This window comes from Lampris incognitus, chromosome 12, assembly GCF_029633865.1.
Source record: "Lampris incognitus isolate fLamInc1 chromosome 12, fLamInc1.hap2, whole genome shotgun sequence".
In the NCBI taxonomy this organism is placed as follows: domain Eukaryota; kingdom Metazoa; phylum Chordata; class Actinopteri; order Lampriformes; family Lampridae; genus Lampris; species Lampris incognitus.
This window is the reverse complement of record NC_079222.1, coordinates 1,429,661-1,501,749: the sequence shown is the minus strand read 5'-3', so window position 1 is coordinate 1,501,749 and position 72,089 is coordinate 1,429,661. Positions and strand designations below refer to the sequence as shown.

Here is a 72,089-nt window from a genome sequence, read left to right as displayed (position 1 = left end):
GGATTTGGTATATATCCGTGAAGACGTTTCGCCTCTCATCCAAGAGGCTTCCGCAGTTCGTGCCTTTCTGACTAGACCAAGCTAGTCTGAATGGCTGGTCATGAGACTCAGATATTAAGCATCATGCATGCATCATGCGGTTGTGCCACAGTGATGATTACCACAGTTACACAGTTAATGTTACATTGCTGAAAGAGTGTAGTTATTTAAATTTACATTGTTGAAAGAGTGTAGTTATTTAATGTCACATTGCTGAAAGAGTGTAGTTATTTAATGTTACATTGCTGAAAGAGTGTAGTTATTTAATTTTACACTGCTGAAAGAGTGTAATTATTTGATTTTACGCTGCTGAAAGAGTGTAGTTATTTAATTTTACACTGTTGAAAGAGTGTAGTTATGTAATTTTACACTGCTGAAAGAGTGTAGTTATTTAATTTTACATTGTTGAAAGAGTATAGTTATTTAATTTTACATTGTTGAAAGAGAGTAGTTATTTAATTTTACGCTGCTGAAAGAGTGTAGTTATTCAATTTTAAGTTGTTCAAAGAGTGTAGTTATTTAATGTTACATTGCTGAAAGAGTGTATTTATTTAATTTTACATTGTTGAAATAGTGTAGTTATTTAATTTTACACTGCTGGAAGAGTGTAGTTATTTAATTTTACGCTGCTGAAAGAGTGTAGTTATTCAATTTTAAGTTGTTGAAAGAGTGTAGTTATTTAATTTTACACTGCTGAAAGAGTGTACTTATTTAATGTTACATTGCTGAAAGAGTGTATTTATTTAATTCTACATTGTTGAAAGAGTGTAGTTATTTCATTTTACAACTCTGAAGGAGTGTAGTTATTTAATTTTACGTTGCTGAAAGGGTGTAGTTATTTAATTTTATATTGCTGAAATAGTGTAGTTCTTTAATTTTACATTGCTGAAAGAGTGTAGTTATTTAATTTTACACTGCTGAAAGAGTGTAGTTATTTAATGTTACATCCAAAGGAGTTGAATCAAGTGCAACTGGATTTGGTATATATCCGTGAAGACGTTTCGCCTCTCATCCAAGAGGCTTCCGCAGTTCGTGCCTTTCTGACTAGTCCAAGCTAGTCTGAATGGCTGGTGATGAGACTCAGATATTGAGCATCATACATGCATCATGCGGTTGTGCCACAGTGATGATTAACACAGTTACACAGTTAATGTTACATTGCTGAAAGAGTGTAGTTATTTAAATTTACATTGTTGAAAGAGTGTAGTTATTTAATGTTACATTGCTGAATGAGTGTAGTTATTTAATGTTACATTGCTGAAAGAGTGTAGTTATTTAATTTTACACTGCTGAAAGAGTGTAATTATTTGATTTTACGCTGCTGAAAGAGTGTAGTTATTTAATTTTACACTGTTGAAAGAGTGTAGTTATGTAATTTTACACTGCTGAAAGAGTGTAGTTATTTAATTTTACATTGTTGAAAGAGTATAGTTATTTAATTTTACATTGTTGAAAGAGAGTAGTTATTTAATTTTACGCTGCTGAAAGAGTGTAGTTATTCAATTTTAAGTTGTTCAAAGAGTGTAGTTATTTAATTTTACACTGCTGAAAGAGTGTACTTATTTAATGTTACATTGCTGAAAGAGTGTATTTATTTAATTTTACATTGTTGAAATAGTGTAGTTATTTAATTTTACACTGCTGGAAGAGTGTAGTTATTTAATTTTACGCTGCTGAAAGAGTGTAGTTATTCAATTTTAAGTTGTTGAAAGAGTGTAGTTATTTAATTTTACACTGCTGAAAGAGTGTACTTATTTAATGTTACATTGCTGAAAGAGTGTATTTATTTAATTTTATATTGTTGAAAGAGTGTAGTTATTTAATTTTACGTTGTTGAAAGAGAGTAGTTATTTAACTTTTCACTGCTGAAAGAGTGTAGTTATTTAACTTTACACTGCTGAAAGAGAGTAGTTATTTAATTTTACACTGCTGAAAGAGTGTAGTTATTTAATTTTACATTGTTGAAATATTGCAATTATTTAATTTTACATTGTTGAAAGAGTGTAGTTATTTCATTTTACACTGCTGAAAGAGTGTAGTTATCTAATTTTACATTGTTGAAATATTGCAATTATTTAATTTTACATTGTTGAAAGAGTGTAGTTATTTCATTTTACAACTCTGAAGGAGTGTAGTTATTTCATTTTACATTGCTGAAAGAGTGTAGTTATTTAATTTTACACTGCTGAAAGAATGTAGTTATTTAATGTTACATTGCTGAAGGAGTAGTTATCTAATTTTACATTGTTGAAATAGTGTAGTTATTTAATTTTACAACTCTGAAGGAGTGTAGTTATTTCATTTTACATTGCTGAAAGAGTGTAGTTATTTAATTTTACACTGCTGAGAGAGTGTAGTTATCTAATTTTACATTGTTGAAATAGTGTAGATATTTAATTTTACATTGTTGAAAGAGAGTAGTTATTTAATTTTACACTGCTAAAACAGAGTAGTTATTTCATTTTACACTGCTGGAAGAGTGTAATTATTTAATTTTACGCTGCTGAAAGAGTGAAGTTATTCAATTTCACATTGTTGAAATAGTGTCGTTATTTAGTTTTACACTGCTGAAAGAGTGTAGTTATTTAACTTTACACTGCTGAAAGAGAGTAATTATTTAATTTTACACTGCTGAAAGAGTGTAGTTATTTAATTTTACATTGTTGAAATATTGCAATTATTCAATTTTACACTGCTGAAAGAGTGTAGTTATTTCATTTTACACTGCTGAAAGAGTGTAGTTATCTAATTTTACATTGTTGAAATAGTGCAGTTCTTTAATGTTACATTGCTGAAAGAGTGTAGTTATTTTATTTTACAACCCTCAAAGAGTGTAGTTATTTAATTTTACATTGCTGAAAGAGTGTAGTTATTTAATTTTACAAGGTCGAAAGTGTGTAGTTATTTAATTGTACTTTGTTGAAATAGTGTAGTTATTTAATTTTACACTGCTGGAAGAGTGTAGTTATTTAATTTTACGCTGCTGAAAGAGTGTAGTTATTCAATTTTAAGTTGTTGAAAGAGTGTAGTTATTTAATTTTACACTGCTGAAAGAGTGTACTTATTTAATGTTACATTGCTGAAAGAGTGTATTTATTTAATTTTACATTGTTGAAAGAGTGTAGTTATTTCATTTTACAACTCTGAAGGAGTGTAGTTATTTCATTTTACATTGCTGAAAGAGTGTAGTTATTTAATTTTACACTGCTGAGAGAGTGTAGTTATCTAATTTTACATTGTTGAAATAGTGTAGTTATTTAATTTTACATTGTTGAAAGAGAGTAGTTATTTAATTTTACACTGCTGAAACAGAGTAGTTATTTCATTTTACACTGCTGGAAGAGTGTAATTATTGAATTTTACGCTGCTGAAAGAGTGTAGTTATTTCATTTTACACTGCTGAAAGAGAGTAGTTATCTAATTTTACATTGTTGAAATAGTGTAGTTATTTAATTTTACATTGTTGAAAGAGAGTAGTTATTTAACTTTACACTGCTGAAAGAGAGTAGTTATTTAATTTTACACTTCTGAAAGAGTGTGGTTATTTAATTTACATTGTTGACGTAGTGTAGTTATTTAATTTTACACTGCTGAAAGAGTGTAGTTATTTAATGTTACATTGATGAAAGAGTGTAGTTATTTAATTTTACGTTGTTGAAATATTGTAGTTATTTAATTTTACATTGTTGAAATAGTGTAGTTATTTAGTTTTACACTGCTGGAAGAGTGTAGTTATTTAACTTTACACTGCTGAAAGAGTGTAGTTATTTAATTTTACATTGTTGAAAGAGTGTAGTTATTTAATTTTACATTGTTGAAAGAGTGTAGTTATTTAATTTTACACTGCTGAGAGTGTAGTTATTTCATTTTACAACCCTCAAAGAGTGTAGTTATTTAATTTTACATTGCTGAAAGAGTGTAGTTATTTAATTTTACATTGCTGAAATATTTAATTTTACACTGCTGAAAGAGTGTAGTTATTTCATTTTACACTGCTGAAAGAGTGTAGTTATGTAATTTTATACTGCTGAAAGAGTGTAGTTATGTAATTTTACACTGCTGAAAGAATGTAGTTATTTAATTTTACACTGCTGAAAGAATGTAGTTATTTAATTGTACATTGCTGAAATAGTGTAGTTATTTCATTTTACAACTCTGAAGGAGTGTAGTTATTTCATTTTACAACCCTCAAAGAGTGTAGTTATTTAATTTTACATTGCTGAAAGAGTGTAGTTATTTAATTTTACATTGCTGAAATATTTAATTTTACACTGCTGAAAGAGTGTAGTTATTTCATTTTACACTGCTGAAAGAGTGTAGTTATGTAATTTTATACTGCTGAAAGAGTGTAGTTATGTAATTTTACACTGCTGAAAGAATGTAGTTATTTAATTTTACACTGCTGAAAGAATGTAGTTATTTAATTGTACATTGCTGAAATAGTGTAGTTATTTCATTTTACAACTCTGAAGGAGTGTAGTTATTTCATTTTACAACCCTCAAAGAGTGTAGTTATTTAATTTTACATTGCTGAAAGAGTGTAGTTATTTAATTTTACAAGGCCGAAAGTGTGCAGTTATTTAATTGTACTTTGTTGAAATAGTGTAGTTATTTAATTTTACACTGCTGGAAGAGTGTAGTTATGTAATTTTATGCTGCTGAAAGAGTGTAGTTATTCAATTTTAAGTTGTTGAAAGAGTGTAGTTATTTAATTTTACACTGCTGAAAGAGTGTACTTATTTAACGTTGCATTGCTGAAAGAGTGTATTTATTTAATTTTACATTGTTGAAAGAGTGTAGTTATTTAATTTTACACTGCTGAAAGAGTGTAGTTATTTAATGTTACATCCAAAGGAGTTGAATCAAGTGCAACTGGATTTGGTATATATCCGTGAAGACGTTTCGCCTCTCATCCAAGAGGCTTCCGCAGTTCGTGCCTTTCTGACTAGACCAAGCTAGTCTGAATGGCTGGTCATGAGACTCAGATATTAAGCATCATGCATGCATCATGCGGTTGTGCCACAGTGATGATTACCACAGTTACACAGTTAATGTTACATTGCTGAAAGAGTGTAGTTATTTAAATTTACATTGTTGAAAGAGTGTAGTTATTTAATGTCACATTGCTGAAAGAGTGTAGTTATTTAATGTTACATTGCTGAAAGAGTGTAGTTATTTAATTTTACGCTGCTGAAAGAGTGTAATTATTTGATTTTACGCTGCTGAAAGAGTGTAGTTATTTAATTTTACACTGTTGAAAGAGTGTAGTTATGTAATTTTACACTGCTGAAAGAGTGTAGTTATTTAATTTTACATTGTTGAAAGAGTATAGTTATTTAATTTTACATTGTTGAAAGAGAGTAGTTATTTAATTTTACGCTGCTGAAAGAGTGTAGTTATTCAATTTTAAGTTGTTCAAAGAGTGTAGTTATTTAATGTTACATTGCTGAAAGAGTGTATTTATTTAATTTTACATTGTTGAAATAGTGTAGTTATTTAATTTTACACTGCTGGAAGAGTGTAGTTATTTAATTTTACGCTGCTGAAAGAGTGTAGTTATTCAATTTTAAGTTGTTGAAAGAGTGTAGTTATTTAATTTTACACTGCTGAAAGAGTGTACTTATTTAATGTTACATTGCTGAAAGAGTGTATTTATTTAATTCTACATTGTTGAAAGAGTGTAGTTATTTCATTTTACAACTCTGAAGGAGTGTAGTTATTTAATTTTACGTTGCTGAAAGGGTGTAGTTATTTAATTTTATATTGCTGAAATAGTGTAGTTCTTTAATTTTACATTGCTGAAAGAGTGTAGTTATTTAATTTTACACTGCTGAAAGAGTGTAGTTATTTAATGTTACATCCAAAGGAGTTGAATCAAGTGCAACTGGATTTGGTATATATCCGTGAAGACGTTTCGCCTCTCATCCAAGAGGCTTCCGCAGTTCGTGCCTTTCTGACTAGTCCAAGCTAGTCTGAATGGCTGGTGATGAGACTCAGATATTGAGCATCATACATGCATCATGCGGTTGTGCCACAGTGATGATTAACACAGTTACACAGTTAATGTTACATTGCTGAAAGAGTGTAGTTATTTAAATTTACATTGTTGAAAGAGTGTAGTTATTTAATGTTACATTGCTGAATGAGTGTAGTTATTTAATGTTACATTGCTGAAAGAGTGTAGTTATTTAATTTTACACTGCTGAAAGAGTGTAATTATTTGATTTTACGCTGCTGAAAGAGTGTAGTTATTTAATTTTACACTGTTGAAAGAGTGTAGTTATGTAATTTTACACTGCTGAAAGAGTGTAGTTATTTAATTTTACATTGTTGAAAGAGTATAGTTATTTAATTTTACATTGTTGAAAGAGAGTAGTTATTTAATTTTACGCTGCTGAAAGAGTGTAGTTATTCAATTTTAAGTTGTTCAAAGAGTGTAGTTATTTAATTTTACACTGCTGAAAGAGTGTACTTATTTAATGTTACATTGCTGAAAGAGTGTATTTATTTAATTTTACATTGTTGAAATAGTGTAGTTATTTAATTTTACACTGCTGGAAGAGTGTAGTTATTTAATTTTACGCTGCTGAAAGAGTGTAGTTATTCAATTTTAAGTTGTTGAAAGAGTGTAGTTATTTAATTTTACACTGCTGAAAGAGTGTACTTATTTAATGTTACATTGCTGAAAGAGTGTATTTATTTAATTTTATATTGTTGAAAGAGTGTAGTTATTTAATTTTACGTTGTTGAAAGAGAGTAGTTATTTAACTTTTCACTGCTGAAAGAGTGTAGTTATTTAACTTTACACTGCTGAAAGAGAGTAGTTATTTAATTTTACACTGCTGAAAGAGTGTAGTTATTTAATTTTACATTGTTGAAATATTGCAATTATTTAATTTTACATTGTTGAAAGAGTGTAGTTATTTCATTTTACACTGCTGAAAGAGTGTAGTTATCTAATTTTACATTGTTGAAATATTGCAATTATTTAATTTTACATTGTTGAAAGAGTGTAGTTATTTCATTTTACAACTCTGAAGGAGTGTAGTTATTTCATTTTACATTGCTGAAAGAGTGTAGTTATTTAATTTTACACTGCTGAAAGAATGTAGTTATTTAATGTTACATTGCTGAAGGAGTAGTTATCTAATTTTACATTGTTGAAATAGTGTAGTTATTTAATTTTACAACTCTGAAGGAGTGTAGTTATTTCATTTTACATTGCTGAAAGAGTGTAGTTATTTAATTTTACACTGCTGAGAGAGTGTAGTTATCTAATTTTACATTGTTGAAATAGTGTAGATATTTAATTTTACATTGTTGAAAGAGAGTAGTTATTTAATTTTACACTGCTAAAACAGAGTAGTTATTTCATTTTACACTGCTGGAAGAGTGTAATTATTTAATTTTACGCTGCTGAAAGAGTGAAGTTATTCAATTTCACATTGTTGAAATAGTGTCGTTATTTAGTTTTACACTGCTGAAAGAGTGTAGTTATTTAACTTTACACTGCTGAAAGAGAGTAATTATTTAATTTTACACTGCTGAAAGAGTGTAGTTATTTAATTTTACATTGTTGAAATATTGCAATTATTCAATTTTACACTGCTGAAAGAGTGTAGTTATTTCATTTTACACTGCTGAAAGAGTGTAGTTATCTAATTTTACATTGTTGAAATAGTGCAGTTCTTTAATGTTACATTGCTGAAAGAGTGTAGTTATTTTATTTTACAACCCTCAAAGAGTGTAGTTATTTAATTTTACATTGCTGAAAGAGTGTAGTTATTTAATTTTACAAGGTCGAAAGTGTGTAGTTATTTAATTGTACTTTGTTGAAATAGTGTAGTTATTTAATTTTACACTGCTGGAAGAGTGTAGTTATTTAATTTTACGCTGCTGAAAGAGTGTAGTTATTCAATTTTAAGTTGTTGAAAGAGTGTAGTTATTTAATTTTACACTGCTGAAAGAGTGTACTTATTTAATGTTACATTGCTGAAAGAGTGTATTTATTTAATTTTACATTGTTGAAAGAGTGTAGTTATTTCATTTTACAACTCTGAAGGAGTGTAGTTATTTCATTTTACATTGCTGAAAGAGTGTAGTTATTTAATTTTACACTGCTGAGAGAGTGTAGTTATCTAATTTTACATTGTTGAAATAGTGTAGTTATTTAATTTTACATTGTTGAAAGAGAGTAGTTATTTAATTTTACACTGCTGAAACAGAGTAGTTATTTCATTTTACACTGCTGGAAGAGTGTAATTATTGAATTTTACGCTGCTGAAAGAGTGTAGTTATTTCATTTTACACTGCTGAAAGAGAGTAGTTATCTAATTTTACATTGTTGAAATAGTGTAGTTATTTAATTTTACATTGTTGAAAGAGAGTAGTTATTTAACTTTACACTGCTGAAAGAGAGTAGTTATTTAATTTTACACTTCTGAAAGAGTGTGGTTATTTAATTTACATTGTTGACGTAGTGTAGTTATTTAATTTTACACTGCTGAAAGAGTGTAGTTATTTAATGTTACATTGATGAAAGAGTGTAGTTATTTAATTTTACGTTGTTGAAATATTGTAGTTATTTAATTTTACATTGTTGAAATAGTGTAGTTATTTAGTTTTACACTGCTGGAAGAGTGTAGTTATTTAACTTTACACTGCTGAAAGAGTGTAGTTATTTAATTTTACATTGTTGAAAGAGTGTAGTTATTTAATTTTACATTGTTGAAAGAGTGTAGTTATTTAATTTTACACTGCTGAGAGTGTAGTTATTTCATTTTACAACCCTCAAAGAGTGTAGTTATTTAATTTTACATTGCTGAAAGAGTGTAGTTATTTAATTTTACATTGCTGAAATATTTAATTTTACACTGCTGAAAGAGTGTAGTTATTTCATTTTACACTGCTGAAAGAGTGTAGTTATGTAATTTTATACTGCTGAAAGAGTGTAGTTATGTAATTTTACACTGCTGAAAGAATGTAGTTATTTAATTTTACACTGCTGAAAGAATGTAGTTATTTAATTGTACATTGCTGAAATAGTGTAGTTATTTCATTTTACAACTCTGAAGGAGTGTAGTTATTTCATTTTACAACCCTCAAAGAGTGTAGTTATTTAATTTTACATTGCTGAAAGAGTGTAGTTATTTAATTTTACATTGCTGAAATATTTAATTTTACACTGCTGAAAGAGTGTAGTTATTTCATTTTACACTGCTGAAAGAGTGTAGTTATGTAATTTTATACTGCTGAAAGAGTGTAGTTATGTAATTTTACACTGCTGAAAGAATGTAGTTATTTAATTTTACACTGCTGAAAGAATGTAGTTATTTAATTGTACATTGCTGAAATAGTGTAGTTATTTCATTTTACAACTCTGAAGGAGTGTAGTTATTTCATTTTACAACCCTCAAAGAGTGTAGTTATTTAATTTTACATTGCTGAAAGAGTGTAGTTATTTAATTTTACAAGGCCGAAAGTGTGCAGTTATTTAATTGTACTTTGTTGAAATAGTGTAGTTATTTAATTTTACACTGCTGGAAGAGTGTAGTTATGTAATTTTATGCTGCTGAAAGAGTGTAGTTATTCAATTTTAAGTTGTTGAAAGAGTGTAGTTATTTAATTTTACACTGCTGAAAGAGTGTACTTATTTAACGTTGCATTGCTGAAAGAGTGTATTTATTTAATTTTACATTGTTGAAAGAGTGTAGTTATTTAATTTTACACTGCTGAAAGAGTGTAGTTATTTAATGTTACATCCAAAGGAGTTGAATCAAGTGCAACTGGATTTGGTATATATCCGTGAAGACGTTTCGCCTCTCATCCAAGAGGCTTCCGCAGTTCGTGCCTTTCTGACTAGACCAAGCTAGTCTGAATGGCTGGTCATGAGACTCAGATATTAAGCATCATGCATGCATCATGCGGTTGTGCCACAGTGATGATTACCACAGTTACACAGTTAATGTTACATTGCTGAAAGAGTGTAGTTATTTAAATTTACATTGTTGAAAGAGTGTAGTTATTTAATGTCACATTGCTGAAAGAGTGTAGTTATTTAATGTTACATTGCTGAAAGAGTGTAGTTATTTAATTTTACACTGCTGAAAGAGTGTAATTATTTGATTTTACGCTGCTGAAAGAGTGTAGTTATTTAATTTTACACTGTTGAAAGAGTGTAGTTATGTAATTTTACACTGCTGAAAGAGTGTAGTTATTTAATTTTACATTGTTGAAAGAGTATAGTTATTTAATTTTACATTGTTGAAAGAGAGTAGTTATTTAATTTTACGCTGCTGAAAGAGTGTAGTTATTCAATTTTAAGTTGTTCAAAGAGTGTAGTTATTTAATGTTACATTGCTGAAAGAGTGTATTTATTTAATTTTACATTGTTGAAATAGTGTAGTTATTTAATTTTACACTGCTGGAAGAGTGTAGTTATTTAATTTTACGCTGCTGAAAGAGTGTAGTTATTCAATTTTAAGTTGTTGAAAGAGTGTAGTTATTTAATTTTACACTGCTGAAAGAGTGTACTTATTTAATGTTACATTGCTGAAAGAGTGTATTTATTTAATTCTACATTGTTGAAAGAGTGTAGTTATTTCATTTTACAACTCTGAAGGAGTGTAGTTATTTAATTTTACGTTGCTGAAAGGGTGTAGTTATTTAATTTTATATTGCTGAAATAGTGTAGTTCTTTAATTTTACATTGCTGAAAGAGTGTAGTTATTTAATTTTACACTGCTGAAAGAGTGTAGTTATTTAATGTTACATCCAAAGGAGTTGAATCAAGTGCAACTGGATTTGGTATATATCCGTGAAGACGTTTCGCCTCTCATCCAAGAGGCTTCCGCAGTTCGTGCCTTTCTGACTAGTCCAAGCTAGTCTGAATGGCTGGTGATGAGACTCAGATATTGAGCATCATACATGCATCATGCGGTTGTGCCACAGTGATGATTAACACAGTTACACAGTTAATGTTACATTGCTGAAAGAGTGTAGTTATTTAAATTTACATTGTTGAAAGAGTGTAGTTATTTAATGTTACATTGCTGAATGAGTGTAGTTATTTAATGTTACATTGCTGAAAGAGTGTAGTTATTTAATTTTACACTGCTGAAAGAGTGTAATTATTTGATTTTACGCTGCTGAAAGAGTGTAGTTATTTAATTTTACACTGTTGAAAGAGTGTAGTTATGTAATTTTACACTGCTGAAAGAGTGTAGTTATTTAATTTTACATTGTTGAAAGAGTATAGTTATTTAATTTTACATTGTTGAAAGAGAGTAGTTATTTAATTTTACGCTGCTGAAAGAGTGTAGTTATTCAATTTTAAGTTGTTCAAAGAGTGTAGTTATTTAATTTTACACTGCTGAAAGAGTGTACTTATTTAATGTTACATTGCTGAAAGAGTGTATTTATTTAATTTTACATTGTTGAAATAGTGTAGTTATTTAATTTTACACTGCTGGAAGAGTGTAGTTATTTAATTTTACGCTGCTGAAAGAGTGTAGTTATTCAATTTTAAGTTGTTGAAAGAGTGTAGTTATTTAATTTTACACTGCTGAAAGAGTGTACTTATTTAATGTTACATTGCTGAAAGAGTGTATTTATTTAATTTTATATTGTTGAAAGAGTGTAGTTATTTAATTTTACGTTGTTGAAAGAGAGTAGTTATTTAACTTTTCACTGCTGAAAGAGTGTAGTTATTTAACTTTACACTGCTGAAAGAGAGTAGTTATTTAATTTTACACTGCTGAAAGAGTGTAGTTATTTAATTTTACATTGTTGAAATATTGCAATTATTTAATTTTACATTGTTGAAAGAGTGTAGTTATTTCATTTTACACTGCTGAAAGAGTGTAGTTATCTAATTTTACATTGTTGAAATATTGCAATTATTTAATTTTACATTGTTGAAAGAGTGTAGTTATTTCATTTTACAACTCTGAAGGAGTGTAGTTATTTCATTTTACATTGCTGAAAGAGTGTAGTTATTTAATTTTACACTGCTGAAAGAATGTAGTTATTTAATGTTACATTGCTGAAGGAGTAGTTATCTAATTTTACATTGTTGAAATAGTGTAGTTATTTAATTTTACAACTCTGAAGGAGTGTAGTTATTTCATTTTACATTGCTGAAAGAGTGTAGTTATTTAATTTTACACTGCTGAGAGAGTGTAGTTATCTAATTTTACATTGTTGAAATAGTGTAGATATTTAATTTTACATTGTTGAAAGAGAGTAGTTATTTAATTTTACACTGCTAAAACAGAGTAGTTATTTCATTTTACACTGCTGGAAGAGTGTAATTATTTAATTTTACGCTGCTGAAAGAGTGAAGTTATTCAATTTCACATTGTTGAAATAGTGTCGTTATTTAGTTTTACACTGCTGAAAGAGTGTAGTTATTTAACTTTACACTGCTGAAAGAGAGTAATTATTTAATTTTACACTGCTGAAAGAGTGTAGTTATTTAATTTTACATTGTTGAAATATTGCAATTATTCAATTTTACACTGCTGAAAGAGTGTAGTTATTTCATTTTACACTGCTGAAAGAGTGTAGTTATCTAATTTTACATTGTTGAAATAGTGCAGTTCTTTAATGTTACATTGCTGAAAGAGTGTAGTTATTTTATTTTACAACCCTCAAAGAGTGTAGTTATTTAATTTTACATTGCTGAAAGAGTGTAGTTATTTAATTTTACAAGGTCGAAAGTGTGTAGTTATTTAATTGTACTTTGTTGAAATAGTGTAGTTATTTAATTTTACACTGCTGGAAGAGTGTAGTTATTTAATTTTACGCTGCTGAAAGAGTGTAGTTATTCAATTTTAAGTTGTTGAAAGAGTGTAGTTATTTAATTTTACACTGCTGAAAGAGTGTACTTATTTAATGTTACATTGCTGAAAGAGTGTATTTATTTAATTTTACATTGTTGAAAGAGTGTAGTTATTTCATTTTACAACTCTGAAGGAGTGTAGTTATTTCATTTTACATTGCTGAAAGAGTGTAGTTATTTAATTTTACACTGCTGAGAGAGTGTAGTTATCTAATTTTACATTGTTGAAATAGTGTAGTTATTTAATTTTACATTGTTGAAAGAGAGTAGTTATTTAATTTTACACTGCTGAAACAGAGTAGTTATTTCATTTTACACTGCTGGAAGAGTGTAATTATTGAATTTTACGCTGCTGAAAGAGTGTAGTTATTTCATTTTACACTGCTGAAAGAGAGTAGTTATCTAATTTTACATTGTTGAAATAGTGTAGTTATTTAATTTTACATTGTTGAAAGAGAGTAGTTATTTAACTTTACACTGCTGAAAGAGAGTAGTTATTTAATTTTACACTTCTGAAAGAGTGTGGTTATTTAATTTACATTGTTGACGTAGTGTAGTTATTTAATTTTACACTGCTGAAAGAGTGTAGTTATTTAATGTTACATTGATGAAAGAGTGTAGTTATTTAATTTTACGTTGTTGAAATATTGTAGTTATTTAATTTTACATTGTTGAAATAGTGTAGTTATTTAGTTTTACACTGCTGGAAGAGTGTAGTTATTTAACTTTACACTGCTGAAAGAGTGTAGTTATTTAATTTTACATTGTTGAAAGAGTGTAGTTATTTAATTTTACATTGTTGAAAGAGTGTAGTTATTTAATTTTACACTGCTGAGAGTGTAGTTATTTCATTTTACAACCCTCAAAGAGTGTAGTTATTTAATTTTACATTGCTGAAAGAGTGTAGTTATTTAATTTTACATTGCTGAAATATTTAATTTTACACTGCTGAAAGAGTGTAGTTATTTCATTTTACACTGCTGAAAGAGTGTAGTTATGTAATTTTATACTGCTGAAAGAGTGTAGTTATGTAATTTTACACTGCTGAAAGAATGTAGTTATTTAATTTTACACTGCTGAAAGAATGTAGTTATTTAATTGTACATTGCTGAAATAGTGTAGTTATTTCATTTTACAACTCTGAAGGAGTGTAGTTATTTCATTTTACAACCCTCAAAGAGTGTAGTTATTTAATTTTACATTGCTGAAAGAGTGTAGTTATTTAATTTTACAAGGCCGAAAGTGTGTAGTTATTTAATTGTACTTTGTTGAAATAGTGTAGTTATTTAATTTTACACTGCTGGAAGAGTGTAGTTATGTAATTTTATGCTGCTGAAAGAGTGTAGTTATTCAATTTTAAGTTGTTGAAAGAGTGTAGTTATTTAATTTTACACTGCTGAAAGAGTGTACTTATTTAACGTTGCATTGCTGAAAGAGTGTATTTATTTAATTTTACATTGTTGAAAGAGTGTAGTTATTTAATTTTACACTGCTGAAAGAGTGTAGTTATTTAATGTTACATCCAAAGGAGTTGAATCAAGTGCAACTGGATTTGGTATATATCCGTGAAGACGTTTCGCCTCTCATCCAAGAGGCTTCCGCAGTTCGTGCCTTTCTGACTAGACCAAGCTAGTCTGAATGGCTGGTCATGAGACTCAGATATTAAGCATCATGCATGCATCATGCGGTTGTGCCACAGTGATGATTACCACAGTTACACAGTTAATGTTACATTGCTGAAAGAGTGTAGTTATTTAAATTTACATTGTTGAAAGAGTGTAGTTATTTAATGTCACATTGCTGAAAGAGTGTAGTTATTTAATGTTACATTGCTGAAAGAGTGTAGTTATTTAATTTTACACTGCTGAAAGAGTGTAATTATTTGATTTTACGCTGCTGAAAGAGTGTAGTTATTTAATTTTACACTGTTGAAAGAGTGTAGTTATGTAATTTTACACTGCTGAAAGAGTGTAGTTATTTAATTTTACATTGTTGAAAGAGTATAGTTATTTAATTTTACATTGTTGAAAGAGAGTAGTTATTTAATTTTACGCTGCTGAAAGAGTGTAGTTATTCAATTTTAAGTTGTTCAAAGAGTGTAGTTATTTAATGTTACATTGCTGAAAGAGTGTATTTATTTAATTTTACATTGTTGAAATAGTGTAGTTATTTAATTTTACACTGCTGGAAGAGTGTAGTTATTTAATTTTACGCTGCTGAAAGAGTGTAGTTATTCAATTTTAAGTTGTTGAAAGAGTGTAGTTATTTAATTTTACACTGCTGAAAGAGTGTACTTATTTAATGTTACATTGCTGAAAGAGTGTATTTATTTAATTCTACATTGTTGAAAGAGTGTAGTTATTTCATTTTACAACTCTGAAGGAGTGTAGTTATTTAATTTTACGTTGCTGAAAGGGTGTAGTTATTTAATTTTATATTGCTGAAATAGTGTAGTTCTTTAATTTTACATTGCTGAAAGAGTGTAGTTATTTAATTTTACACTGCTGAAAGAGTGTAGTTATTTAATGTTACATCCAAAGGAGTTGAATCAAGTGCAACTGGATTTGGTATATATCCGTGAAGACGTTTCGCCTCTCATCCAAGAGGCTTCCGCAGTTCGTGCCTTTCTGACTAGTCCAAGCTAGTCTGAATGGCTGGTGATGAGACTCAGATATTGAGCATCATACATGCATCATGCGGTTGTGCCACAGTGATGATTAACACAGTTACACAGTTAATGTTACATTGCTGAAAGAGTGTAGTTATTTAAATTTACATTGTTGAAAGAGTGTAGTTATTTAATGTTACATTGCTGAATGAGTGTAGTTATTTAATGTTACATTGCTGAAAGAGTGTAGTTATTTAATTTTACACTGCTGAAAGAGTGTAATTATTTGATTTTACGCTGCTGAAAGAGTGTAGTTATTTAATTTTACACTGTTGAAAGAGTGTAGTTATGTAATTTTACACTGCTGAAAGAGTGTAGTTATTTAATTTTACATTGTTGAAAGAGTATAGTTATTTAATTTTACATTGTTGAAAGAGAGTAGTTATTTAATTTTACGCTGCTGAAAGAGTGTAGTTATTCAATTTTAAGTTGTTCAAAGAGTGTAGTTATTTAATTTTACACTGCTGAAAGAGTGTACTTATTTAATGTTACATTGCTGAAAGAGTGTATTTATTTAATTTTACATTGTTGAAATAGTGTAGTTATTTAATTTTACACTGCTGGAAGAGTGTAGTTATTTAATTTTACGCTGCTGAAAGAGTGTAGTTATTCAATTTTAAGTTGTTGAAAGAGTGTAGTTATTTAATTTTACACTGCTGAAAGAGTGTACTTATTTAATGTTACATTGCTGAAAGAGTGTATTTATTTAATTTTATATTGTTGAAAGAGTGTAGTTATTTAATTTTACGTTGTTGAAAGAGAGTAGTTATTTAACTTTTCACTGCTGAAAGAGTGTAGTTATTTAACTTTACACTGCTGAAAGAGAGTAGTTATTTAATTTTACACTGCTGAAAGAGTGTAGTTATTTAATTTTACATTGTTGAAATATTGCAATTATTTAATTTTACATTGTTGAAAGAGTGTAGTTATTTCATTTTACACTGCTGAAAGAGTGTAGTTATCTAATTTTACATTGTTGAAATAGTGCAGTTATTTAATTGTACACTGCTGAAAGAATGTAGTTATTTAATTTTACACTGCTGAAAGAATGTAGTTATTTAATGTTACATTGCTGAAGGAGTAGTTATCTAATTTTACATTGTTGAAATAGTGTAGTTATTTCATTTTACAACTCTGAAGGAGTGTAGTTATTTCATTTTACATTGCTGAAAGAGTGTAGTTATTTAATTTTACACTGCTGAGAGAGTGTAGTTATCTAATTTTACATTGTTGAAATAGTGTAGATATTTAATTTTACATTGTTGAAAGAGAGTAGTTATTTAATTTTACACTGCTAAAACAGAGTAGTTATTTCATTTTACACTGCTGGAAGAGTGTAATTATTTAATTTTACGCTGCTGAAAGAGTGAAGTTATTCAATTTCACATTGTTGAAATAGTGTCGTTATTTAGTTTTACACTGCTGAAAGAGTGTAGTTATTTAACTTTACACTGCTGAAAGAGAGTAATTATTTAATTTTACACTGCTGAAAGAGTGTAGTTATTTAATTTTACATTGTTGAAATATTGCAATTATTCAATTTTACACTGCTGAAAGAGTGTAGTTATTTCATTTTACAATGCTGAAAGAGTGTAGTTATCTAATTTTACATTGTTGAAATAGTGCAGATCTTTAATGTTACATTGCTGAAAGAGTGTAGTTATTTCATTTTACAACCCTCAAAGAGTGTAGTTATTTAATTTTACATTGCTGAAAGAGTGTAGTTATTTAATTTTACAAGGTCGAAAGTGTGTAGTTATTTAATTGTACTTTGTTGAAATAGTGTAGTTTTTTCATTTTACACTGCTGGAAGAGTGTAGTTATTTAATTTTACGCTGCTGAAAGAGTGTAGTTATTCAATTTTAAGTTGTTGAAAGAGTGTAGTTATTTAATTTTACACTGCTGAAAGAGTGTACTTATTTAACGTTACATTGCTGAAAGAGTGTATTTATTTAATTTTACATTGTTGAAAGAGTGTAGTTATTTCATTTTACAACTCTGACGGAGTGTAGTTATTTCATTTTACATTGCTGAAAGAGTGTAGTTATTTAATTTTACACTGCTGAGAGAGTGTAGTTATCTAATTTTACATTGTTGAAATAGTGTAGTTATTTAATTTTACATTGTTGAAAGAGAGTAGTTATTTAATTTTACACTGCTGAAACAGAGTAGTTATTTCATTTTACACTGCTGGAAGAGTGTAATTATTGAATTTTACGCTGCTGAAAGAGTGTAGTTATTTCATTTTACACTGCTGAAAGAGAGTAGTTATCTAATTTTACATTGTTGAAATAGTGTAGTTATTTAATTTTACATTGTTGAAAGAGAGTAGTTATTTAACTTTACACTGCTGAAAGAGAGTAGTTATTTAATTTTACACTTCTGAAAGAGTGTGGTTATTTAATTTACATTGTTGACGTAGTGTAGTTATTTAATTTTACACTGCTGAAAGAGTGTAGTTATTCAATGTTACATTGATGAAAGAGTGTAGTTATTTAATTTTACGTTGTTGAAATATTGTAGTTATTTAATTTTACATTGTTGAAATAGTGTAGTTATTTAGTTTTACACTGCTGGAAGAGTGTAGTTATTTAACTTTACACTGCTGAAAGAGTGTAGTTATTTAATTTTACATTGTTGAAAGAGTGTAGTTATTTAATTTTACATTGTTGAAAGAGTGTAGTTATTTAATTTTACATTGTTGAAAGAGTGTAGTTATTTAATTTTACATTGTTGAAAGAGTGTAGTTATTTAATTTTACACTGCTGAGAGTGTAGTTATTTCATTTTACAACCCTCAAAGAGTGTAGTTATTTAATTTTACATTGCTGAAAGAGTGTAGTTATTTAATTTTACATTGCTGAAATATTTAATTTTACACTGCTGAAAGAGTGTAGTTATTTCATTTTACACTGCTGAAAGAGTGTAGTTATGTAATTTTATACTGCTGAAAGAGTGTAGTTATGTAATTTTACACTGCTGAAAGAATGTAGTTATTTAATTTTACACTGCTGAAAGAATGTAGTTATTTAATTGTACATTGCTGAAATAGTGTAGTTATTTCATTTTACAACTCTGAAGGAGTGTAGTTATTTCATTTTACAACCCTCAAAGAGTGTAGTTATTTAATTTTACATTGCTGAAAGAGTGTAGTTATTTAATTTTACAAGGCCGAAAGTGTGCAGTTATTTAATTGTACTTTGTTGAAATAGTGTAGTTATTTAATTTTACACTGCTGGAAGAGTGTAGTTATGTAATTTTATGCTGCTGAAAGAGTGTAGTTATTCAATTTTAAGTTGTTGAAAGAGTGTAGTTATTTAATTTTACACTGCTGAAAGAGTGTACTTATTTAACGTTGCATTGCTGAAAGAGTGTATTTATTTAATTTTACATTGTTGAAAGAGTGTAGTTATTTAATTTTACACTGCTGAAAGAGTGTAGTTATTTAATGTTACATCCAAAGGAGTTGAATCAAGTGCAACTGGATTTGGTATATATCCGTGAAGACGTTTCGCCTCTCATCCAAGAGGCTTCCGCAGTTCGTGCCTTTCTGACTAGACCAAGCTAGTCTGAATGGCTGGTCATGAGACTCAGATATTAAGCATCATGCATGCATCATGCGGTTGTGCCACAGTGATGATTACCACAGTTACACAGTTAATGTTACATTGCTGAAAGAGTGTAGTTATTTAAATTTACATTGTTGAAAGAGTGTAGTTATTTAATGTCACATTGCTGAAAGAGTGTAGTTATTTAATGTTACATTGCTGAAAGAGTGTAGTTATTTAATTTTACACTGCTGAAAGAGTGTAATTATTTGATTTTACGCTGCTGAAAGAGTGTAGTTATTTAATTTTACACTGTTGAAAGAGTGTAGTTATGTAATTTTACACTGCTGAAAGAGTGTAGTTATTTAATTTTACATTGTTGAAAGAGTATAGTTATTTAATTTTACATTGTTGAAAGAGAGTAGTTATTTAATTTTACGCTGCTGAAAGAGTGTAGTTATTCAATTTTAAGTTGTTCAAAGAGTGTAGTTATTTAATGTTACATTGCTGAAAGAGTGTATTTATTTAATTTTACATTGTTGAAATAGTGTAGTTATTTAATTTTACACTGCTGGAAGAGTGTAGTTATTTAATTTTACGCTGCTGAAAGAGTGTAGTTATTCAATTTTAAGTTGTTGAAAGAGTGTAGTTATTTAATTTTACACTGCTGAAAGAGTGTACTTATTTAATGTTACATTGCTGAAAGAGAGTATTTATTTAATTCTACATTGTTGAAAGAGTGTAGTTATTTCATTTTACAACTCTGAAGGAGTGTAGTTATTTAATTTTACGTTGCTGAAAGGGTGTAGTTATTTAATTTTATATTGCTGAAATAGTGTAGTTCTTTAATTTTACATTGCTGAAAGAGTGTAGTTATTTAATTTTACACTGCTGAAAGAGTGTAGTTATTTAATGTTACATCCAAAGGAGTTGAATCAAGTGCAACTGGATTTGGTATATATCCGTGAAGACGTTTCGCCTCTCATCCAAGAGGCTTCCGCAGTTCGTGCCTTTCTGACTAGTCCAAGCTAGTCTGAATGGCTGGTGATGAGACTCAGATATTGAGCATCATACATGCATCATGCGGTTGTGCCACAGTGATGATTAACACAGTTACACAGTTAATGTTACATTGCTGAAAGAGTGTAGTTATTTAAATTTACATTGTTGAAAGAGTGTAGTTATTTAATGTTACATTGCTGAATGAGTGTAGTTATTTAATGTTACATTGCTGAAAGAGTGTAGTTATTTAATTTTACACTGCTGAAAGAGTGTAATTATTTGATTTTACGCTGCTGAAAGAGTGTAGTTATTTAATTTTACACTGTTGAAAGAGTGTAGTTATGTAATTTTACACTGCTGAAAGAGTGTAGTTATTTAATTTTACATTGTTGAAAGAGTATAGTTATTTAATTTTACATTGTTGAAAGAGAGTAGTTATTTAATTTTACGCTGCTGAAAGAGTGTAGTTATTCAATTTTAAGTTGTTCAAAGAGTGTAGTTATTTAATTTTACACTGCTGAAAGAGTGTACTTATTTAATGTTACATTGCTGAAAGAGTGTATTTATTTAATTTTACATTGTTGAAATAGTGTAGTTATTTAATTTTACACTGCTGGAAGAGTGTAGTTATTTAATTTTACGCTGCTGAAAGAGTGTAGTTATTCAATTTTAAGTTGTTGAAAGAGTGTAGTTATTTAATTTTACACTGCTGAAAGAGTGTACTTATTTAATGTTACATTGCTGAAAGAGTGTATTTATTTAATTTTATATTGTTGAAAGAGTGTAGTTATTTAATTTTACATTGTTGAAAGAGAGTAGTTATTTAACTTTTCACTGCTGAAAGAGTGTAGTTATTTAACTTTACACTGCTGAAAGAGAGTAGTTATTTAATTTTACACTGCTGAAAGAGTGTAGTTATTTAATTTTACATTGTTGAAATATTGCAATTATTTAATTTTACATTGTTGAAAGAGTGTAGTTATTTCATTTTACACTGCTGAAAGAGTGTAGTTATCTAATTTTACATTGTTGAAATAGTGCAGTTATTTAATTGTACACTGCTGAAAGAATGTAGTTATTTAATTTTACACTGCTGAAAGAATGTAGTTATTTAATGTTACATTGCTGAAAGAGTGTATTCATTTAATTTTATATTGTTGAAAGAGTGTAGTTATTTAATTTTACAACTCTGAAGGAGTGTAGTTATTTAATTTTACATTGCTGAGAGTGTAGTTATTTAATTTTACACTGCTGAAAGAGTGTAGTTATTTAATTTTACATTGTTGAAATAGTGTAGTTATTTAATTGTACATTGTTGAAAGAGAGTAGTTATTTAACTTTTCACTGCTGAAAGAGTGTAGTTATTTAATTTTACACTGCTGAAAGAGTGTAGTTATTTAACTTTACACTGCTGAAAGAGAGTAGTTATTTAATTTTACACTGCTGAAAGAGTGTAGTTATTTAATTTTACATTGTTGAAATATTGCAATTATTTAATTTTACATTGTTGAAAGAGTGTAGTTATTTCATTTTACAACTCTGAAAGAGTGTAGTTATTTCATTTTACATTGCTGAAAGAGTGTAGTTATTTAATTTTACACTGCTGAGAGAGTGTAGTTATCTAATTTTACATTGTTGAAATAGTGTAGTTATTTCATTTTACAACTCTGAAAGAGTGTAGTTATTTCATTTTACATTGCTGAAAGAGTGTAGTTATTTAATTTTACACTGCTGAGAGAGTGTAGTTATCTAATTTTACATTGTTGAAATAGTGTAGATATTTAATTTTACATTGTTGAAAGAGAGTAGTTATTTAATTTTACACTGCTAAAACAGAGTAGTTATTTCATTTTACACTGCTGGAAGAGTGTAATTATTTAATTTTACGCTGCTGAAAGAGTGAAGTTATTCAATTTCACATTGTTGAAATAGTGTCGTTATTTAATTTTACACTGCTGAAAGAGTGTAGTTATTTAACTTTACACTGCTGAAAGAGAGTAATTATTTAATTTTACACTGCTGAAAGAGTGTAGTTATTTAATTTTACATTGTTGAAATATTGCAATTATTCAATTTTACACTGCTGAAAGAGTGTAGTTATTTCATTTTACATTGCTGAAAGAGTGTAGTTATCTAATTTTACATTGTTGAAATAGTGCAGTTCTTTAATGTTACATTGCTGAAAGAGTGTAGTTATTTCATTTTACAACCCTCAAAGAGTGTAGTTATTTAATTTTACATTGCTGAAAGAGTGTGGTTATTTAATTTTACACTGCTGGAAGAGTGTAGTTATTTAATTTTACGCTGCTGAAAGAGTGTAGTTATTCAATTTTAAGTTGTTGAAAGAGTGTAGTTATTTAATTTTACACTGCTGAAAGAGTGTACTTATTTAACGTTACATTGCTGAAAGAGTGTATTTATTTAATTTTACATTGTTGAAAGAGTGTAGTTATTTCATTTTACAACTCTGAAGGAGTGTAGTTATTTCATTTTACATTGCTGAAAGAGTGTAGTTATTTAATTTTACACTGCTGAGAGAGTGTAGTTATCTAATTTTACATTGTTGAAATAGTGTAGTTATTTAATTTTACATTGTTGAAAGAGAGTAGTTATTTAATGTTACACTGCTGAAACAGAGTAGTTATTTCATTTTACACTGCTGGAAGAGTGTAATTATTGAATTTTACGCTGCTGAAAGAGTGTAGTTATTTCATTTTACACTGCTGAAAGAGAGTAGTTATCTAATTTTACATTGTTGAAATAGTGTAGTTATTTAATTTTACACTGCTGAAAGAATGTAGTTATTTAACTTTACACTGCTGAAAGAGAGTAGTTATTTAATTTTACACTGCTGAAAGAGTGTGGTTATTTAATTTACATTGTTGACGTAGTGTAGTTATTTAATTTTACACTGCTGAAAGAGTGTAGTTATTTAATGTTACATTGATGAAAGAGTGTAGTTATTTAATTTTAAGTTGTTGAAATATTGTAGTTATTTAATTTTACATTGTTGAAATAGTGTAGTTATTTAGTTTTACACTGCTGGAAGAGTGTAGTTATTGAACTTTACACTGCTGAAAGAGTGTAGTTATTTAATTTTACATTGTTGAAAGAGTGTAGTTATTTAATTTTACATTGTTGAAAGAGTGTAGTTATTTAATTTTACACTGCTGAGAGTGTAGTTATTTCATTTTACAACCCTCAAAGAGTGTAGTTATTTAATTTTACATTGCTGAAAGAGTGTAGTTATTTAATTTTACATTGCTGAAATATTTAATTTTACACTGCTGAAAGAGTGTAGTTATTTCATTTTACACTGCTGAAAGAGTGTAGTTATGTAATTTTACACTGCTGAAAGAGTGTAGTTATGTAATTTTACACTGCTGAAAGAATGTAGTTATTTAATTTTACACTGCTGAAAGAATGTAGTTATTTAATGTTACATTGCTGAAATAGTGTAGTTATTTCATTTTACAACTCTGAAGGAGTGTAGTTATTTCATTTTACAACCCTCAAAGAGTGTAGTTATTTAATTTTACATTGCTGAAAGAGTGTAGTTATTTAATTTTACATTGCTGAAATATTTAATTTTACACTGCTGAAAGAGTGTAGTTATTTCATTTTACACTGCTGAAAGAGTGTAGTTATGTAATTTTATACTGCTGAAAGAGTGTAGTTATGTAATTTTACACTGCTGAAAGAATGTAGTTATTTAATTTTACACTGCTGAAAGAATGTAGTTATTTAATTGTACATTGCTGAAATAGTGTAGTTATTTCATTTTACAACTCTGAAGGAGTGTAGTTATTTCATTTTACAACCCTCAAAGAGTGTAGTTATTTAATTTTACATTGCTGAAAGAGTGTAGTTATTTAATTTTACAAGGCCGAAAGTGTGCAGTTATTTAATTGTACTTTGTTGAAATAGTGTAGTTATTTAATTTTACACTGCTGGAAGAGTGTAGTTATGTAATTTTATGCTGCTGAAAGAGTGTAGTTATTCAATTTTAAGTTGTTGAAAGAGTGTAGTTATTTAATTTTACACTGCTGAAAGAGTGTACTTATTTAACGTTGCATTGCTGAAAGAGTGTATTTATTTAATTTTACATTGTTGAAAGAGTGTAGTTATTTAATTTTACACTGCTGAAAGAGTGTAGTTATTTAATGTTACATCCAAAGGAGTTGAATCAAGTGCAACTGGATTTGGTATATATCCGTGAAGACGTTTCGCCTCTCATCCAAGAGGCTTCCGCAGTTCGTGCCTTTCTGACTAGACCAAGCTAGTCTGAATGGCTGGTCATGAGACTCAGATATTAAGCATCATGCATGCATCATGCGGTTGTGCCACAGTGATGATTACCACAGTTACACAGTTAATGTTACATTGCTGAAAGAGTGTAGTTATTTAAATTTACATTGTTGAAAGAGTGTAGTTATTTAATGTCACATTGCTGAAAGAGTGTAGTTATTTAATGTTACATTGCTGAAAGAGTGTAGTTATTTAATTTTACACTGCTGAAAGAGTGTAATTATTTGATTTTACGCTGCTGAAAGAGTGTAGTTATTTAATTTTACACTGTTGAAAGAGTGTAGTTATGTAATTTTACACTGCTGAAAGAGTGTAGTTATTTAATTTTACATTGTTGAAAGAGTATAGTTATTTAATTTTACATTGTTGAAAGAGAGTAGTTATTTAATTTTACGCTGCTGAAAGAGTGTAGTTATTCAATTTTAAGTTGTTCAAAGAGTGTAGTTATTTAATGTTACATTGCTGAAAGAGTGTATTTATTTAATTTTACATTGTTGAAATAGTGTAGTTATTTAATTTTACACTGCTGGAAGAGTGTAGTTATTTAATTTTACGCTGCTGAAAGAGTGTAGTTATTCAATTTTAAGTTGTTGAAAGAGTGTAGTTATTTAATTTTACACTGCTGAAAGAGTGTACTTATTTAATGTTACATTGCTGAAAGAGTGTATTTATTTAATTCTACATTGTTGAAAGAGTGTAGTTATTTCATTTTACAACTCTGAAGGAGTGTAGTTATTTAATTTTACGTTGCTGAAAGGGTGTAGTTATTTAATTTTATATTGCTGAAATAGTGTAGTTCTTTAATTTTACATTGCTGAAAGAGTGTAGTTATTTAATTTTACACTGCTGAAAGAGTGTAGTTATTTAATGTTACATCCAAAGGAGTTGAATCAAGTGCAACTGGATTTGGTATATATCCGTGAAGACGTTTCGCCTCTCATCCAAGAGGCTTCCGCAGTTCGTGCCTTTCTGACTAGTCCAAGCTAGTCTGAATGGCTGGTGATGAGACTCAGATATTGAGCATCATACATGCATCATGCGGTTGTGCCACAGTGATGATTAACACAGTTACACAGTTAATGTTACATTGCTGAAAGAGTGTAGTTATTTAAATTTACATTGTTGAAAGAGTGTAGTTATTTAATGTTACATTGCTGAATGAGTGTAGTTATTTAATGTTACATTGCTGAAAGAGTGTAGTTATTTAATTTTACACTGCTGAAAGAGTGTAATTATTTGATTTTACGCTGCTGAAAGAGTGTAGTTATTTAATTTTACACTGTTGAAAGAGTGTAGTTATGTAATTTTACACTGCTGAAAGAGTGTAGTTATTTAATTTTACATTGTTGAAAGAGTATAGTTATTTAATTTTACATTGTTGAAAGAGAGTAGTTATTTAATTTTACGCTGCTGAAAGAGTGTAGTTATTCAATTTTAAGTTGTTCAAAGAGTGTAGTTATTTAATTTTACACTGCTGAAAGAGTGTACTTATTTAATGTTACATTGCTGAAAGAGTGTATTTATTTAATTTTACATTGTTGAAATAGTGTAGTTATTTAATTTTACACTGCTGGAAGAGTGTAGTTATTTAATTTTACGCTGCTGAAAGAGTGTAGTTATTCAATTTTAAGTTGTTGAAAGAGTGTAGTTATTTAATTTTACACTGCTGAAAGAGTGTACTTATTTAATGTTACATTGCTGAAAGAGTGTATTTATTTAATTTTATATTGTTGAAAGAGTGTAGTTATTTAATTTTACATTGTTGAAAGAGAGTAGTTATTTAACTTTTCACTGCTGAAAGAGTGTAGTTATTTAACTTTACACTGCTGAAAGAGAGTAGTTATTTAATTTTACACTGCTGAAAGAGTGTAGTTATTTAATTTTACATTGTTGAAATATTGCAATTATTTAATTTTACATTGTTGAAAGAGTGTAGTTATTTCATTTTACACTGCTGAAAGAGTGTAGTTATCTAATTTTACATTGTTGAAATAGTGCAGTTATTTAATTGTACACTGCTGAAAGAATGTAGTTATTTAATTTTACACTGCTGAAAGAATGTAGTTATTTAATGTTACATTGCTGAAAGAGTGTATTTATTTAATTTTATATTGTTGAAAGAGTGTAGTTATTTAATTTTACAACTCTGAAGGAGTGTAGTTATTTAATTTTACATTGCTGAGAGTGTAGTTATTTAATTTTACACTGCTGAAAGAGTGTAGTTATTTAATTTTACATTGTTGAAATAGTGTAGTTATTTAATTGTACATTGTTGAAAGAGAGTAGTTATTTAACTTTTCACTGCTGAAAGAGTGTAGTTATTTAATTTTACACTGCTGAAAGAGTGTAGTTATTTAACTTTACACTGCTGAAAGAGAGTAGTTATTTAATTTTACACTGCTGAAAGAGTGTAGTTATTTAATTTTACATTGTTGAAATATTGCAATTATTTAATTTTACATTGTTGAAAGAGTGTAGTTATTTCATTTTACAACTCTGAAAGAGTGTAGTTATTTCATTTTACATTGCTGAAAGAGTGTAGTTATTTAATTTTACACTGCTGAGAGAGTGTAGTTATCTAATTTTACATTGTTGAAATAGTGTAGTTATTTCATTTTACAACTCTGAAAGAGTGTAGTTATTTCATTTTACATTGCTGAAAGAGTGTAGTTATTTAATTTTACACTGCTGAGAGAGTGTAGTTATCTAATTTTACATTGTTGAAATAGTGTAGATATTTAATTTTACATTGTTGAAAGAGAGTAGTTATTTAATTTTACACTGCTAAAACAGAGTAGTTATTTCATTTTACACTGCTGGAAGAGTGTAATTATTTAATTTTACGCTGCTGAAAGAGTGAAGTTATTCAATTTCACATTGTTGAAATAGTGTCGTTATTTAATTTTACACTGCTGAAAGAGTGTAGTTATTTAACTTTACACTGCTGAAAGAGAGTAATTATTTAATTTTACACTGCTGAAAGAGTGTAGTTATTTAATTTTACATTGTTGAAATATTGCAATTATTCAATTTTACACTGCTGAAAGAGTGTAGTTATTTCATTTTACATTGCTGAAAGAGTGTAGTTATCTAATTTTACATTGTTGAAATAGTGCAGTTCTTTAATGTTACATTGCTGAAAGAGTGTAGTTATTTCATTTTACAACCCTCAAAGAGTGTAGTTATTTAATTTTACATTGCTGAAAGAGTGTGGTTATTTAATTTTACACTGCTGGAAGAGTGTAGTTATTTAATTTTACGCTGCTGAAAGAGTGTAGTTATTCAATTTTAAGTTGTTGAAAGAGTGTAGTTATTTAATTTTACACTGCTGAAAGAGTGTACTTATTTAACGTTACATTGCTGAAAGAGTGTATTTATTTAATTTTACATTGTTGAAAGAGTGTAGTTATTTCATTTTACAACTCTGAAGGAGTGTAGTTATTTCATTTTACATTGCTGAAAGAGTGTAGTTATTTAATTTTACACTGCTGAGAGAGTGTAGTTATCTAATTTTACATTGTTGAAATAGTGTAGTTATTTAATTTTACATTGTTGAAAGAGAGTAGTTATTTAATGTTACACTGCTGAAACAGAGTAGTTATTTCATTTTACACTGCTGGAAGAGTGTAATTATTGAATTTTACGCTGCTGAAAGAGTGTAGTTATTTCATTTTACACTGCTGAAAGAGAGTAGTTATCTAATTTTACATTGTTGAAATAGTGTAGTTATTTAATTTTACATTGTTGAAAGAGAGTAGTTATTTAACTTTACACTGCTGAAAGAGAGTAGTTATTTAATTTTACACTGCTGAAAGAGTGTGGTTATTTAATTTACATTGTTGACGTAGTGTAGTTATTTAATTTTACACTGCTGAAAGAGTGTAGTTATTTAATGTTACATTGATGAAAGAGTGTAGTTATTTAATTTTAAGTTGTTGAAATATTGTAGTTATTTAATTTTACATTGTTGAAATAGTGTAGTTATTTAGTTTTACACTGCTGGAAGAGTGTAGTTATTGAACTTTACACTGCTGAAAGAGTGTAGTTATTTAATTTTACATTGTTGAAAGAGTGTAGTTATTTAATTTTACATTGTTGAAAGAGTGTAGTTATTTAATTTTACACTGCTGAGAGTGTAGTTATTTCATTTTACAACCCTCAAAGAGTGTAGTTATTTAATTTTACATTGCTGAAAGAGTGTAGTTATTTAATTTTACATTGCTGAAATATTTAATTTTACACTGCTGAAAGAGTGTAGTTATTTCATTTTACACTGCTGAAAGAGTGTAGTTATGTAATTTTACACTGCTGAAAGAGTGTAGTTATGTAATTTTACACTGCTGAAAGAATGTAGTTATTTAATTTTACACTGCTGAAAGAATGTAGTTATTTAATGTTACATTGCTGAAATAGTGTAGTTATTTCATTTTACAACTCTGAAGGAGTGTAGTTATTTCATTTTACAACCCTCAAAGAGTGTAGTTATTTAATTTTACATTGCTGAAAGAGTGTAGTTATTTAATTTTACAAGGCCGAAAGTGTGTAGTTATTTAATTGTACTTTGTTGAAATAGTGTAGTTATTTAATTTTACACTGCTGGAAGAGTGTAGTTATGTAATTTTATGCTGCTGAAAGTGTAGTTATTCAATTTTAAGTTGTTGAAAGAGTGTAGTTATTTAATTTTACACTGCTGAAAGAGTGTACTTATTTAACGTTGCATTGCTGAAAGAATGTATTTATTTAATTTTACATTGTTGAAAGAGTGTAGTTATTTAATTTTACACTGCTGAAAGAGTGTAGTTATTTAATGTTACATCCAAAGGAGTTGAATCAAGTGCAACTGGATTTGGTATATATCCGTGAAGACGTTTCGCCTCTCATCCAAGAGGCTTCCGCAGTTCGTGCCTTTCTGACTAGACCAAGCTAGTCTGAATGGCTGGTCATGAGACTCAGATATTAAGCATCATGCATGCATCATGCGGTTGTGCCACAGTGATGATTACCACAGTTACACAGTTAATGTTACATTGCTGAAAGAGTGTAGTTATTTAAATTTACATTGTTGAAAGAGTGTAGTTATTTAATGTTACATTGCTGAAAGAGTGTAGTTATTTAATGTTACATTGCTGAAAGAGTGTAGTTATTTAATTTTACACTGCTGAAAGAGTGTAATTATTTGATTTTACGCTGCTGAAAGAGTGTAGTTATTTAATTTTACACTGTTGAAAGAGTGTAGTTATGTAATTTTACACTGCTGAAAGAGTGTAGTTATTTAATTTTACATTGTTGAAAGAGTATAGTTATTTAATTTTACATTGTTGAAAGAGAGTAGTTATTTAATTTTACGCTGCTGAAAGAGTGTAGTTATTCAATTTTAAGTTGTTCAAAGAGTGTAGTTATTTAATGTTACATTGCTGAAAGAGTGTAGTTATTTGATTTTACACTGCTGAAAGAGTGTAGTTATTTAATTTTACTGCTGAAAGAATGTAGTTATTTCATTTTACACCGCTGAAAGAGTGTAGTTATTTAATGTTACTTTCCTGAAAGAGTGTAGTTATTTAATTTTACATTGTTGAAAGAGTGTATTTATTTCATTTTACACCGCTGAAAGAACGTAGTTATTTAATGTTACATCGCTGAAAGAGTGTAGTTATTTAATTTTACATTGTTGAAAGAGTGTAGTTATTTCATTTTACACCGCTGAAAGAGTGTAGTTATTTCATTTTACACTACTGAAAGAGTGTAGTTATTTCGTTTTACACTGCTGAAAGAGTGTAGTTATTTCATTCTACATTGCTGAAAGTGTAGTTATTTCATTTTACACTGCTGAAAGAGTGTAGTTATTTAGTTTTACATTGTTGAAATAGTGTAGTTATTTAATTGTACACTGCTGAAAGAGTGTAGTTATTTGATTTTACACTGCTGAAAGAGTGTAGTTATTTAATTTTTCACTGTTGAAAGACTGCAGTTATTTAATTTTACGCTGTTGAGAGAGTGTAGTTATTTAATTTTACCCTGCTGAAAGAGTGTACTTATTTAACGTTACATTGCTGAAAGAGTGTAGTTATTTCATTTTACATTGTTGAAAGAGTGTAGTAATTTCATTTTACAACTCTGAAGGAGTGTAGTTATTTAATTTTACATTGCTGAAAGAGTGTAGTTATTTAATTTTACACTGCTGAAAGAGTGTAGTTATTTAACTTTACACTGCTGAAAGAGAGTCTACTACTACTTTCGGCTGCTCCCGTTAGGGGGCGCCACAGCGGATCATCCGTTTCCATTTCTTCCTGTCTTCTGCGTCTTCCTCTGTCACACCAGCCACCTGCATGTCCTCCCTCACCACATCCATAAACCTCCTCTTTGGCCTTCCTCTTCTCCTCTTCCCTGGCAGCTCCATATTCAGCATCCTTCTCCCAATATACTCAGCATCTCTCCTCCACACATGTCCAAGCCATCTCAATCTTGCCTCTCTTGCTTTGTCTCCAAACCGTCCAACCTGAGCGGTCCCTCTAATATAATTTTTCCTAATCCTGTCCTTCTTCGTTACTCCCAGTGAAAATCTTAGCATCTTCAACTCTGCCACCTCCAGCTCCGCCTCCTGTCTTTTCGTCAGTGCCACTGTCTCCAAACCATATAACATAGCTGGTCTCACAACCATCTTGTAAACTTTCCCTTTAACTCTTGCTGGTACCCTTCTGTCGCAAATCACTCTTGACACACTTCTCCACCCACTCCAACCTGCCTGCACTCTCTTTTTCACCTCTCTACTGCACTCCCCGTTACTTTGGACAGTTGACCCCAAGTATTTAAACTCAGATGCCTTTGTCACCTCCACTCCTTGCATCCTGACCATTCCACTGTCCTCTCTCTCATTCACGCATAGGTATTCCGTCTTGCTCCTACTGACTTTCATTCCTCTTCTCTCTAGTGCATACCTCCACCTCTCCAGGCTCTCCTCCACCTGCACCCTACTCTCACTACAGATCACAATGTCATCCGCGAACATCATCGTCCATGGAGACTCCTGCCTGATCTTGTCCGTCAACCTGTCCATCACCATTGCAAACAAGAAAGGGCTAAGAGCCGATCCTTGATGTAATCCCACCTCCACCTTGAACCCATCCGTCATTCCAACCGCACACCTCACCATTGTCACACTCCTACATACTTCTCTGCAACTCCTGACTTCCTCATACAATACCACACCTCCTCTCTCGGCACTCTGTCATAAGCTTTCTCTAAATCTACAAAGACACAATGCAACTCTTTCTGGCCTTCTCTATACTTCTCCATCAACATTCTCAAAGCAAACATCGCATCTGTGGTGCTCTTTCGTGGCATGAAACCATACTGCTGCTCGCTGATCGTCACCTCTCCTCTTAACCTAGCTTCTATTACTCTTTCCCAAATCTTCATGCTGTGGCTGATCAACTTTATACCTCTGTAGTTGTTACAGTTCTGCACATCGCCCTTGTTCTTGAAAATCGGTACCAGTATGCTTCTTCTCCACTCCTCAGGCATCCTCTCACTTTCCAGGATTGTGTTAAACAATCTAGTTAGAAACTCCACTGCCATCTCTCCTAAACATCTCCATGCCTCCACAGGTATGTCATCAGGACCAACTGCCTTTCCACTCTTCATCCTCTTCATAGCTGCCCTCACTTCCTCCTTGCTAATCCGCTGAACTTCCTGATTCACTATCCCTACATCATCCAACCTTCTCTCTCTCTCATTTTCTTCATTCATCAGCCCCTCAAAGTATTCCTTCCACCTTCTTAGCACACTCTCCTCGCTTGTCAGCACATTTCCATCTCTATCCTTGATCGCCCTAACTTGCTGCACATCCTTTGCAGCTTGGTCCCTCTGTCTAGCCAATCGGTACAAGTCCTTTTCTCCTTCCTTAGTGTCTAATCTGTCATACAACGCACCATACGCCTTTTCCTTTGCCTTTGCCACCTCTCTCTTTGCTTTACGCTGCATCTCCTTGTACTCCTGTCTACTTTCTTCATCTCTCTGACTATCCCACTTCTTCTTTGCCAACCTCTTCCTCTGTATAATTTGCTGTACTTCCTCATTCCACCACCAAGTCTCCTTGTCTTCCTTCCTCTGTCCTGATGACACACCAAGTACCTTCCTAGCTGTCTCCCTCACTATTTCTGCAGTGGTTGTCCAGCCATCTGGCAACTCTTCACTACCACCCAGTGCCTGTCTTAACTCCTGCCTGAACTCCACACAACAGTCTTCCTTCTTCAACTTCCACCATTTGATCTTCGGCTGTGTCTTCACTCGCTTCCTCTTCTTGGTCTCCAAAGTCATCCTACAGACCACCATCCGATGCTGCCTGGCTACGCTCTCCCCTGTCACCACCTTGCAGTCTCCAATCCCTTTTAGATGGTGCCTTCTACATAAGATATAGTCCACCTGTGTGCACTTTCCTCCACTCTTGTACGTCACCCTGTGTTCCTCCCTCTTCTTGAAATATGTATTCACCACAGCCATTTCCATCCTTTTCGCAAAATCGACCACCATCTGTCCTTCCACGTTTCTCTTCTTGACTCCATACTTTCCCATCACCTCCTCATCACCTCTGTTCCCTTCACCAACATGTCCATTGAAGTCCGCTCCAATCACCACTCTCTCCTCCTTGGGTACCCTCTCCACCATGTCGTCCAACTCATTCCAGAATTCTTCTTTTTCATCCATCTCACACCCAACTTGCGGGGCATATGCGCTGATAACATTCAGCAATAAACCTTCAATTTCCAGCTTCATACTCATCACTCTGTCTGACACTCTCTTCACCTCCAGCACGCTCTTGACATACTCTTCCTTCAGAATTACCCCTACCCCATTTCTCCTCCCATTCACACCATGGTAGAAGAGTTTGAACCCACCTCCGATACTCCTGGCCTTACTCCCCTTCCACCTGGTCTCTTGCACACACAGTATGCCTACCTTTCTTCTTTCCATCATGTCAGCCAGCTCTCTCCCTTTACCAGTCATAGTGCCAACATTCAAAGTTCCAACTCTCACCTCCACATGCCTACCCTTCCTCCTCTCTAGCTGCCTCTGGACATGCTTTCCTCCTCTCCTTCTCCTTCGCCCAACAGTAGCATAGTTTCCACCGACACCCTGCTGGTTAACAGTACCGGTGGCGGTCGTTGGTAACCCGGGCCTCGACCGATCCGGTATGTAAGTCTTATTTATGAACCGCATATTTGATTTGGCAAAGATTTTACGCCGGATGCCCTTCCTGACGCAACCCTCCCCATTTGTCCGGGCTTGGGACCGGCACTAAAGATGCACTGGCTTGTGCATCCTCAGTGGCTGGGTTACACTGCTGAAAGAGAGTAATTATTTAATTTTACACTGCTGAAAGAGTGTAGTTATTTAACTTTACATTGTTGAAATATTGCAATTATTTAATTTTACACTGCTGAAAGAGTGTAGTTATTTCATTTTACACTGCTGAAAGAGTGTAGTTATCTAATTTTACATTGTTGAAATAGTGCAGTTATTTAATTGTACACTGCTGAAAGAATGTAGTTATTTAATTTTACACTGCTGAAAGAGTGTAGTTATTTAATTTTTCACTGTTGAAAGACTGTAGTTATTTAATTTTACATTGTTGAAATAGTGTAGTTATTTAATTTTACACTGCTGGAAGAGTGGTTATTTAATTTTACGCTGCTGAAAGAGTGTAGTTATTCAATTTTAAGTTGTTGAAAGAGTGTAGTTATTTAATTTTACACTGCTGAAAGAGTGTACTTATTTAACGTTACATTGCTGAAAGAGTGTATTTATTTAATTTTACATTGTTGAAAGAGTTTAGTTATTTCATTTTACAACTCTGAAGGAGTGTAGTTATTTCATTTTACATTGCTGAAAGAGTGTAGTTATTTAATTTTACACTGCTGAGAGAGTGTAGTTATCTAATTTTACATTTTTGAAGTAGTGTAGTTATTTAATTTTACACTGCTGAAAGAGAGTAGTTATCTAATTTTACATTGTTGAAATAGTGTAGTTATTTAATTTGACATTGTTGAAAGAGAGTAGTTATTTAACTTTACACTGCTGAACGAGAGTAGTTATTTAATATTACATTGTTGAAGTAGTGTAGTTATTTAATTTTACACTGCTGAACGAGAGCAGTTATTTAATTTTACATTGCTGAAAGAGTGTATTTATTTCATTTTACACTGCTGAAAGAGTGTAGTTATTTAATGTTACTTTCCTGAAAGAATGCAGTTATCTAATGTTACATCGCTGAAAGAGTGTAGTTATTTCATTTTACACCACTGAAAGAGTGTAGTTATTTCATTTTACACTACTGAAAGAGTGTAGTTATTTAATTTTACACTGCTGAAAGAGTGTAGTTATTTAATTTTACACTGATGAAAGAGAGCAGTTATTTAATGTTACATTGCTGAAAGAGTGTAGTTATTTGATTTTACACTGCTGAAAGAGTGTAGTTATTTCGTTTTACATTGTTGAAAGAGTGTAGTTATTTAATTTTACACTGCTGAAAGAGTGTAGTTACTTCATTTTACACTGCTGAAAGAGTGTAGTTATTTCATTCTACATTGCTGAAAGTGTAGTTTTTTCATTTTACACTGCTGAAAGAGTGTAGTTATTTAATTTTACGCTGCTGAAAGAGTGTAGTTATTCAATTTTAAGTTGTTGAAAGAGTGTAGTTATTTAATTTTACACTGCTGAAAGAGTGTACTTATTTAACGTTACATTGCTGAAAGAGTGTATTTATTTAATTTTACATTGTTGAAAGAGTGTAGTTATTTCATTTTACAACTCTGAAGGAGTGTAGTTATTTCATTTTACATTGCTGAAAGAGTGTAGTTATTTAATTTTACACTGCTGAGAGAGTGTAGTTATTTAATTTTACACTGCTGAGAGAGTGTAGTTATTTAATTTTACATTGTTGAAAGAGAGTAGTTATTTAATTTTACGCTGCTGAAAGAGTGTAGTTATTGAATTTTACACTGCTGGAAGAGTGTAATTATTGAATTTTACGCTGCTGAAAGAGTGTAGTTATTTAATTTTACACTGCTGAGAGAGTGTAGTTATCTAATTTTACATTGTTGAAATAGTGTAGTTATTTAATTTTACATTGTTGAAAGAGAGCAGTTATTTAATTTTACACTGCTGAAACAGAGTAGTTATTTCATTTTACACTGCTGGAAGAGCGTAATTATTGAATTTTACGCTGCTGAAAGAGTGTAGTTATTTCATTTTACACTGCTGGAAGAGTGTAATTATTGAATTTTACACTGCTGAAATAGTGTAGTTATTTAATTGTACATTGTTGAAAGAGAGTAGTTATTTAATTTTACACTGCTGAAACAGAGTAGTTATTTCATTTTACACTGCTGGAAGAGTGTAATTATTGAATTTTACGCTGCTGAAAGAGTGTAGTTATTTCATTTTACACTGCTGAAAGAGAGTAGTTATCTAATTTTACATTGTTGAAATAGTGTAGTTATTTAATTTTACATTGTTGAAAGAGAGTAGTTATTTAACTTTACACTGCTGAAAGAGAGTAGTTATTTAATTTTACACTGCTGAGAGTGTAGTTATTTAATTTTACACTGCTGAGAGAGTGTAGTTATCTAATTTTACATTGTTGAAATAGTGTAGTTATTTAATTTTACATTGTTGAAAGAGAGTAGTTATTTAATTTTACACTGCTGAAACAGAGTAGTTATTTCATTTTACACTGCTGGAAGAGTGTAATTATTGAATTTTACGCTGCTGAAAGAGTGTAGTTATTGAATTTTACACTGCTGGAAGAGTGTAATTATTGAATTTTACGCTGCTGAAAGAGTGTAGTTATTTCATTTTACACTGCTGGAAGAGTGTAATTATTGAATTTTACACTGCTGAAATAGTGTAGTTATTTAATTTTACATTGTTGAAAGAGAGTAGTTATTTAATTTTACACTGCTGAAACAGAGTAGTTATTTCATTTTACACTGCTGGAAGAGTGTAATTATTGAATTTTACGCTGCTGAAAGAGTGTAGTTATTTCATTTTACACTGCTGAAAGAGAGTAGTTATCTAATTTTACATTGTTGAAATAGCGTAGTTATTTAATTTTACATTGTTGAAAGAGAGTAGTTATTTAACTTTACACTGCTGAAAGAGTAGTTATTTAATTTTACACTGCTGAAAGAGTGTAGTTATTTAATTTTACATTGTTGAAGTAGTGTAGTTATTTAATTTTACACTGCTGAGAGAGTGTAGTTATCTAATTTTACATTGTTGAAATAGTGTAGTTATTTAATTTTACATTGTTGAAACAGAGTAGTTATTTCATTTTACACTGCTGGAAGAGTGTAATTATTGAATTTTACGCTGCTGAAAGAGTGTAGTTTTTCATTTTACACTGCTGAAAGAGAGTAGTTATCTAATTTTACATTGTTGAAATAGTGTAGTTATTTAATTTTACATTGTTGAAAGAGAGCAGTTATTTAACTTTACACTGCTGAAAGAGAGTAGTTATTTAACTTTACACTGCTGAAAGAGTGTAGTTATTTAATTTTACATTGTTGAAGTAGTGTAGTTATTTAATTTTACACTGCTGAGAGAGTGTAGTTATCTAATTTTACATTGTTGAAACAGAGTAGTTATTTCATTTTACACTGCTGGAAGAGTGTAATTATTGAATTTTACGCTGCTGAAAGAGTGTAGTTATTTCATTTTACACTGCTGAAAGAGAGTAGTTATCTAATTTTACATTGTTGAAATAGTGTAGTTATTTAATTTTACATTGTTGAAAGAGAGTAGTTATTTAACTTTACACTGCTGAAAGAGAGTAGTTATTTAATTTTACACTGCTGAAAGAGTGTAGTTATTTAATTTTACATTGTTGAAGTAGTGTAGTTATTTAATTTTACACTGCTGAAAGAGTGTAGTTATTTAATGTTACATTGATGAAAGAGTGTAGTTATTTAATTTTACGTTGTTGAAATATTGTAGTTATTTAATTTTACATTGTTGAAATAGTGTAGTTATTTAAATTTACACTGCTGGAAGAGTGTAGTTATTTAATTTTACACTGCTGAAAGAGTGTAGTTATTTAATTTTACCTGGTTGAAAGACTGTAGTTATTTAATTTTACATTGTTGAAAGAGTGTAGTTATTTAATTTCACACTGCTGAGAGTGTAGTTATTTCATTTTACAACCCTAAAAGAGTGTAGTTATTTAATTTTACATTGCTGAAAGAGTGTAGTTATTTAATTTTACATTGCTGAAATATTTAATTTTACACTGCTGAAAGAGTGTAGTTATTTCATTTTACAACCCTCAAAGAGTGTAGTTATTTCATTCTACATTGCTGAAAGTGTAGTTATTTCATTTTACACTGCTGAAAGAGTGTAGTTATTTAGTTTTACATTGTTGAAATAGTGTAGTTATTTAATTGTACACTGCTGAAAGAGTGTAGTTATTTAATTTTACACTGATGAAAGAGAGCAGTTATTTAATGTTACATTGCTGAAAGAGTGTAGTTATTTGATTTTACACTGCTGAAAGAGTGTAGTTATGTAATTTTACACTGCTGAAAGAGTGTAGTTATGTAATTTTACACTGCTGAAATAGTGTAGTTATTTAATTTTACACTGCTGAAAGAGTGCACTAATGCTTGAGTTGAGGCAACAATAAATGTGCCAAAAATATTAAAAAATTTCAAAACATACCTATTATGTTTTATTGTTCCATGACTTACTTTTCATTATAGCGATAATGGCTACAATAAGATGAAATTTGAGCATTGTCTTGTCTCACACTGTGCCACAGCAACACTACAATATGTACATTAATAAGAGTATATTGAAACAAAAAAGTAACGTAAAAGTTACTTTCCGTAGTAACTAATTACTTTTATAATGCAATAACTGAGTTACTTTTTGAGAGGAGTATTAACTGTAACTACTTACTAATTTTCAGTAACTTGTCCAACACTGGCCATTTGTAACTTCGGACTGGTGTAGATGGAGAGAGCTAGCAGCATGTGGCTAGTTAGCTAGAGCCCCAGGGGAGGGCTAGCAGCATATGGCTAGTTAGCTAGAGCCCCAGGGGAGAGCTAGCAGCATGTGGCTAGTTAGCGAGAGCCCCAGGGGAGAGCTAGCAGCATGTGGCTCGTTAGCTAGAGCCCCAGGGGAGAGCTAGCAGCATGTGGCTAGTTAGCGAGAGCCCCGGGGTAGCTGATTAGCTTTGAGAGTCGACAGAAAACGGCATGGGGATTTCCGCCCTGCTACTTTATTCCATCGGACACAACATGGACCATACAATGCCAGGTGTCCACATGAACAGTAAAACACAGAAATCATAACCTGCACCAACCTGTTATGGCGAGACTTTGTCTTGTGGACGGCGGCGCAGCACTGAGAACGGCTGTACTCTAGTGCGTCACAATAAAGCAAAGGGAGATGCCACCCTGTGGCGGTATTTGGCATGGCAGCACTTTATATATGCCGGACCCCGACTGAAAACACACACACACACACACACACACGTCACGTTTTGTTGCAGGGGGCGCTGTTCTGCACAGCGTGATGATGAAGACGATGAAGATCACGATGGCTCTCGAACGAAAATCATGTGAGACCTTTGAGGAACAAAACACGAGTGCAAACATAAACTTTAGATTATACAGTTTATATTTTGATGTTAACATTGTTAAAAAAATGTACCCAATATTTAAAAAACAAAAACAAAAAAGAAAGCATAAATACCCGGAAGTAAAGCGCGACCGGTTGTCAGGTGACGCGGAGCGAGCGCGCCGTGGCGTGTTGTGATCGCAGTGGATATTTGCTACTTATTTCTAACGTTGTCTCTCGTTAAAGCAGTTATCAAGCGGGCATTTTATACACGAGCCTCTCCACTGATGTCATTCATCTTTATATCTTATTTATTCGCCTGAAAAAGAAAACTCTTTACCTTCTTAGCTGGTCTGAAAATCAGTCTGTTTCATCAAACATCGGTAAGAGGTCTCGACCCGGACCTGACATGGCATCTAGCCCACCAGGACAAAAGAGGTCTCGACCCGGACCTGACATGGCATCTAGCCCACCAGGACAAAAGAGGTCTCGACCCGGACCTGACATGGCATCTAGCCCACCAGGACATAACAGGTCTAGACCCGGACCTGACATGGCATCTAGCCCACCAGGACATAACAGGTCTCGACCCGGACCTGGCATGGCATCTAGCCCACCAGGACATAACAGGTCTCGACCCGGACCTGGCATGGCATCTAGCCCACCAGGACAAAAGAGGTTTCGAACCGGACCTGACATGGCACCTAGCCCACCAGGACCTCCCATTGTATATGACGCACGACGACAAGGTGAGTACATAGATAGATAGATACACAGGCAGGCAGGCAGGCAGACAGCTGATATCTAGGGGCTACACACCAACGCGATTCAACAAACCAGTACAGAAAAATTCAACCAACTTCACACTGGGTGTCGTCATATATGTCCACAAGCCTGGTTCCACATGGCTAGTTATGGGAGCCCGGGTAGCGTAGCGGTCTATTTCGTTGCCTACCAACACGGGGGTTGGCGGTTCGATTCCTCGTGTTACCTCCTGCTTGGTCGTGCGTCTCTACAGACACAAATGGCCGTGTCTGGAAGCTAACATGTTAGCTAAGTTAACCACTCCGGTATGTGTATCAACAACTGGACACTAACAGGTTAGCTAAGTTAGCCACTCCGGTATGTGTATCAACAACTGGAAGCTAACAGGTTAGCTAAGTTAACCACACCGGTATGTGTATCAACAACTGGAAGCTAACAGGTTAGCTAAGTTAACCACACCGGTATGTGTATCAACAACTGGAAGCTAACAGGTTAGCTAAGTTAGCCACTCCGGTATGTGTATCAACAACTGGAAGCTAACAGGTTAGCTAAGTTAGCCACTCTGGTATGTGTATCAACAACTGGAAGCTAACAGGCCAGCAGACACTCATGGCTGGAAACAGCTGCGCTCAGCATCAGCACCACCAGGTCATTTTGTGGACTATAATTTAAGTGTAGGCCTTTGTGAAGCTGGACAAACAACGTTTTGTGTGTGAGTGTGCGATAGTCTTCATAACATACTAACAGCCTGCCAACATAAATGCTGAACTGGAAGCTAACAGGTTAGCGAAGTTAGCGCCTATGGTACGTGTATCAACAACTGGAAGCTAACAGGTTAGCGAAGTTAGCCACTACGGTATGTGTATCAACAACTGGAAGCTAACAGGTTAGCTAAATTAACCACTCCGGTATGTATATCAACAACTGGTAGCTAACAGGTTAGCTAAGTTAACCACACCGGTATGTGTATCAACAACTGGAAGCTAACAGGTTAGCTAAGTTAGCCACTCTGGTATGTGTATCAACAACTGGAAGCTAACAGGTTAGCTAAGTTAGCCACTCTGGTATGTGTATCAACAACTGGAAGCTAACAGGTTAGCTAAGTAAGCCACTACGGTATGTGTATCAACATCTGGAAGCTAACAGGTTAGCGAAGTTAGCCACTATGGTATGTGTATCAACAACTGGAAGCTAACGGGTTAGCTAAGTTAACCACTCCTGTATGCGTATCATCAACGGAAGCTAACAGGTTAGCTAAGTTAGCCACTCCGGTATGTGTATCAACAACTGGAAGCTAACAGGTTAGCTAAGTTAGCCACTCCGGTATGTGTATCAACAACTGGAAGCTAACAGGTTAGCTAAGTTATCCACACCGGTATGTGTATCAACAACTGGAAGCTAACAGGCCAGCAGACACTCATGGCTGGAAACAGCTGCGCTCAGCATCAGCGCCACCAGGTCATTTTGTGGACTATAATTTAAGTGTAGGCCTTTGTGAAGCTGGACAAACAACGTTTTGTGTGTGAGTGTGCGATAGTCTTCATAACATACTAACAGCCTGCCAACATAAATGCTGAACTAACTGTGTGTGCTGTGGCAGGGTGTGATATATGTAGAGTGTGATGTATATATGATGTGGCAGGGTGTGATGCATGTCAGAGGAGGAGAGGGAGGGAATGGGTGTGGCTTTACAAGGAGGAGCGGGGGAGAGGGAGTGGGTGTAGCATTGTGGGTATTGCAGCTGGTGAATGATACCGTGTGATGTGACCTTGTGTGGTGTGTAGGAGGTGTATGGTGTGTTGTGACCATGTGTGGTGTGTAGGAGGTGTGTGGTGTGTTGTGACAATGTGTGGTGTGTAGCAGGTGTAGTATTGTGTGTTGTGACCATGTGTGGTGTGTAGGAGGTGTGTGGTGTGTTGTGACCATGTGTGGTGTGTAGCAGGTGTAGTATGGTGTGTTGTGACCATGTGTGGTGTGTAGCAGGTGTAGTATGGTGTGTTGTGACCATGTGTGGCGTGTAGCATGTGTAGTATGGTGTGTTGTGACCATGTGTGGCGTGTAGCAGGTGTAGTATGGTGTGTTGTGACCATGTGTGGCGTGTAGCATGTGTAGTATGGTGTGTTGTGACCATGTGTGGTGTGTAGCAGGTGTAGTATGGTGTGTTGTGACCATGTGTGGTGTGTAGCAGGTGTAGTATGGTGTGTTGTGACCATGTGTGGTGTGTAGCAGGTGTACTATGGTGTTTTGTGACCATGTGTGGCGTGTAGCAGGTGTACTATGGTGTGTTGTGACCATGTGTGGTGTGTAGCAGGTGTAGTATGGTGTGTTGTGACCATGTGTGGTGTGTAGCAGGTGTACTATGGTGTGTTGTGACCATGTGTGGTGTGTAGCAGGTGTAGTATTGTGTGTTGTGACCATGTGTGGTGTGTAGCAGGTGTAGTATGGTGTGTTGTGACCATGTGTGGTGTGTAGCATGTGTAGTATGGTGTGTTGTGACCATGTGTGGTGTGTAGCAGGTGTAGTATGGTGTGTTGTGACCATGTGTGGTGTGTAGGAGGTGTAGTATGGTGTGTTGTGACCATGTGTGGTGTGTAGCATGTGTAGTATGGTGTGTTGTGACCATGTGTGGTGTGTAGCAGGTGTAGTATGGTGTGTTGTGACCATGTGTGGCGTGTAGCAGGTGTAGTATGGTGTGTTGTGACCATGTGTGGCGTGTAGCAGGTGTAGTATGGTGTGTTGTGACCATGTGTGGTGTGTAGCAGGTGTAGTATGGTGTGTTGTGACCATGTGTGGCGTGTAGCATGTGTAGTATGGTGTGTTGTGACCATGTGTGGTGTGTAGGAGGTGTAGTATGGTGTGTTGTGACCATGTGTGGCGTGTAGCATGTGTAGTATGGTGTGTTGTGACCATGTGTGGTGTGTAGCAGGTGTAGTATGGTGTGTTGTGACCATGTGTGGTGTGTAGCATGTGTAGTATGGTGTGTTGTGACCATGTGTGGTGTGTAGCATGTGTAGTATGGTGTGTTGTGACCATGTGTGGTGTGTAGCAGGTGTAGTATGGTGTGTTGTGACCATGTGTGGTGTGTAGCATGTGTAGTATGGTGTGTTGTGACCATGTGTGGTGTGTAGCAGGTGTAGTATGGTGTGTTGTGACCATGTGTGGCGTGTAGCATGTGTAGTATGGTGTGTTGTGACCATGTGTGGTGTGTAGCAGGTGTAGTATGGTGTGTTGTGGCAGGGTGTGGCATGTAGCATGTGTAGTATGGTGTGTTGTGACCATGTGTGGTGTGTAGGAGGTGTAGTATGGTGTGTTGTGACCATGTGTGGCGTGTAGCATGTGTAGTATGGTGTGTTGTGACCATGTGTGGCGTGTAGCAGGTGTAGTATGGTGTGTTGTGACCATGTGTGGTGTGTAGGAGGTGTAGTATGGTGTGTTGTGACCATGTGTGGTGTGTAGCAGGTGTAGTATGGTGTGTTGTGACCATGTGTGGCGTGTAGCATGTGTAGTATGGTGTGTTGTGACCATGTGTGGCGTGTAGCAGGTGTAGTATGGTGTGTTGTGACCATGTGTGGTGTGTAGGAGGTGTAGTATGGTGTGTTGTGACCATGTGTGGCGTGTAGCATGTGTAGTATGGTGTGTTGTGACCATGTGTGGCGTGTAGCATGTGTAGTATGGTGTGTTGTGACCATGTGTGGTGTGTAGCATGTGTAGTATGGTGTGTTGTGACCATGTGTGGCGTGTAGCAGGTGTAGTATGGTGTGTTGTGACCATGTGTGGCGTGTAGCATGTGTAGTATGGTGTGTTGTGACCATGTGTGGTGTGTAGGAGGTGTAGTATGGTGTGTTGTGACCATGTGTGGTGTGTAGCAGGTGTAGTATGGTGTGTTGTGACCATGTGTGGTGTGTAGCAGGTGTAGTATGGTGTGTTGTGACCATGTGTGGTGTGTAGCAGGTGTAGTATGGTGTGTTGTGACCATGTGTGGCGTGTAGCATGTGTAGTATGGTGTGTTGTGACCATGTGTGGTGTGTAGCAGGTGTAGTATGGTGTGTTGTGACCATGTGTGGTGTGTAGCAGGTGTAGTATGGTGTGTTGTGACCATGTGTGGCGTGTAGCAGGTGTAGTATGGTGTGTTGTGACCATGTGTGGCGTGTAGGAGGTGTAGTATGGTGTGTTGTGACCATGTGTGGCGTGTAGCAGGTGTAGTATGGTGTGTTATGACCATGTGTGGTGTGTAGGAGGTGTAGTATGGTGTGTTGTGACCATGTGTGGTGTGTAGCATGTGTAGTATGGTGTGTTGTGACCATGTGTGGCGTGTAGCAGGTGTAGTATGGTGTGTTGTGACCATGTGTGGTGTGTAGGAGGTGTAGTATGGTGTGTTGTGACCATGTGTGGTGTGTAGGAGGTGTAGTATGGTGTGTTATGACCATGTGTGGTGTGTAGGAGGTGTAGTATGGTGTGTTGTGACCATGTGTGGTGTGTAGGAGGTGTAGTATGGTGTGTTGTGACCATGTGTGGCGTGTAGCAGGTGTAGTATGGTGTGTTGTGACCATGTGTGGCGTGTAGCATGTGTAGTATGGTGTGTTGTGACCATGTGTGGCGTGTAGCATGTGTAGTATGGTGTGTTGTGACCATGTGTGGCGTGTAGCAGGTGTAGTATGGTGTGTTGTGACCATGTGTGGCGTGTAGCAGGTGTAGTATGGTGTGTTGTGACCATGTGTGGTGTGTAGCAGGTGTAGTATGGTGTGTTGTGACCATGTGTGGCGTGTAGGAGGTGTAGTATGGTGTGTTGTGACCATGTGTGGCGTGTAGGAGGTGTAGTATGGTGTGTTGTGACCATGTGTGGCGTGTAGCAGGTGTAGTATGGTGTGTTGTGACCATGTGTGGTGTGTAGGAGGTGTAGTATGGTGTGTTGTGACCATGTGTGGTGTGTAGCAGGTGTAGTATGGTGTGTTGTGACCATGTGTGGTGTGTAGGAGGTGTAGTATGGTGTGTTGTGACCATGTGTGGCGTGTAGCAGGTGTAGTATGGTGTGTTGTGACCATGTGTGGTGTGTAGGAGGTGTAGTATGGTGTGTTGTGACCATGTGTGGTGTGTAGCAGGTGTAGTATGGTGTGTTGTGACCATGTGTGGTGTGTAGCAGGTGTAGTATGGTGTGTTGTGACCATGTGTGGTGTGTAGGAGGTGTATGGTTTGCCGGGGAGGGGGCTTGACTCTATGTTTGTAATGGTTGGTGTGATCAGTATCTATGTCACCGTATGTACAACTGAACAGCGTGTACATATGGGATTCGGATTGTGGCGAGGGTTTGGTGGTGGTGGTTGGTGTGTGTGTGTGTGTGTGTGTGTTTGTGTGTGTGTGTGTAGCGGTTTGTGAGGTATATGTTGTATGTTATAAGTATGTAAATACTTTGTGATTTATGAGGTGTTTATTCATTAAAGAACACTCCACTGAGTCCTCTCCATCTTTCAGAAGAAAAAAATGACTTCCATGCTCCTGTGCATTGCCTTTGTGCCCTGCCTGTTGACACCTTATGTCCTATGGGACTTGAACCTAATTTTTTGGCACTTGTGTGGTCACTTCCTGACTAGATCCTTGTTGTCTCCTGACTAGATCCTTGTTGTCTGCTGACTAGATTCTTGTTGTCTGCTGACTAGATTCTTGTTGGCTCCTGACTACATCCTTATTGTCTCCTGACTAGATCCTTGTTGGCTCTTGACTAGACCCTTGTTGCCTCCTGACTAGATTCTTGTTGTCTCCTGACTAGATTCTTGTTGGCTCCTGACTAGATCCTTGTTGGCTCCTGACTAGACCCTTGTTGCCTCCTGACTAGATTCTTGTTGTCTACTGACTAGTTTCTTGTTGGCTCCTGACTAGACCCTTGTTGCCCCCTGACTATATCCTTATTGTCTCCTGACTAGATGCCTGTTGTCTCCTGACTAGATTCATGTTGCCTCCTGGCTAGATCCTTGTTGTCTCCTGACTAGATCCTTGTTGTTTCCTGACTAGATGCTTGTTGTCTCCTGAATAGATTCGTGTTGCCTCCTGACTAGATCCTTGATGTCTTCTGACTAGATCCTTGTTGTTTCCTGACTAGATCTTTGTTGTCTACTAACTAGATCATTGTTGCCTCCTGACTATATCCTTACTGTCTCCTGACTAGATCATTGTTGCCTCCTGACTAGATCCTTGTTGTCTCCTGACTAGATCCTTGTTGTCTCCTAAGTAGATCATTGTTGCCTCCTGACTAGATCTTTGTTGTCTACTAACTAGATCATTGTTGCCTCCTGACTATATCCTTACTGTCTCCTGACTAGATCCTTGTTGTCTCCTGACTAGATCCTTGTTGTCTCCTAAGTAGATCATTGTTGCCTCCTGACTAGATCCTCATTGCCTCCTGACTAGATCCTTATTGCCTCCTGACTAGATCCTTATTGCCTCCTGACTAGATCCTTGTTGCCTCCTGACTATGTCCTTGTTGCCTCCTGACTATGTCCTTGTTGCCTCCTGACTATGTCCTTGCTTTTGTTGTATTAACTCTCAGATCTACGTCACTGGATAAAAATGCTAAATGAAATTGTAACATTGTAACATCATGTGTGTGTGTGTGTGATTGTGTGTGTGTGTGTGTGTGTGTGTGTGTGTGTGTGTGTGTGTGTGTGTCTGTGTGTGTGTGTGTGTGTGTGTGTGTGTGTGTGCAGCCATCCAGAATAAGACCAATTTGGCCATACTGGCAGAACTGGACAAAGAGAAGCGTCGGCTGCTGCAGAACCAGTCAGTCAACAACCCTGGCGCCAGGTGAGAAGCAGTCCCTCAATCAGTTCCTCAGTTACCAGCTGAAACACCAGAGATTGTCTAGAACAGAGATGTTCCATCAGCATGGATATCTGAAGGTCCCTCAGGGGGTGAATTTGAGTGCCCAAACCGGGTAAATAGTAGAATGAATTGAGGTAAAATTAGCTCTGTAAGAGATCATATTATTTTATTGGGTTTTGGAGAGTATTGAGATGGTGCACAAGACAATACACGTTTTATGCTCTTATATTCATTAATTCTTGAACCATTTAGGATTTTTTTTCTGAGGATGCAGATTTGATCACGAATTTCCCCTTGGGGATGAATAAAGTATTCTGATTCTGATTCTGATTCTGGTTGATTCATGACTGTTGTCATGAACAGCAAGATGGTCGTTGCAGCCACTAATTAGTGATAGCAGTGCATCAGTGATCTTGTATCTTTAACAGTTTGCTGCTGTTCAGGATTGTGCTGGACATCATACAGTGGGACATTCCCATTCAGTGGAATTCTGAATTTCATGAACAAACCTCTCAGTCATGTGGTTGATTGGACAGTCAAGCAGAGAAAGGGTGACATTGACAAGCAGTGCAATGTGGCTAAAGTTAAGACATGATGTTCAACTCGGAACGCTTACTTACTTACGCCACTTCATCCTCGGTGGGACATAAGCTTTCTCTACTGCACTCAGTCCTTGGCAGCATGTTGTGCCTCTCCCCATTTCAGGTTCATCTTGACCAGCTCTTTGGTCATCCTTCATTTCCACACTTTTTCTTTTTATCCAAAATCCTTAAAAAAATTGCTGCAGACTAAATCCTATGGCTGACTGAGGATCTTAAAATGTTTGATGAATTTCAATCCGGCTTTCGTCACAAGTCCTGAGACTGTATTACTAAGAGTGTCAAATGACATTCTTATGCATGCTGATGAAGGTGAATACTCTGTTCTTATTCTTCTAGATTTAACTGCTGCCCTTGATACCATCGATCATGCCATCTTACTTGATAGGTTGGAGAACTGGGTTGGCATTTCTGATACAACATTAAATTGGCGTCGCTCTTATCTGACAAATAGATTTTAAAAAATCTTTTTATTTATTTTTGAACCAGTGTTGCATACAAAACATTATCTACACAAAATGTCCAATTGAACTGGTTTCATACATACTATATAAACAGAACCTATTATAGTGGGGTTTACGAACAGTAGGGGGGGGAAAGCAGCAACAAGAACAGTAATCAATCCCTATTCCAGTTAATTCTTACCTGATCTTCATATACCCATTAGCCCTGTAATTCCTCCCACCCAATCCCACCCACTTGTTATAAAAAAACAAAAACAAAAAAAACACCAAGTGAGAGGCAAATAAGTACCCTCATTATACCCATTAACCCAATAACATTTCCCACCCAAATTCTTCCCACTGGCTATTAAAAAAGATAAAAAATAAAAAATAAAAATAAAAGAAAAAAAGGGGGGCATCTAGTTATCATCTGAGTGAATGGTAGCCATCTTCAAATAATCGATAAAGGGCTTCCAGGTCATGTCAAGGGATTTACTGGGGTTATTAAGTGAGAATCCTATTTTTTCAAGTTTGATGTGAGATAGTATCTCCTTGAGCCAGCTATAGTGTGAGGGAGGAAGAGCACGTTTCCACTTAAATAAAATGAGGCGCCTAGCTAAAAGAGTTGTAAAGGCCAAGACGCACTGTTTTATCAAAGACAAATTGGGTACTATAGATGGTGGGACTCCAGATAGGGCTGTAAGAGGTTCAGGCTTAAGGTTCATACCAAATACTGTCCCAAGTGTGTTAAAAATTTGACACCAGAAATCTGTCAGTTTTGGACAGGACCAAAATATGTGAGTATGGTTTGCGGGTGATTGTTTGCACCTATTGCAAGTATCATTGATAGCTGGGTAGATTTTTGCCAATCGGGCATTGGTGTAGTGTACTCTGAACAGAACCTTACTCAGGAGTAGACCATGCCTAGCGCACATAGAAGCTGAGTGGACCAGATCGAGAATATGATCCCACTGGTTGTCATGTACTGACACACCGATTTCCTGTTCCCAAATCTCCTTCAAATGGGCTGCTGGATTGGGATTAAGTTAGTCAATGGAGCCATAAATTATGGAAATTGAGCGTTTCTGTGCAGGGTCCAAAGTAAGAAGGGAGTCAACAGCAGATCCAGGGGGGTGATTTAGGAAATGGTGGTAATTGGTTTTAATGAAATGTCTAGCTTGAAGGAAGTGAAAGACGTGGGATGTAGGCAGGTCAAACCTGGTTGAGAGCTCTGTGAAATCGGTGAAGATTCCTTCCTTATAGAAATCTTTGATATTAAGTAAGCCCTTGTCATGCCAAATGCAAAAAATGGGGTTGGAGGAAGAAGGTGGGAATAGGTGTTTTTTGAAGACTGGGGCTAAAGTAGAGGGTTTGTCCAGTTTGAAATGCTTACGGAATTGTATCCATATCTTTTTTTTAATTTTTTTTATAACTTTGTTTATTGAATTTTCCGCACAATCAACATTTACAAAATAATTGTCCTCTTAAGTTGTACAGCATGAACACAAAACACATCCAACAATACACTAACACACCAGAATACAATGAGGAATAAAAACACACCCTCAAAGGAGAAAAAAAAATCAAATCAAATCAAAACAAATTAACTAAAATAATGTAAAAAAATTTTTTTTTATAATAAATAAATAAATAAATACAAGTACACATATTCCAATGCACTTGTCCGCAGGCCAGCCAACCCAGCACAGTGCCTCACAGACATCATGTACACATACACCCTGTCTCCTTCATCACCGGAGCTTGCCACGCCCCCACCTCCATCCAACAAGGACATCAATAAAAAGGAAAAAATATGTATATATATATATACACACACATCACTCTGGAATAACAGGGAAATGAAGTCGCTTAACATAAGAAAAGAAGGGGGTCCACATTGCCCAGAATTTGTTTAGAGACCCTTTGAGTGTGTGCCTAATTTTTTCCAGCTTTATACAATTTAAAACAGACTTAATCCAAAGAGCATGAGAAGGGGGTACAGAGGATTTCCAACTAAGCAAAACCAATCGTCTCGCCAACAGGGTAACAAAGGCAATAAAATCCTTATTAATATTGGTCAGTTGCGATGTGGGCGAGGGCACCCCAAATAGCGCAATAAAAGGGTCTGGCTTGATCTGTGTGTCACATACTTCTGAAAGTGTGCTAAAAATATCTTTCCAAAAACCATCAAGAGATGAGCAACACCAAAATATGTGCACATGATTAGCAGGAGACTGGTTACACCTCACACAGTTAGGATTTATGTCTTTGTAAATTTTCGCTAGTCTCGCTTTGGTCCAATGAGCCCTATGAATGATTTTGCATTGACTGAGACCATGTCGGGCGCAGACCGAAGAGGTATGTACTCTTCCGAGTGCCCTCTCCCACAGCCCATCAGATATTCCCTCCCCCAGTTCCTCCTCCCATGAGGATTTAATGTCATTAAGTGAGGCAATTCTTAAAGAACAAATTTGTCTATAAATTATTGACAAGGTACCTTTCAGAGTGGGAAGCGGGGTAAGAAAGGTGTCAAACTGTGTTTCACCAGGAAGGGTGGGGAAATGAGGATCCAAATTGCGGACGTAACTCCGGATCTGTAAAAATCTAAAAAAATGATGCCTGGGAAGACCAAATTTAACTGCTAGTTGCTCAAACGTACTAAATGTATTGTCAATGTAGAGATCTTTAAACCTTTTTATACCAAGACTAGACCATATTGAGAAAGCACTATCAACCATAGATGGGGCAAAAGCAGGGTTCGAGGCCACCGGAGCAGAAAGAGAGGTTGTCTGAAACCCAAAATGGCGTCTAAATTGATTCCAGATCCTCAATGTTGTTTTGACACACACATTCTTGGTGAAAGAGGAATAAGGGCCTGTAATGGAGGAGTGAGCGAGGGAAGACAATGATGCCGGTACAGACGAAGCAGCTTCCATCTTTAACCAAATTGGGGACGGGGACATCTCTCCACCTCGCAACCAGAACTGAATGACCCTAAGATTAGCCGCCCAATAATAAAATCTAAAATCTGGTAGCGCCATACCTCCGTCTGACTTGGGTCTCTGCAAGAGCTGTTTTCGTATCCTAGGAGTCTTCTTATCCCATATGAAAGGTAGAATTAGGCCGTCTATTTTTTTGAAAAATGTGTTGGGAAGAAAAATCGGTAGGCACTGAAAGAGATATAAAAATTTAGGGAGTGTGTTCATTTTAACAGAATTAATTCTCGCTACTAAAGAGAGGTGCATCACTGACCAGCGTTCAAAATCATCCTTAGTGCGGGTTAAAAGCGAGGAAAAGTTGGCCCGAAAAAGGTTTTCAAATCGACTCGTGACCTGTACACCAAGATAAGTGAAACAACTATGAGCAACTTTGAATGGCAAGGTATGTAATGGGAATTTTTCCGCGGTCACATTAAGCGGCATCAATTCGCTTTTACTGAGATTCAGTTTATACCCTGATAAATGACCAAAGGATGTAATAGTAGCAAGGGCAGCAGGAACAGAAACAGAAAGATTAGATGTGTATAGCAATAAGTCATCTGCATATAAAGACACCTTGTGCTCATGTCCGTATCTAACTATACCTTTGATAAGAGGGTTGGAACGAAGTGCTATTGCAAGGGGCTCTATGGTGAGAGCAAACAATAAAGGGCTTAGAGGGCAACCCTGGCGTGTTGACCGTTGCAGAGGGAAACAGCCTGACTGAGTGTTATTAGTCCTGACAGAGGCTTGGGGGGACGCATACAGAAGTCTTACCCAAGTAGTGAATTTTGAACCAAAGCCGAATTTATTTAGTGTATAGAAAAGGTACTTCCACTCCGCCCTGTCAAACGCCTTCTCCGCGTCCAGGGATATTATGGCCTCCGAGGTGTTGGTGTCAGAGGAATTGTACATGATATTAAATAGTCGCCTAAGATTGAAGAATGAATGTCTATTTCTAATAAATCCTGTTTGATCAGGAGAGATAATCGATGGGAGAACTGTTTCCAGGCGTGTTGCCAGAAGTTTGGCTAAAATCTTATAGTCAACATTTAACAGGCTAATTGGACGATATGATGCACATTCAAGAGGGTCTTTATTATTTTTAAGAATTAAACAGATAGTCGCTTGAGTGAGAGTCTGTGGAAGAATACCATTAACAAATGCTTCATTATACATTTCAATTAGAATAGGGGCTATTTTGGGGAAAAGCTTTTTATAAAACTCTGTCGAGTAACCGTCAGGCCCTGGGCTTCTCCCGGATTGAAGGGATTTGACAGCTCTAGACAGTTCTTCAACAGTGATTGGTTGTTCTAATTCTTTAACCAAATCCTGGTTGACTAAAGGTACATCAAGGGAGTGGAAGAAGTCATCAAATTCTGATAAATCAGCATCACTTTCAGAAGTATATAGAGACTGGTAGAAACTTCTGAACTCATCATTTATCTCCCTAGGGTCTAATGATATTCCGGATGATGTATGAATTTTGGGAATTTGATGTGATGATGAAACTTGACGCAACTTGTGTGCTAATAACTTACTGGCTTTGTCTCCCTGTTCATAGTAGGTGCTCCTAGACTTGACAAGCAGCTCAGTAACTTGATCTGTTAGCAAAGTGTCAAATTCTGCTTGCAAAGTTAAGCACTCCTTATAAATATCTGGAGATGGTGAAACGGAATATGCGTTATCTAATTGGGCAATGCGGCGTGTTAGCATGGACAATCTATTTTTATAAGTTTGTTCTCATATGTGGTGTAGGAAATAATTTCACCTCTAAGATAAGCTTTCAAAGTTTCCCATAGGGTAGACGCAGAGATACCTGGGGTTCTATTTGTATCCATAAAAAAGTCAATTTGGGCCGAAGCAAAGTTAATAAAATTTTCGTTACTGAGTAATTGAGTGTTAAGCCGCCAAGGCGGTCTCTGATTATTAGCTGTTTGAAAGACTACTCCCATAGTGACAGGGGCATGGTCCGAAACCACAATTGGATTATATAAGCACGAAGATATGGAATGGAGAAGTCTATCATCTACAAGGAAGTAGTCTATGCGCGTAAAAGTGTGGTGTACCGAAGAGAAAAAAGAGTATGCCCTCCCAGATGGATTAAATGTTCTCCAAGGGTCTGAAACAGCGAAATCAGACATAAAGGTACGGACAACCCCAGCTGAGGTTGATAAAGTAGTAGATTTAGTGGAGGATCGATCCAAATGTGGGTCCAACCAGCAGTTAAAGTCACCGCCTATGATCAGCATATGGGAGGACATATCAGGGAGTGTGGAGAAAACCGATTTGAAAAAATCACCATTGTCCCAATTAGGACCATAAACATTAACAAGAACCACCTTCGTATCGAATAACCTACCACTGACAATTACATATCTACCATTGGGATCAGCTATCACATTAGAACATGTAAAAGGTACTGATTTGTGAAGTAAGATAGCCACCCCTCTTGACCTACTCTGAAATGAGGAATGGAACACCTGACCCACCCATCTGCACCTAAGTATTGAGTGTTGTGATACCTTGAGATGAGTTTCTTGGAGGAAGATAATGTGAGCTTTCAACTGATGGAGGTGGTGGAGAACCCTACTGCGTTTAACTGGGTTGTTAATGCCCCTACAATTCCAAGTGAGAAAATTAAAACCATTCCCTCCAGCAGGATGAGCTACGTCAGGCTGAGTCATGTCTTAAGAGAGAGAGGACATGTTAAGGACAAGGCATAATGCAAATTAAATATTTTGGCTGACCTCAATAGTGCAAATTCAAAAAACAAAAACAAGTGACAAAAACACAAGAAAACAAAACACAAATACAGAAGGAAAAAAACCCTCCCACAAAATCCCTCTTGCCGAAGCATCTCCCCAACTGAGATGCAAGCAAACCCCAAAATACAAAAAACCTTTAGAGCAACGCATACCAACTTAGCTAGCTTACTCTTAGCTACCTGAGATTTGTGACCATTGAACTAGAATAAAGCGAATGTGCATAAGTCGGTCTCCAATAACATTAGGACCCGAGGAAAACTAACTCAGTTAAGAGAGGTACAAAATCTATAAAGTGGCAAAATTGAACTTCAACCATGTAAACAACCAAATACTGGCAGTGCAGGCAGCTCAGATCAAAACAAAATGAAATGAGAATGACACAAATAGTAGGCAGTAATGTAAGTGGAATAAAATATATCTCCACATTATATCACCTTAATGTGAGTAGTCCGCTGTATACTCATCAACATGTATTGAAAATAAAAATAAAAAACCCACTACATTCAAGTGTCAACAATGAGCACTGCAAGGCTAGCTTCACTCTCCAACATGTACTGAAAATAAAAAAACACCTGCGTTCAAATGTCAACAATGAGCACTGTAAGACCAACTTCACTAGCTAATCTGCCTACCAGCTAGCCCGCTAACTAGCCTGCTAACCAGACCAGCCAACTGATATTTTGAGCTACAGACCCGGCGGTGGCATGACAGCTTTTTTCACCCTGTTTTTGATGAAATCGGCCGCAACAGCCGGGTCCTCAAACCTGTGTGTGGAGCTGTCCGGCAGGGTCAGTCTCAGAACCGCAGGGTAGATGAGACCATACTTCACGCCGGGACAGGCGCGCAGCTGGCGCTTCACATCTCCGAAGCTAGCCCGCTTCTTGGCCACAGCCGTGGTGTAGTCCGGAAATATCGAGACTCTTCTGCCCTTGTAGAGGAGAGGAGACGCATCTCCAGATCTCTTCAGCATGTCGTTCCGGACGTGAAAGAAATGCACCCTGATGACAAATGGTCGCGGAGGTTCACCCTCCCGGGGTCGGCTCCGCAGGGTGCGATGGGCCCGGTCTAGCAGCGGCTTCTCATCCAGGCCGAGCAGCTCCTGAAGCAGCCCGGCTACGAATTCTGTCGGTCGCGGGCCCTCTACTCCCTCCGGTATTCCCAGAAGACGGATGTTGTTCCTCCGCATTCTACCTTCCAGGTCCTCGCATCTGTTGTCCAGGTATGTCACCCTAGTTGTTAGTGAGCCGACGTTCGCCTCTAGCTCGGTAATCCGAGTGCTGTGATCTGTAGCACTGCGCTCCAGCTCCGATAAAACGACTCCATGTGCGTCGAGTTTATTCTGGATCCTCTCGATAGATCTTTTAAGCTCGTCTTTGACCAGTATCATCTCTGATCTGAGAGTGGTAGCTGAAGTGTCAATCTTACTGAAAATATCGGTTTTGAGGGAGCCCATCATGGATTGTAGCATTTCCGCGGTCAGTACTGTCATGCTGTCAGCACTAGCTGTAGCACCCGATGTTGGGAGCGGATCAGATTCAGGAGAGGGTGCAGGCTTATTGCGGCCTGCTCTTGCAGACTCCGTTTTCGGTCGATTAGATGTCATTTCACCTTCAAAGTCCTCAAATATAGTGTGAATCGTTTAAAGGACTCTTTAGACGCTTGACCACCAAAGACATGCACGATTTAGCGAGATTAAATATATAAATTTGGTCACTAACTCAGGAGCAATAGAGAAACGTGTCCTACATCCTCGACGTCCCGGCCACGCCCCCCATCCATATCTTAATTGAGTTGGTAACGACTGGATTTTGGGAAATATTATGAATTTTAAGGGGGAGTTGTGCAGTAATGACAGACTGGAGGGACAGCTTTGAAGACAGTATAGCTCCATTTGGGCCCTGGGGGACGTGTCTCAGCCCTGTTATCGATCCAACAGTGTAATTTTCCAATATTGCATGCCCAGTAATACTAAATAAAATTGGGCAGTGCCAGACCACCTGACTTTCTGTGGAGTTGCAAAATGGCTTTTTTAATGCGTGGCAGTTTGTTAGTCCATAGGAATGAGGACACCATCTTATCTAGCTGATGAAAGAAAGACTTTTTCATAAAAATTGGAATGTGTTGAAATAGGTATAGGAATTTGGGGAGGATCAACATCTTTATAAGGTTGACACGGCCAATTAAGGACAAGGGGAGAGAGGACCAGCGAATTATATCAACTTTACATTTATCGACAAGGGTTTGAAAGTTTTTGGCAAAAAGGTCATTAAATAAGGTGGTGATAAACACTCCCAAGTATTTAAAAACTTCAGAGACTACTCTGAATGGGAGGGCAGATTGTGGTATTTTCTTGGACAAAGCATTGATGAGGAGGAGTTCACTTTTCTGGAAATTTAACTTATATCCAGAGTATTTGCCGAATTGAATTAAAATGTCTTTGACAACTGGGAAGGATGAAACTGGTTTGGAGGCACATAAAAGCAGATCGTCTGCGTATAAGGACAGTTTGTAAGTGATACCCATCCTGGTGATGCCCTGAAAACTCCTCTCCTCTCCAAGCCAAATGGCTAGGGGTTCGATTGCAATAGCAATTAAGAGGGGAGAGAGACCCCTGTCTGGTGCCACAGTGGAGCGCGAAGGGGGGAGATCTCACGCCATTGGTGAGAACACAAGCAACAGGAGTTTCATAGAGTAGTCTAATCCATGCAATAAAGTCGGAGCTAAAACCAAACCTTTCTAAGACATAATAAACGTATCTCCTCTCAACCCTGTCGAACGCTTTTTCCACATCTAAAGATATTACCACCTCAGGAGTATGAGGGTTGGGGGAGCCAATTATATGGAGCAGCCTTCTATTGTTATAAGAGGAGGTCCTTCTCATCATGAAACCAGTTTGTCTGTTGAAATCAAGTTTGGTAGTTTTGCACCTGGAGATGAAGTATTCATTCGGAACTACTCTTACGGTCCCAAATGGATCCCTGCCGTCGTCGAGAGCTCATCAGGTCCAGTGTCCTATACTGTCACTGTTGGAAGTGGTGAAACCATGAAGAGGCATGTGGATCAAGTTCGAACCAGACTGACACACACCGCACCTAGTGAGGTGACTGGACGAGACCCGGTGCCAGTGGTGAGCACTGAGGGAGGTTCTACGGGCCTTCTACCTACAGCATCGGATGTGAGTGAAGAACCACCTACAGTTACCAGAGCCGCCGCCTGCTTCTGAAGTGCAGAAGAGACCGGCCTTACCTGTGGTGACTGAGGTGAGGCGTTCAGGAAGAGAGAGACATTCACCCTCACACCTCAAAGACTTTGTTAGAAAGTAGTGAGATCTTTTCAACGAATGGAGCAACAATGCGCTCTGATCTCACTGGAAGGACGTACCTTCCTAGTTAGAAGAAAAAAAGTTCCAGTTCATTGTGATATTGCAATGTGATGTTGAAACAACTGTGTTAGAGAGAACAGTATGTTTAGTTAGCTGAATAGAATTGCATTACTAATTTCAGATAAAAGGGGGGGGGTGTGGTATCTTGAACTAGATATACATGTTATACCCCCAGGCCGCTAGAGGGCGCTCCTACCTTACCATTAGTTAGATGATACAGTATAACTGCAGAGTGCTAGACCAGTTCAGACTAGCCAGACAGTGATGCACTTGTAATAATGTTCCATGCTGCAAGACGTTCATTAAAAGAAATTAAACATTGATAAATGCGTGCTTGGTTCATCAACCAAGATATAACAATATTGTTGGAAGCATACAATCACCAGTGTGGGCTTGTCCCATTGTCGTGGTTTAGCAGATAGGGTACGATGCGCTCGGTCCAGTTCCGGGGGAGCCGGTAGCACTTGGTCACTGAAAATCTCCACTAGGGCTTCAGAAAAGAAGGGTGTGGGTCGTGGATCATCAATGGACTCTGGTAGGCCAACAATCCTGACATTATTACGCCAGCTTCATACCTACAGGTCAGCATTTTTAGCCTTGAGTTTAGCACAGGCATCAGCTAGGGTAGAGCATGAGGCTTCAAGGGCTTGCATACGTTCCTCGGTTAACATTTGTCTCCAGACTTATAATTTGCTCACCATAATCAGTGACTGTTGCCTGTACGCTGACTGAGAAAGGGCCGACGATATAAACTCACGGTGTTCTTCCAGCAAGTTAGCAAGGGCCTGCGTGCTAATAATCCCTCTCACATTGGTGGAATATTCGTCTTTTTTGCCATCTTCTTTTTTTATTATGTTTTGTTTTGGATGCCGTAGTGCAGATTATAGACAGCGTCTGCCCTTACTAAAAAAATTAAAGATTTGGGTTATAAAAAGTTATGGATTTTTAAGTCGTGGGAGAGTGCAGCAAATGCGTCTACTCCATTCCTGTCTCCACCGGAAGTCCCAAAATAGATATTTTAATGTTTGTATTAACAATCATGTATCCTTGTCAGCTCCCCTACTGTGTGGAGTCCCTCAGGGGTCTGTCCTTCAGCCAATTCTCTTCTCTTTATACATGCTTCTTCTGGGTCATTTCTTTAGTCACTTTCAAGACATGTCATATCACTGTTATGCCGATGACTCTCAGATTTATTTCTCTCCCAAACCCAATAACCTGAATCAACTGTCCTCCATGATTGCTTAGCTACCACCAAAGACCGGATGTCCCTTAATTTCCTCCATCTAAACCCAGACAAAACTGAAGTTCTCTTAACTGGCCCTGATAACTTTCCCACTGCAGTTATTCAGTTTATTGATCCACTTCATTCAAACATCAAACCTACCGTTAAAAATCTTGGTATCATCTTTGACCAGAATATGTCTTTTGATCACCATGTTCTTAAGCTTGTCCAATCCTGTTTTCTTCAGCTAAGAAATATCGCAAAATCAGAAAGATTTGGTCTTTTAAGGATATCAAAATATTAATTCACACTTTCATTTTCTCCCATCTAGATTACTGTAACTCCCCCTACTCTGGCCTCAACCAAGCTACTTTAAATCATCTACAGTTGGTTCAGAATGCAGCTGCTAGACTACTAGCTAGAATTAGACTACTAACTAGAACTAGACTACTAACCAGAAGTGGACTACTAGCTAGAACTAGACTGCTAGCTAGAACTAGACTACTAGCTAGAACTAGACTGCTAGCTAGAACTAGACTGCTAGCTAGAACTAGACTACTAGCTAGAACTAGATTACTAACTAGAACTAGCCGTAGGTCCCATATTACCCCTATTCTTGCATCCCTCCATTGGCTTCCCGTACAATTCAGAATAATCTATAAGATCTTATTGCTGACTTTCAAAGCACTGCATGAGCTTGCCCTGTTACATTTCTGATCTTCTCATTCCTCATTCCCCTTCCGGACCACTCCAATCCTCAAAGCTCGGTCTTTTATCCATCCCCCACTCCAACTGTAAAGCCCCAAGCCTCTGGAATAATCTTCCCCAATCCATTAGATTTGCTGAATCTTTGGACTGTTTTAAGTGGCTTATAAAAACCACCTCTCTAGGAAAGCCTTTTTATAGATTCCCACCCCTGCCCTCTGTTTTGGTTAATTTTTAGCTAGGTATGTTACTCCTTGTGCCATGTTGTATATTCATTCAGTTTATTTTATGTATTTACTTGTCTTTTTCTGGACTGAGTGTAAAGCACTTTGTAACTGTGTGCTTTTAAAAGTGCTATATAAACAAAACTTTACTTTATTACTAACCTACCTGTTATTAACTTTTATACAGATATTAAAAGCAATTTCTTTTCTGTCTGTTTCTTTCTCTCTTTCTGTCTCTGTTTCTCATCCACTATCTCTTTCTCTCTGTTTTTCTCCATCTCTCTCAGTATCTCTCTCTCCAGACCAAGTCTGCAAGAGTTAAGAGATAACGCCGAGCAGCAACATATCGCTGCCCAACAGAAGGCTGCCCTGCAGGTATACACTATATCTATCTATCTATCTATCTATCTATCTATCTATCTATCTATCTATCTATCTATCTATCTATCTATCTATCTGTCTGTCTGTCTGTCTGTCTGTCTGTCTGTCTGTCTGTCTGTCCCTCCCTCCCTCCCTCCCTCCCTCCCTCCCTCCCTCCATCCATCCATCCATCCATCCATCCATCCATCCATCCATCCATCCATCCATCTATCTATCTATCTATCTATCTATCTATCTATCTATCTATCTATCTATCTATCTATCTATCTATCTATCTATCTATCTATCTATCTATCTATCTATCTATCTATCTATCTATCTATCTATCTATCTATCTATCTATCTATCTATCCATCCATCCATCCATCCATCCATCCATCCATCCATCCATCCATCCATCCATCCATCCATCCATCCATCCATTGGTCTGTCTGTCTTGTCGGTCGGTCTGTCTTTCTGTCTGGATTTCGGTGTGTTTTTATTGTCAACATGGTCTATGAGAAGACTGAAACCAATAGCCGTGTTGTAGCCAACTTCAGAGACGGTGTCATTTTTTCTTCTCTAACCGCATCGTCAGAAATCACTCACTCAAGGTACTAATCAAACAGGAAAGAAGTATTCTGGAAGAGATGCACTTCAAAATAAAAGTCTGTACAATGAAACAATGATACAGCAGGGATCGCTCATGTAAACATGCTTGTCAAACATAAGCATACTTAAGTCAACTTATTTACTTGTTAATATTAAGGTATTCACCATTTTAATTCACAACAGTCTGGTGTAACCAGGTCACAGAGCTGTGTCCTTGTTTTGGCCAGTAAAACTCATCATTACGAATGACACGGACATTGTGACGGCAACGCGTTTCCTGTTTATGTAAAAAGACACTGTACATGCTCAGAGACGGTGCAGCATGGTGATACAAGAGCGGACGGTAACACAGGCGGGATTGCTATTGGGTACTGCACACTTACATTGTAGGTATAATTTTCACTCTTCACAAAGTTCTTTGCACACATAACATTGTCTGGGTCAGAGTCTGATCACTACAATGATTTTGAAGAAAAAAATGACAATGGAGAAGATGAAACCACCAGATTTGGAGGACCCCTTCAATATGGCTCCTCCAACTGTATTCAATGTTGGGAGTATTCCAAAGAGGAAGTACAACAATAAAGGACTGAGGGAAAGACGAAAAGAAAGGATTGTGGTCACTACAATCACAATTGATATGCAAGCTCAAGAAAGAACTATTGGAGATTGGTGGTCCAGCAGAAGTCATTGCTCAGCAATGCCAATGGAGAAATGATGCAGATGCTGCATGGAATGGGACATCCTGGACCCAATATTCCAGGAGGTCCGAGGTGCCGAACGTGGTGAACCTACTTGAGTGACACAACACCTTGACTTTGATGAGTAGACAAAATCATCTGGAGTTGTAACCGTGTCCCAGCTGATCCAGACAGCACATTGTCTGCTGAGTAAAGTAACTGGTGTACTTGCTTTTTTATTTCTGATAACTTTTCCAGTAACAACCTTTATTCAAATAAGTTTAACTTGACTAGCCTTTTTCCACATACTATGGCACAAATAACCTACTGTAACATCAGCTGTATTGGATCAGTTGTTGTCATTGCTGGCACAGCAGTTCATTGTAGAGCTGCATAGTGGGTTCTTGCCCTCCTTTGTAGTCGTTACTTATGAAATGATCCTGGTCAAGTCAAGTCATGTCAATTTTATTTGTATAGCCCCCAAATTATTATCCCAAATTACACATGTGCCTCAGGGGGCTTTAAAGCAGCACAACATCCTGTCCTTAGACCCTCACATTGGATAAGGGACACCTCTGTAGAAACGTTAGTCATCGACACTGTTGTTACTGTTTCAGCTTCATGCAGCCAATCCTTTAAATCCTGCATTGCTCTTGTGTCGGCACGCTGTTTAGTTCCTGACCACGTGCCGTGTCTGTTTATATGAAAAACCCTTGCTGCTGTGGCCGTCTGTGAACACATTCAGAGAGAACCACGTTATTTGTACTGATGAGCTGGGTGGGCCACATCAGGCTACACCTCTGTGACTTGGTTAACCTGGTGTTTGGAGTACAGTGGAGTTCATGATGAGCTGGGTTGGCCACATCGGGCTACACCTCTGTGACCTGGTTAAAGTGGTGTTTGGAGTACAGTGGAGTTCATGATGAGCTGGGTTGGCCATATCGGGCTACACCTCTGTGACTTGGTTAACCTGGTGTTTGGAGTACAGTGGAGTTCATGATGAGCTGGGTTGGCCACATCAGGATACACCTCTGTGACCTGGTTAAAGTGGTGTTTGGAGTACAGTGGAGTTCATGATGAGCTGGGTGGGCCACATCAGGCTACACCTCTGTGACTTGGTTAACCTGGTGTTTGGAGTACAGTGGAGTTCATGATGAGCTGGGTTGGCCACATCAGGCTACACCTCTGTGACCTGGTTAACCTGGTGTTTGGAGTATAGTGGAGTTCATGATGAGTTGGGTTGGCCACATCGTGCTACACCTCTGTGACCTGGTTAACCTGGTGTTTGGAGTATAGTGGAGTTCATGATGAGCTGGGTTGGCCACATCGTGCTACACCTCTATGACCTGGTTAAAGTGGTGTTTGGAGTATAGTGGAGTTCATGATGAGTTGGGTTGGCCACATCGTGCTACACCTCTATGACCTGGTTAAAGTGGTGTTTGGAGTATAGTGGAGTTCATGATGAGCTGGGTTGGCCACATCGTGCTACACCTATGTGACCTGGTTAACCTGGTGTTTGGAGTACAGTGGAGTTCATGATTAGTTGGGTTGGCTACATCGGGCTACACCTCTATGACCTGGTTAAAGTGGTGTTTGGAGTACAGTGGAGTTTATGATGAGCTGGGTTGGCCACATCGTGCTACACCTCTGTGACCTGGTTAACCTGGTGTTTGGAGTACAGTGGAGTTCATGATGAGCTGGATTGGCCACATCGTGCTACACCTCTATGACCTGGTTAACCTGGTGTTTGGAGTACAGTGGAGTTCATGATGAGCTGGGTTGGCCACATCGTGCTACACCTCTGTGACCTGGTTAACCTGGTGTTTGGAGTACAGTGAGGTTCATGATGAGTTGGGTTGGCCACATCGTGCTACACCTCTGTGACCTGGTTAACCTGGTGTTTGGAGTACAGTGAAGTTCATGATGAGTTGGGTTGGCCACATCGTGCTACACCTCTGTGACCTGGTTAAAGTGGTGTTTGGAGTACAGTGAAGTTCACTGGCTCGCATGATGGATGTCGCTGCCTCTGATGTTGGCTACAGCGCGGCTGCTGGTGAGTAAGAGAAAATCATTGTTGGTTTAAATATTGTAGACCATGTCGACAATATGGAGAACATAAAAATGCACCGGCCTTATACTTTAACTTCAGTTATGCTAACTAAATCTGATTTGATGTTATTTATTAGAATTTGGATTCAATTTTGGTTCAGTTTTGGATGTGAACTTTGATTCCAATTTGGATTCTATTTTGATATGAATTTGGACGTGAATGTTTATTTGAGGCAGCATGGTGGTGCAGTGGTTAGCATAGTGGCCTCACAGCAACAAGGTTCTGGGTTCGAGCCCTGGGATAGTCAGACCTTGTTAGTCGTTCTGGGTCGTCCTCTGTGTGGAGTTTACATGTTCTCCCCGTGTCTGTGTGGGTTTCCTCCCGGCGCTCCGGTTTCCTCCCACAGTCCAAAGACATGTAGGTCAGGTGAATCAAAGACATGGAGGTCAGGTGACTCGACCGTACTAAATTGTCCCTAGGAATGAACGTGTGTGTGTGTGTGTGTGTGTATGTCGGCCCTGTGTGATGGCCTGGTGGCCTGTGCAGGGTGTCTCCTCACCTGCCATCCAATAACTGCTGGGATAGGCTCCGGCATCCCCGCGACCCTGAGAGCAGGATAATGGATGGATGGATGGATGGATGGATGGATGGATGGATGGATGGATGGATGGATGGATGGATGGATGTTTATTTGAAAATGTGTAGATTTGGTTTCGATTCAGTTTTGGATGTGAACTATTACATGAATTTGTTTGTGATTTTGATGTGAGTTTGGATGTGAACTTTGATTCAAAGTTGTCTTTGATTTGTTTCAAATGTACATGTTAAGTCGGTTTGTATAACCCAAAATAACAAGGGAGCCCCAAAGGGCTTTGCAGCCAGGACAATATACAACCATACACGACACCCTCTATCCTTGGAACCTGGAAACGAATAAAGCAAAACTCCTGAAGAAAGACCTTATCGGTAAAAGAATGGGAGAAACCTCAGGAAGAGCAACAGGCGGTCATCAGGCGGTTGATTGAGAGAGAGAAAGAGAAAAAAGGTGTTCCCATGGTCAGATTTGGTCCTGAAAAGTGAGAGAAGCTTTAGAATATGACAAAACAAGTTAAAAGTTAAAGCTAAAAATATCTAAAAATTAACAGTATAAAATTACAAAATTAAGAATTTTCAAACATCTTAATTATATTATTCAAATTAAAGTAAATAAAAAATTCAGTATTTGCAGTCCAGTCCAGAGAGAGACAGAGAGAGAGAAAAAGAGAAAGGGGGACAGGCACACAACATGGGCACTTGTGCACAGAGATAAAGCCAGAAGGTTAGAATGGTGTGGTGCTTTCAGAAAAGTTTAGAAACATTAATGTCGGCAGGATGAGTCCAAGAGATTGCTGCTAAGACCTACAGTCATGAATACATTGAGACATAGACCCTCTTAAAAGACGATAGCTGCGTCCGGGTAGCATAGCGGTCTATTCCATTCCCTACTAACACGGAGATCACCGGTTCGAATCCCCGTATTACCCTCTAGCAGCAGCATTCTGAACCATCTGTAGACTTTTAGTACTAGCATGTGGCAGATCTGAGAACAGAACATTACAGTAATCAAGTCTGGATGAAACAAATGCATGTATTAGAATCTCTGTACTAGCCATGGACAGGAAAGACTGAATTTTAGCTATGTTACATAAATGAAAAAAGGCAGTCTTGGTGATTTCTTTAATGTGCTTATCAAAGGAAAGGCTGGGATCAAACATAACACCAAGATTTTTGTCTGCCACACTTTGTGAAACCACAGAGTTGTCGATTCTTATCGTTACTTGATCAAATTGGTGTCTGTGTCTAGCAGGGCCAATGACCAGCATCTCGGTTTTATCCGAATTTAAAAGAAGAAAGTTTAGTTATGTTACGTTTATTAATATTGAGTAAGTGAGAGAGATATGCTGTTTTTGCAGCAGATAAAGCACGTTTGTATTTCAATAAATACTCATGCCAAGATAGGTAAAAAACTTCCAATTTTGATTTTCGCCATTTACGTTCCAGTCTCCTGCAGGTCCGATTAAGAGCACGTTTCTCATTGGTAAACGAGGGTGTAGGCCTCTTTAGTCGCCTAGCTCTGGTAGTGAGAGGTGCAACTGAATCGAGGAGACTAGAGAGGGCCACATTTAAGTCACTAGTGAAATTTTCAACAGGGTCATTTACCACAGTGAAAGGAGCCAAGACTTCAGGCAGCTGCTGGCCAAATGCAGCTACAGTGGAGGGACCAATGTGGCGAGTGGCAATTACATCTGTGCTGACATTAACTGGACAGGCCAATAATGCTTCAAATTTGATGAGAAAATGATCTGACACGGCAGATGTGGTTGGTAAGACATTCAGATCAGAAACAGCTATTCCTTTAGATAAAACCAAATCAACGGTGTTGCCACTGCCATGAGTCGACTCTTGAACAAACTGAGTGAACCCAAAAGTATCAACTAGTGTCAGAAAGGCTTTACTTAGAGGATCAGCAGCCTTATTCAGATGAATATTGAAATCACCAAGAATTAGAATCTCATCAGAGCGAGTAACAAGACCTGAGACAAATTCTCCAAATTCTTCAAGAAATAATGAATAACAGCCAGGAGGCCGATAGAGTGTCATGATCTGGACTGAACCGAGTCTATTCATGGCTGAGGGAGATGGACCAAGAACAAGAGCCTCAAAAGATTGGAATTTATACCGAGCACAAAAAGTAAGGAAATTTGTGTTTGGTAGAGTATTTCTTTGTTGTAACAATGCTTCTTGGCAATAAATCTTATACCGTTGGAAAGCCTGTTTATTTCCCTTTTAAATGGAACCACATTTGTAAGGAACATGCATTTGTGGGATGAGCAGCAGAGCTGAGTATGTGGGCTGTGCCCATGAAAAATTCGCCAAATCTTCTCTGCCAATGCCAAATAGCTTATTTTACTGTTGCTATTGACTCTTGTTTTGAGGTTCTGGTACCCCAGGTGCTGACAATCAGCTGCCTGATATAAGATTTACTGCCAAGAAGCATTGTTACAACAAAGAAATAATCTACCAAACACACATTTCCTTACTTTTTGTGCTAAGTTTAGATTCAAGTCTAGAAGTCAGATTGAAAATAGATTTATATATTAAGGCAACACCCCCGCCTTGTTTATTTGCCAGAGCTACATGGGCATAAGTATAGCCAGGTGGGGAAGCTTCATTTAAGGGGAGGAAAACATTTGGTTTCAGCCATGTTTCACATAACCCAGTCATATCAAAACTATGTTGAAGAATCAGATCATTTATTAGTAAGGCTTTGGTAGACAGTGATCTGATATTTATGAAACCAAATTTAAGCGTCTTGTGGAAGTGACCAGTTGTAGGCAGAACTTTAGAGCTGCCAATAGGTGAGAGATTAATTGGAATTAGACACCTTGTTGAGAGTCTTGGCCACCAACGCTTTGGAGGATATGTGGTCACATTCTTGATAACATTAGATGTTTGGTTCTGTAGATTATTAGGTACTTCGTTGCATATTTCACCACCAACAGTGGTAGGAATAATTATTAGATTATTATGATTCACACATTTAGGAGAGGAGAGCTTGGGAGTAATTCAGCAGGGTAGGGAGATGGTCTCAGTGGTATAGACCAAGCTGGCAGTCTGATAATCTACACTATGAGAAATTCCCTGACTAACATTAATTAAACTAGTTGACTCCACATCCGCACTAAACCTAGCAGGCTCTCTATTCACCTGCAACCTGCTGAATGATAAGTCTCTAGTGTCAAACTAAACGTAAACAACTATCTATATTTCTAGACAAAAGAGTGGCGCCGTCCCCAGTAGGGTGAATGCCGCCCACTTTCAGCAGTTAAGGGCGGCCCCAGAAACAAGGCCAGTTATCAACAAAGCCGAATCCCTGCTTATTACAGTAATGAGCCAGCCAGCGGTTCATTGAGGTGAGCCTACTGTACATCTCATCATTATCCCTCACAGGTAAGGGACCAGAGACAATTAATTGATGCCGACACATCTTTCTGGCAAACTCAAGTGTTCTGACTAGGTTGGCTTTGTGATCTCTGATTGCTTCATCCTAGCATTATTGGTGCCGACATGAATAACAATGTTGCTGAAAGTAGTGGTGCTGTGTGCCTGGGTTCCCTGACTCTCCCTCCGTGATGCCAGCACCCTAAGATTATACTCTATGTCGGAGACTCCGGTCCCAGGTAAACAGTGAACCAAGGCTGGCGAAGCTAATCTAACATTGCGGGTAATGGAGTCTCCTATCACTAGCGTGCGTTGCTTTATTCTGTTGACAGGAGCAGGAGAGGCACACTGGCCGGTAGGACTACCAAAAGGACTGGTGAGTGGCAAAAACTGGTTTGCAGTTTGGTGAGGCGACTGCAGACCAGGCCACACGACCGGTGGCTTGCTCTTGTGAACCTTCCCACGCCGGTAAACAGAGACAAACTCCGCAGCATCTGCCAGTGGGGCTGAGCTAGTTCTAACAAAAGCAGGTCTGCTGTCAGGCCCGGGGTTAAGGCTATCTGGAGTGCCAGCAGAAAGAAGCTGCTCTAACTCACGGACACGTCTCTCTAGTAGAGACAACCTGTCAGTAACTACGGAACAGTCACCACACATCGTTTTAATGAGGCTGCTTTGACTGCGAATGTAGTAGAGCTAACTGCTAAGCTAGGCTAAGCTCAAAGCTTGTAGCAAACTTGTAACAAGAAGCTGCCTACTAAACACAAGAGTCCTATGAGAAAAAAAAAATATAGAATCTTGCGATAAGTGAACTAAGCACAGAAAAGAGCTAAATCAGTAGGACAAACGAAGAGGTCAGGGCAGAATATAGAGGAGAGAGTAAGAAAATACACAGCAGTTATCAATCCCATGAAGCCGCCTCTCATGAAAGCGGAAGCTGGAAACAGCTGGCAGTGACATCCATGGACCAACACCGTGTATACTACTAAAAGAGTCATAAGGATAGTTAACAATGTAGGATATCATGAACACACCAACAAGCTGTTTTTACAGTCAAGTGTCTTGAAATTAAGGGATTTAGTAGAATTTAACACACCACAAATAATGTTCAAAGCAAGAAACAATCTACCACCCAGTACTACACACAAACACTCTCAGACAGAGCAGGGGAATATAATCTGAGAGGGAAATTAAATTTAAAGAAATGATGTGTTGGTACAACTGTGAAGAGCAACTGTGGGGTAAAACTGTGGAACAGTGTGAACATGGAACTCAAACACAATACAAACATTACACAGTACAAGAGGAAGTACAAAGGTCTGATTATCCAGAGATGTAGGGGCGATGAAGAGTTATGTTAACTGTCTAAGTTTTACTTATCTCCAAACATTTCTTATTACATTTGTTTCTCTCATGTGTTTTTCTTTCTCTTGTGTTTTTTTCTTTTTCTCTTGTGTGTTGTGATGTGTTTTGTCTCCTATTGTTCACAGTAGGTGAGTTTGTGGTGTGCAGCATTAAATGTGAACTATACAGTACTGTAGGAGTTGAGTGTGTGAACTATACAGCACAGTGGGAGTTGAGTGTGTGAACTATACAGCACAGTGGGAGTTGAATGTGTGAACTATACAGTACAGTGGGTTAAGTGAGTGTGTAGTGTACAGTAGCTGAGTTAAGGTCAGAGTAGGGGAGAAGGGGCAGGATAAAATAAGTGTGTACTTCCTCCTGCTGCTTCTCCAACGTGTAGCACATCATGTGATGCATGAGACATGTGGTCACTGAGTCTGATGTGTGGGTCTGTTGATCACCTCACATTGCTGTCAGTGGATTACGTGTCTGTCATGTCCTGCTTGTATGTTATGTCCTGCTTGTTTACATGTTACAAATAAATCATCATTCAAACTTGACACAATTTTGAAACTTGAAAAGTAAGTTTTTTTGACATTTTGTGTTAAAAGTCTAAAACAAAAATATGCCAGCACCATTCAGTTAAAACTTGAGATTGCAGCTTATTAGTTATTTATATAATAATAATAATAATAATAATAATAATAATTTTCAGCTGCTTGTATCCGCGATCTCACCCTTTCGGTCACTACCCAAAGCTCATGACCATAGGTGAGGGTTGGAACGAAGATTGACTGGTACATTGAGAGCTTTGTCTTCCGGCTCAGCTCCCTCTTCACCACAACGGTCCGGTACAACGTCCGCATTACTGCTGATGCTGCATCAATCCGCCTGTCAATCTCCCGCTCCATCCTACCCTCACTCGTGAACAAGACCCCGAGATACTTGAACTCCTTTCCTGAGGCAACAACTCATCCCCAACCCGGAGGGAACAATCCACCATTTTCCAGTTGAGAACCATGGCCTCAGATTTGGAGGTGCTGACTCTCATCCCGGCCATTTCACACTCAGCTCCAAACCGTCGCAGTGCGTGCTGGAGGTCACGTTCTGATGAAGCCAACAAAACCACATCATCTGTGAAGAGCAGAGATGCAATTCTGAGGTTCCCAAAGCAGACACACGCCTCACCTTGGCTGCACCTTGAGATCCTGTCCATGAATATAACAAACAGAATCGGAGACAAGGGAAAACCTTGGTGGAGTCCGACACCCACCGAAAACGTGTTTGACTTTGTGCCAAGAATGCGGACACAGCTCTCACTTTGGTTATACAAGGACCAGATGGCTTGTAGCAACTGCCCCGGTACCCCAAACTCCCGCAGTGCCCCCCACAGAGTGTCCCGGGGTACACGGTCGTAAGCCTTCTCCAAGTCCACAAAACACATGTAGACTGGCTAGTCAAACTCCCATGCCCCCCTCAGCACTTCTGCTAGGGTAAAGAGTTGGTCCGTTGTTCCATGGCCAGGACAGAATCCGCATTGTTCCTCCTGGATCCGAGGTTCAACAATCGGTCTGAGCCTCCTTTTGAGCACCCTAGAGTAGACTTTACCAGGGAAGCTGAGCAATGTGATGACCCGATAATTGGAGCACACCCTCCAGTCCCCCTTTTGAATATGGGAACCACCAACCCAGTCTGCCACTCCACAGGCACTGTCCCCAAACTCCACGTGACACTGAAGAGGCGTGTCAACCAAGACAGCCCAACAATGTCCAGAGCCTTCAGCATCCCTGGGCGAATCTCATCCACACCCGGCACCTTGCCACCGAGGACCTTCTTAACTACCTCAGAGACCTCCGTCAGGGATATGGGTGGGGCTTCCCCTGAGTCTTCAGACCCTACCTCCTCCACTGAGGACGTGTTAAGTCGGGTTCAGGAGCTCCTCAAAGTGTTCTTTCCACCGCTCGACAACATCCCCAGTCCGGGTCAACAGTTCTCCTCCCCGGCTGAACACAGCCTGAGTCAAGCCCTGCTTCCTCTTCCTGAGTCGCCGGATGGTTTGCCAGAACTTCCTTGAGGCCAACTGAAAGTCCTCCTCCATAGCCTCGCCGAACTCCTCCCACACCCAAGATTTTGCTTCCATGAGCGCCGAAGCGGCAGCCCTTCTGGCCTCCCGGTACCTGTCTGCTGCTTCAGGAGACCCCTGGACCAACCAAGTCCGAAAGGCCTCCTTCTTCAGCCTGATGGTTTCCCTCAACGCCGGTGTCCACCAGCGGGTTCTTAGGTTGCCACCTCGACAGGCACCGATGACCTTATGACCACAGCTCCTGCCTGCCGCATTTTCAATAGAGGCTTTGACCATGGCCCACTCAGACTCCACGAGAGCTTCTTCCAGAGGTGAGAGTTGAAGACCTCACGGATAGGGGCCTCCGCCAGACGTTCCCGGTTCACCCTCACTACACGTTTGGGTTTGCCAGGTCTGTCCAGCAGCCTTCCCTGCCATCTGATCCAACTCACCACCAGGTGGTGGTCAGTTGACAGCTCTGTTCCTCTCTTCACCCAAGTGTCCAAAACATACAGCCGCAGATCTGATGATACGACCACAAAGTCTATCATCGATCTTTGGCCTAAGGTGTTCTGGTACCAAGTACACTTATGAACTACCTTATGTTCGAACATGGTGTTTGTTGTTGCCAATCCATGACTCACACAGAAGTCCAGTAACAAGGCACCGCTCGGGTTCAGATCGGGGAGGCCGTTCCTCCCAATCACGCCTCTCCAAGTTTCTCCATCTTTGCCCGCGTGAGCATTGAAGTCCCCCAGCATAACTAACCCTTACCCTAGAGTACTATATTATATTACATTATATTATACTATATTGTACTATATTATATTGTATTGTACTATATTATACTATATTGTACTATATTATATTATACTATATTGTACTATATTATATTATATTATACTATATTATATTGTATTGTACTTTATTATATTATATTATATTATATTATACTGTAATATATTATAATATATTGTACTATATTATATTATATTGTATTATATTATATTATTATTATATTGTACTAATATTATATTATGCTATATTATATCATATTGTACTAATATTATATTATATTATACTGTATTATAATATGTTGTACTATATTATATTATATTGTACTACATTATGTTAATATTATATTATATATTACGTTATATTATATTGTGGTTATACACAATTGAGGATAGATTCACCGGGGGCTGCTGCTCCTTTAAGGCAGACGTTCAGAGTGATGACGTAGGCACTGCTTAGAGTTTCTGGGGGGGAGCCATGTTTGCAGCAGCCTAGCGGTTGGTTAGCTGGTTGCCACGAGAGATTGTGCTGTATCGGTGTTGTTTTGTGTGGCGAGTAAACGGATTGACTCGACTCGATCTCTACGACTCCTCATTCCTGCACTCCCACAATATTGTATTATACTATAATATACTATGTTATAATATATTGTTCTACATTATGTTATATTGTACTTTATTATATTATATCATATTTTATATTAAGGCTAGAGTTGAATTTGGGGGGGGGTCTGTCAAATGTGCATAAAACTATTACAACAACAACAATCAATAATAATAATAATATTAATAATAATGATAATCCTCAGAATATTCATAATAGTAATTGTGTGTGTGTGTCTCTTTACGCAGCATGCCCATGCCCACTCATCAGCGTACTTCATCACACAGGACTCGTCCTTCGGCAACCTTATCCTCCCTGTCCTGCCCCGCTTTGAGCCTGACAACTAACCAGCTGACTCGGCACATGCACTAGTCACATTTATAATCTATGTCAGGGATGGGCAACATGATCCAGAAAGGGCTGGTGTGGGTGCAGGTCTTTGTTCCAAGCAAGCAGTTACACACCTGAGTCCACAAATCAAGGTCCTTAGCAAAGACTGTTGGTTAACTAATAGAATCAGGTGTGTAACTGCTTGGTTGGAACAAAGACCTGCACCCACACCGGCCCTTTCTGGATCATGTTGCCCACCCCTGGTCAAGACAAGTCTATATTGGAGTTTCTCCTAGCTGACACATGGTGCTCAACATTGGCTCATGCCCTGGTCTGCTAAATCAAGAATGGACTA

General features: G+C 36.6%; 1 protein-coding gene across 1 annotated transcript; it reads left to right on the top strand.

The window, feature by feature from the left end:
- Positions 1–39,670: 39,670 nt before the first annotated feature.
- LOC130122158 (SOSS complex subunit C-like) lies at positions 39,671–71,751 on the top strand. The gene is made up of 4 exons (XM_056291200.1): positions 39,671–39,693; positions 46,483–46,581; positions 59,208–59,295; positions 71,653–71,751. The coding sequence occupies exons 1-4, from the start codon at positions 39,671–39,673 to the stop codon at positions 71,749–71,751; spliced, it is 309 nt and encodes a 102-aa protein (XP_056147175.1).
- The last annotated feature ends 338 nt before the right edge of the window (positions 71,752–72,089 follow it).

What these genes read in the sequence shown, in the direction of transcription:
- LOC130122158 (XM_056291200.1), top strand. Translation starts at nt 39,671, where the DNA reads ATGGCATCTAGCCCACCAGGACA. An exon ending in GTCAACAACCCTGGCGCCAG is followed by an intron (nt 46,582 to 59,207) that starts GTGAGAAGCAGT and finishes CATCTCTCTCAG; the next exon opens with TATCTCTCTCTCCAGACCAA. An exon ending in AACAGAAGGCTGCCCTGCAG is followed by an intron (nt 59,296 to 71,652) that starts GTATACACTATA and finishes CTCTTTACGCAG; the next exon opens with CATGCCCATGCCCACTCATC.